Genomic DNA, 72,089 nt, shown 5'->3' with positions numbered 1-72,089 from the left:
CATTGCTACCGCAGCCAAGCCACCAAGAAACTCCCTTAACCAATCAGGGCACTGCTCTCACCAGCATGAGAGCAGTGCCGTGATTGGAGGGCGTGGCCTCACTCAGCGCTCCACAGCACTCTGGAGGCATGCACTTGCTCTAAACCAGCTGTCTAAAGACAGCTGGGTTAGAGATGCTTAAAGTGCTGATGTGTGGCTGGCCATTGCAAGATGGTTGGCCAAAAAGAGATGCACACTTTAAATAGTGATGCTGCTGTCACTGAGCAGTGGTCCCCTCCCCGCACTGATGCTCTGTTCAGAAAAAGGGATGAAAAATAAAATGGTAATTCATTACTATTTTATTTTTCATATTGGGGGCATTTAAGTGGAGCTACAATCCTCTGCTCCAACGGAGGAGCCGCCTCTGCAGTGAAGGTCTTTGAGGGGCAGGGTGATGTGAAAGCTGGGAAAAGCCTGAGTGTGATTCTGGCCACTGGGTTTTGATTAGTCTGAAGTCTTCTAGCAGTTAGACAGTGATTCTGACACAGTGAGTTGCCGTAGTCCAGCTTACTGGTGATGAGGGCCTGGGTGGCCATGCTACATGTGTTGACTAGGAGCCATTTTAATATTTAATTGAGCATTTTGAGGTTGTGGAAGCAATAGGTGCTGACTACCTTGACTTATGTAAACTATACAACACATTTCCCAGATTCTTTTGCTCCCTTCATCAGAAGTCTGCCTTTCACAGTGTAACTGGGCAGTGCTGGTGCTGTTTGTGGGTGGTGCTGATACCAATCTACAAAGAAGCATTTTTGCCACCAGCACACTCTTTTATTAAAGCAAATTAAGCTTGAGTGACTGTATTGCACATGTGGTAGAGTCACCTGGCAGCTATGTTTTAGAATTGTAAAAGGTGATCTAGTCCATTTCAAAATTGTAATTCATGTGGAACATCAAACGTAAACCCTTCAGATACCGAAAGAGTTTGCTTTTTATATATTTACTTCCACTGGCTTGGTTAAACCAGGTGAACCCTAAGGAGAGTGAACGGAAAAGTGAAGCATAAAGCTTGTGAGGATAGCTCAACTTCAAGGGTGCAATACGAGGGATTTTTTGCAGGATCTTCTGTTAGAGTATGTTCACTAATCGTCAATGTATGGCATGGTGGCACCACAAAGATAACTACTCCAAATCACGGTGCCCTCCAATCTTGGTCCCCACTCAGTGGACAAAAGCTCTTCATACTCACCCTATACTGCTAGCTGCACCTTCCATCTTCCTTTGAAAAAGCATCAGTCATCTGTTTAGGTGAAGGAACATGAGTTCCACACTGGCTGAGGGAGCAGGTGTTTTTACACTGGCTGGAGCTGCAGGACCTTTGAGGGTGTTGCAGCAGGTTTATAGGCATGCACACACTTTCCCACATGCATGGGTCTACTCCCAGGTGTCCTTCTGGCTATCTCAGTTTAATCCTACAGAAGTGGCTTATGCTGTTGATGCTCACCATAACAAGAATAAATGTCATTTTTACATGGCTTCCGCTCCTTCACCAATATGGCTGACAACACTACTTCCCATGACGAATGTCTGTTGCAGCATGCACACATTTAAATCTGTGCATCTTGGGCCAACCTTCTATCATTTGGAGAGAGAGAAACAGCAACTGAGTACAAGTTTGGCCTAGGTTTAAATATTTACATTTGTAAGAAAATTAACCTAGAAAGTGGGAACGGGCTGTATGTTTGTAATTTACTATATTGCTTCATTTTAAAGCTTTATTGCAGGACCAAACCTGAAAAAAAGATTAATCAGTTGTTTGAACACTACCGTAGATAACAGACAATACGACATTAAGAAAGATACTCATCCCCACCACAATCGCTGATGCAGACGGATAGGTACAATAGAGCTTATTGAGAAGTCATTACATCTTTGTGTAAAAATGTGTGTATTACATGTTTTGGTGCTTCTATTGGACAAAAAGCAGTGGTATAAAACCCATGTATTTTTGAAGGCACCATGGGAAATATTTCACGTTATGTGTGAAATACAGATTTTGGCGAGATAATGGTAGTCCCCAAACCACTGTGCAGAGGTTTTACATTGTCCAAGCTTCAAGGATTATGCAGCTTGGAAGACCAAGGTTATCTTCACAGTTTGCGTCAAAAAATGCAAACTATGTGGCACTTTGACTGGCAGCATTATTTTCATCCGGCTGACCTAGAAACAACAATTTGGGTGAAATCTGAATATTTTGTAAATTATGTGGCAAATTCAGTAAATCCATAATTATGCTGTACAGTCTGTAGCCAAAGATTCATATAAATACACTGAACTCATCATAGCCTAATGTTTTATCACAAGTTTATTTGTGAGAGGTAAACAAAACATCAACATTTTTATTCTAATCAATGCTCATTGTCAGATGCACTTTGAATAAAAAGCTTGTAATATAAAAATGCATAATTGGTACCTTGTCATTGCCATCTCAGGCTTCTGGTGACATTTACAAACTACAGGGCCAACGATATCACGTGAATCTCTCAATGATAATGTTGGACCAGATCACACAGTTATCTTTCATGTAGGCTCTGTATGTACTTAAGTGTAAACCATTGTGTATATGCAAATAGATAAACCTCAATCTTAAACAAGAGACAACTCTATTAGGTGCTACCCATAACACACAAAAACCAAAATAATTTGCATTCTGTCTACTCACTAGACAGCATGAGGAATGCAGCCTAATGGCTATTTTGAAACATCAACAGAACATGAGTGTTCACAAAAAGTGGTGAAATTAAACATTTAAAGCTTTTTTTAGAAAGTTCTATTGCATAAACTAAGGAAGGAGATGTGGTCTAGTGGCTAAGCTGTCCATCCGAGGACCTTGGTTTGGATCCAGCTTGGCATTGACTGAAACTTGTCCAGTTTGGGAAATCCCTTAATTACAATGTGCCTACAATTTAAATGTGTAAGATATTAGTGTGTGTGCAACAAAAAGAGTTAAGCCACCTCTTGATTAATACAATCTTGCATCATTTTCCATCACATTATATAATGTGCAATGCTCCGTTCCTCTTGGGTTAGGTCCATGCTATAGAAATACCAACACATGCATGTTTGTACATTTTTAACAGGTATCTAGCTTATTTTTCTTTGTGGGTCCCCCTTCCTTTTTAGCTGCTGATGAGGCCACCTAATTTTGGCACTGTCAGATAGAAGCCCTCCACATTTATCTTCATCCTGGTTTATTCTTCATACCTCAAGTCTACTTCTCAATGTCTGTGCACTTTCTTGGGCACATTGGAAGATTCGCCACCCACACAACTTCTTGTTCCCTGGAAGCATTTTATCATTATGCAGTTTATGCTACTTTAATCAGTGAAGACACTTTACCAGTTACCATTCAGTGCTTGGACTTGCTTGGTGTCAACCATCTTGCAAACATCCAAAGCTTGCAGGTCTGTGGAACATTCTCTGACCTCCGGCAGTGCTCGGTGCTTCAGGGGAATGCATTAGAGAAAACAAAAGATGTGGCTTTAATGTGATAAAGCAGTAAAGAACTGCCCAGCACATGTGCATTTTCCATGCATTAGCATATTAAACCCGACCTTTTGGCCTTCCAAATGTGCATTCTAATACTGTCTCTGCCCCCAGTGTGCAAAATGGTAGCCCCACCACACCTGTTTAGTATTAGCCCCCAGCCCGAAGTTTGGGTCTGGTTGCACCCCTGATGGGAGCTTAAGGGCCTGTCAAAAGAGAAAGGAGTGCGTTGTGTGAGGGTACTAAAAGCACAGTATTGTGTAAAATAACCATGGTTTCAGGCCTCCAAAACAGAGACAACAGTGCAGGTGTGAGTATATAAAAATTCCAGGTGAAATCTGATAGACACCATGCCATACCAGTATGAAAGCTCCTGTTGCCAACTATTTATTAAATAATACATTTATTAGGGGGGCTGAAACCCCCCAAACAACCCTTGCATGTGCAGAAGCAGATCTCAAAACTCTTTACTGAAACAGCTACACATGTAGGATCCAGTCCCACCAGAAGGCCGAAGGCATACCTGGTCAAATATTTTAACCATGCTTATCGGCTAGGGCTGCCCCAGATTAATGGTAACTTTTTTTCTGGCGATGAATGTGTGGCATAGATTTCAAAACCCGTTTCCTTCTTAAGAAAAGGGCTCTATTCAATTTTGTAGGTATTACTTGATTGTTAAATTATTTTGTTTTCTCTTTATTTTTTAACTGGTGTTGAGAAGTGTATCTATGCTTCCTCATGGCTTCTTCTTTTTCAACATGTTGCATACTGTTATTGCATTAACACCCAAATAAATATATATTTTCAAACAATTGCTTTAATCCAATGAGCACACCCTCCCCTTGAGGTAAACTGCTCCGGATGCTACCAATACCCCAATGCCTCTATATCAATGGGACAGAGCCTTTATCGTAGTACCACTCTTCCAGAGTCCAGTCAGTTTTAGATGTTTGAGATGCTGTATCTTTCAATCACTTGAGCCTTACACATGAGAATCCTTTCATTTATGTACCAAACCGCAGAGACCAAACGTTTCCTAGAGATAACAGCTCGTTCTTCACTGTGCACTTCTCCTGAGAACTTACCTTCATGAAGATGGCACACTCTGCATCTATCACCCTAGAGAGCGTTGTTTCCCTGTGGCAGACGTCAGAGTCTTCTCATTCCTACAGCTGGTCTCTGTACCCTGGTGCTTATCCCCTTAGCCCAGACAGTCCCAGATATAACAATCTCTTTACTATGGAGGAATTCTTTAGTTTCAATGAAAGCCGTACAGATGAAAAGTCCTGTATCATGGACTATTTTGGAAAGACATCAGAAGACATCTAGCGATTCGGTCAAGGTCCTCCTGAATATCACTATGTGCGCATATTCCTTTCCTCCATTTCACTACATCCAATGAATAGCAGAACTACTCTTCATTTCCCACAGTCAGTGCATCAATACCTCACTGGTCAAAGGCAGTCTAGCCACTCCTCACCTTCGGTCAATCAATCCCTTGCTCTGATTGCCACCAGAGGTGGCGACTGGAATAATAAAAGAAAGAAAAGAGAACAGTTTTACATGTCTTTATTCAATACTTTTCGCACTGGCTTAAATAATAGAGAAGAGTGGGAAAGACTAATCTTATAAGATCTGCGGTTATCCATCTGTAACTGATCCCATTCCAGAAGAACTGATAGTCTAGAACAACCCAAGAAACTATGAATTATAGACTCTAGAGTTTGAAACCACCAGTTTAGGTCTTGAGTTGTTTTGATTTGTTTTTATTTCAATATAGTTGCTTAATTTACATTAGTCAGTTTTTGTATTATGAAACGTACACGAATATAAATTGTTGATAGTTGGTTCATCAACTCATTTTGTTAGCTAACCAAACAGCGCTGTTTTCTCTGAGAGTAATGATTATTTCCAATGATATAGTGCCAATATAAATGTCAAAGGGACATATTGTATATCAATGCAATGTACTATGATATATGCCTGTTAGTTTTAAAGGTGAGAAGGGCCGGAGGATAATGCGTTGAAAGTAAACAATTAGTCCAGCATTATCATGTTCTACAAAAAGGTGGCTTTGGACATGTTCTATAATATTGCAATTCCAGCATTATTACACGATTATGCACAATTTTGAGTGTTTAAGCCACCACTGTAAACAGGATGTTGATTGAATCTATCATGTTCTTGATCCGGTGTTTTCCCAATCCAACATGGCCGACACAGAAATATTCTTCGCAAGTATAGATCAAGAACTTGAGTCGTTGGAAGCCCATCTATGATATATAGTCCACATTTGTAAATATGCAGGATAGCAAGATTCCATCAAGTACACTAGGATTTATTTTAGATAAAAGCCGACATTAAATTCATCAACTTCCGGGTCACTCGGCATTTTGTCCGTAACCGAATTAGATATTAACACTGAACAAAACCAGGCTATAGGATATAAAGAAAGAGGCCTACTTTCGGGTTTTTGTCTGATTTAATTAACGGCAAAAACAACTATAGAGTAACTAGCCCGATTTATCACTTCCGGGTTATGTGCAGCAGCGTCAGCATAAAGACGCCGTCTTAACAGTCCACAGAGCAGACCTCGAATCATCACGAAGGCGTCAACACAGACGAGAGCACGGAGGAGTAGGGAGGCCGTATTTTTCACACAAGGTAGGCAGATACTCAGCCGTTCGATTTAGAGATAGATTGCGGGTAGACTAGCGCTTACTAATATTTTTAAAAACTGAAGCTAGAGGTAGTCTCTACCCCCGAGATATGTCATTAAATCCTTATGGGTACAACTGTAGGAATTACGGGTAGACTATACAGGGAATGTTTTAATGGCGTTTCCCTTCTTCCTATCCTCACCGTAAATGACATACACGCTGAGTTAATAGTAAATGAACACCCGACACCTGACAGAATGGGTGATAACGCAGCAGAATATAGAGAATAGAGGTATCGTTTTACAACAGCGAGCATAGAGTTACATCTTCTTCCTTTTTACATTGTTTCTACCACAGACTCTCTCCACAAATCAAAAAAAGAGAAGTTTTGTTTCGACAAATATCATCAAGTTTAGGAAGCCCTATGACGAACCTGAAGTAACACCAGGTTAGTAAATGTGGCCGGCAAATAGCTTGAGAAACGTACAGTATTGTCTTAATGAATTAAATATAGAAAACTACAGATTAATTTTTAATCTATCCAGGTTCATAACTGTCTTATGAAATATCCCCAGCATCAACGGTGGCCCCTCCGTGCATACTGAATATTTGTTCATTAACATTGAAGGTAAACCAGCACAATATTAGATTCATCACAGCTATTAGGACTTTACAGTGGATAAGATACCACTAAGAAAGATCTTGTGTTTATTTTTTGCATATAGCTCCAATGAGAGTAGAACAGCTGAGTAATCAGTATAACAGTAGAAAAGAATTGATATACTCTTCCCAATAGAAATACAGGTACGATCAACAAATTCGTTTACAGACACAGAAGCTTAGTAGTGGTCTATTTATACATAATGATGTTTTTGAGTAATGCAATTGAGATCATATAACGATAAGAATAATAAAGAGAGGCCATGCGTCCTTAATGTCCACTTGTTTTTCTAGTTGTCCAAAAGTCTATAGAGCGCTGGGTCTCAGTAGCATAAATGAAAAGATTAGCAATGTAATTCTGAGACCTTATATAACAACTAGGTTTGCAAATTTCCTAAGGCTGTTTTTTCTAGGTGACTATTATTTATAGAGTAACTAGTCATCATTCCATGTCTCATTTAGTAGTCATGCATATAGTGTAGCAGGTGCAATATTTATCCTCAAATGTAGACAAGTAGTATTAAATTACTTTTATTTTAATTTCTTAGATGTCAAGTCAATTGTTATAAATGTCCTGAAGAAGGTGTGAAGATCATACAAAGCACCGAAACGCCGCATCGACTGTTTTTCTCTCTTGACTGTACATGATTATTTTACCTTTGATTGCATATAAATGTATGACTGTACCACTGTTGGTGGTTTTTATTAATTGCTTTTAATATATTTTAGATTGTAACCCTTTCGGGAGGTAATAAAATTCATGTTTTATTTTTGATAAATATTGTTTGCTTAGTGTTATTAATCCTAAGTGATCCTATGGTTTTTGTCTATTTTGCACTGCTTTTGGTTTTGGTATTCACTAGCCATTCATTTATTACAAGGTCATAAAGAGTCACTTTAATGTCTAATGGTAAACCCTAATCAGGAGATATGGTTTAGTGTATCTAACCGACCACAGTAAAGACAGGGACCCTAATACCTTTTCTAACTTCAAGATCCAAGATCCCCCTCCCTGTCATATACTACAGGGGACCCTCCTTCCTTATTGTATGATATTTCGCTCAGCCAGAAAGCAGCCAGAGAAGCTGAGCTAAACAGCAGGGCTATCCCATGTCAGTTACAGGCAGCAGAGCTATCCCTGGGAACATGCCTACTTGTCCGATTGCCTGTCTATGTGGGGGAACCAGGTAACGGGAGGCATTGGTTAAAGCAAAACTCAGTTCCAACGTTGGTGGCCCAGGTAAATCAAGAGGAAACACAGAGGCAAGTACAGGGCATACAGGGACACAATGGCCATTGTAACTGAAAATCACTTGTATTAGGAACCATCAAACACAGGAACATGGAGGATGTACCCCTGAACAGAACTACAAGGAATCATGGAAACAAGAACCCAGGATAGTGCGGTTCCAGTAGAATCCTGATCATGAACAATACACTCAAGAATAGAAGCAGTGATCCACAAACAGTGCACTAGCAGGAATCGAACACAAAACCGCCAAGTTATTTTTGAAGGGCGTAAGGCCCACTGCCCCACTCTGACAACGCAGTTGAGATGGGTTTTGCGGATGGCCTCAAAACCCGGGACCGACTCTGAAGCATCAAGCAGAAACAGACTACCACTCATGTGACATTCACATGGATTAGGATAAATCGTTTCAAACACGCCCCCTTTATAGAACACCACCATGAGGACAGCCCAAACTCTCTAAGCCAACCAGACCACAGTGGTTAATATTAAAATCTCCATGTGGAGAATTTCCACTGGAATTGTCACAACTGCAGACAGATGTCTGGACAAAACGCCATGAGGCCACATAATTGGTGAACACTGACCTTCTACATATCCAGTAACAAACAGAACATAGTGGTAGAACCAGTAGATTTGTCCTACTGTTTAGCAATGGCTGCTTTGGGGATACTTCCTGTTCGCCTGGTTGGTGTGAAAACTCGCCCATTTTAAAGGCTGGCTCCATCTCTTTTGTTCTTACCTAGAGTTTCGTTTGACTCTTCCTTTTTGAAGGCATAATGGCTGTTCTATATTATCTCAATATTTCAAATGTTGAACATATAAAAATCAAGGACTAAGATGGAAGCGCTTGACATCGCCCTTGTGGTATCACCAGGGCTTCTCCCCTTTGAACACCACATTATCAAAACTGGAGTATGCATTCTTCATATGAGAAATTAGGTCAACAAAAAACTGATTTTTTCCTGGTCTGTCTTTGGGACACTAATTATTTCTGTGCACATTCCAAGGAGGAAACAAGCTACACAGGAAAGGGGCGGTAACCAGAAAATGAAAATGTCCCCTCCCATTTAAAATCAAATTTCAATTGACACCCAGTGAGCAAAGAAAGCATGCCTGGAACTTCCAATAATAGTTCCCTTCACCCTTAAATGCACTTATCTATCCATTTATCCTGTGACCCATCCACACATCCACTGTCCTTCCATTCTTCTACTGATCTTTCATTATTCTAACCATCCGTTGAAATTCCACCCATCTATTCATATATTCATCTATTCTTTTACTTATCCATTCACCTTTCCAGTTTTTTCATTTTTTTATCCAGCAATCCATCAAATAGCCATTCACTTCACGCACAGATCTATCATCCTGTGACTGTTGCGATCAGAGGTGCAACTAGAGCCAAATTTCGGGGGGGGGGGGGTGAGAGGGTGCTACTAAAAATGTGTGGGGGGTCTGATTCTTCCAGCAATATGCAGAGTGGAGATGCAGGGGCTCTAAGAAGGAGTGAAAACACAACAAAGCCTTGTTAGCAAGTCAATGGCCTTTTATAGACCTGTGAAGTACTCGGGTGTGGCTGTGTGTGTGACAGGGAAGCTGTCTCAGCTGGGCTGACACACACGACAGGGGGTCTGAAGCCCTTTGAGCCCAATAGGCATTGTGCGCCTGGTTCCAATGATTCTTCCTTTCACCCTTCTGTCCGCCTATCCACCCCTCAATCATTCCTTTCCCCCTTTATTCCGTTCTCTCACCGGCTCATCCTTTCACCCTTCTATCCATCATTTTTTTCAAACATCCATCCTAACATTCTCATTAGGTCTCGACCTCTGCCAATGCGCTTGCGCATTGCAGATGTCGAGACTTATAGAGCTGGATCCACGAAAGCTAAACCAGGGAGATTGCGCCGAGTGCATGTGCCCGTGCACGCGCTTTCCATTTGCTCTCCGAGCCGCCTGCCTCGCATCATTGCATCAGACCCGCCACAGCAATGCCGAGAGCTTCACTTCAAAGGGATCCGCTCCCCCGCCCCCTACTTCACACTTCAAAGGAATGCGCCCCGCGCCCACGCAATGCCGAGAGCATTTCCTGGCCGCTTTTAATTTCATTTTGCGGACGCTTTTTATTTCATTGCGCTGCCGCTTTTAAGTATCCTGGGTGTCTTTTGCGCTTGTTTATTCATCCGATTCCTAACACATGGCATGTACTGAACAGTTATGTACTAAACCTGGCAGAGTGGGTGCCCTTTGAACCTCTTGGTTTTTTTTTGCAAGCACGCATTTGTCCTGATCAGAATTGGTGGAAAGCATCAAACCACCAGATACTTAATGCCACCGCAATCTCTTTTTGATTCATTTAGTCATTTTCGTCTATTTATTTCTTGAAAGCGAATCATTTTCTCCCGTTACTATCTGTATTTGAAGAGAATTCGCTCACAATGGGGTCGGCTTTGAAAGTAACATTTAGTGCCTGTTGACAGCAATGCCATCAGTTGTAATATTTTTTTGACGTTTGAAAGACCGAGGGAATGTGCTCGCTTTCCATAAACTTCCTCCGTGGTTCCTCCCTTCGGGCGATATATGGCATTCCTAGATGCGTGTTTCCTTTAGTGACAGCTCCTCGGTAATTCTGGTCTAAGGACCCCTGTGCGGTGCTCTGTGGTGGTCTGTATTCTCCGGCATATTTGAAAGCTTGGCGACTCCGCCCCATGGCAGTCCAAACACACTCTCTCTACAGGCCCCAACATCAAAAGAGCTAAGCCGAGGCCACTGGAAATTGGAACCACAGCGTTCTGTATATCAACTTCACCACTGTGATGGGCAGTGATTTCTTTCCATAATGCCTGCATCTTTTCTTAAGATCTGGCAGGTCTGTCTTTCTGTGCATGTAATGGGGAAGCACAGCAAGATGGCTCTTTATTTGCAGAACCACCACAGCACCACTCAGCACCACCACAGCACCACTCAGCACCACCACATTATCACTCAGCACCACCACATTAGAGTGACCCTAACCCTCGGGTAGGTCACTTCCCCACCGCTGCTGCTCCGCCTGCCAGTCTTCCTGCCTCCTGCTCCACCCTCCAGATCGGCGCTCTCCTACCCTGTTCGAGCGCAGCCTGGACTGCCTGTGCCTGGACTGAGTGCCCCCGTGTGCCTGCCTGCCCCATTCTCTTTTACTGTACCCCCGCCTGGACTACCTGAGTGCCTGTGTGCCTGCCTGCCCCATTTTCTTTTTCTGTACCCCCGCCTGGACTGCCTGAGTGCCCGTGTGCCTGCCTGCCCCATTCTCTATTTTGTACCCCCGAGTGAGTTGCTACGCCCGCCGGGCTCCTCTGCCCCGTTTTTCCCGCCACTGCCTCCCGGGCGGCCCTGCCCCCCACACCCATTGGATTATTCCCTCCCGCCTCCCAGTTGACCCCTCCTCCCCTCCTCCCCTCTTATGACGCCCCCGGAGCGACCGCGAGCAGCGGGCACGCGCAGCGGGCGCACCAATTGTGCGCCGAAGGCGCGCCAAAGGCAAGCCCGTCTGCGCCCGTCCGCGCCTGGACCGCCCAGCGCCAGGACCCCTGGCCCCCGAGAACGCCAGCCCACACAATGGACTTACGACCCCACAACCCTCAACGCACTCAACGCTGGCCGGAACCCCGCCTGCTACCGAGCCACCCCGAAACGCACCCACGGACCCTTCGCCTGCCAAGCCTGCTGATTCACCTGCCTCCGGACCTGCACCGCCCCGCCAAGCCAGACACCAGCAACAACCACCTCAAGTGCATCTTGCTCAACACCCGCTCCGTCCACAGTCACGCCGTGGAACTCTGGAACCTGCTCAACGCGACAGCACCAGATGTCGCCTTCCTCACTGAAACCTGGATGAACGCCTCCTCAGCACCCGACATCGCCGTAGCCATCCCGGACGGATACAAGATCACCCGGAGGGACCGCGTTAACCAGACGGGAGGAGGCATCGCCATCGTACACAAGAACACCATCCGCATCTCGACCAACTCCGACGAAACCTTCACCGCCGCCGAACACCTCCACTTCCAGATACACACCGACCCCAAGACCACCCTCCGAGGCACCCTCATCTACAGACCCCCGGGACCACGTACACAATTCATCGAAGACAACGCAGACTTCATCAGCCCGCACGCCCTTCCCTCCATCGACTACATCCTCCTAGGGGACCTCAACTTCCACCTGGAGAACAACAGTGACAGAAACACCACCACCCTGCTAGACAACCTCGCCAACCTCGGACTCAAGCAACTGGTGAACACCCCCACCCACTACGCCGGCCACACGCTTGACCCCGTCTTCTCATCCAGCAAGCACTTCTTCTTCAGCCACTCCACCGGACTCCACTGGACCGACCACAGCTGCGTCCACTTTAGCTTCAGAAGAAATACGAACCACCACCACCCGCAACAGGTTCCCCGCCGGAGCTGGAGCAAGATCAGCGCCGAGCAGCTCACCGCCTCCCTCAGCCAGAACACTCCAACCAGCACCACAGACACCAACGAAGCAGCCAGCAACCTCACCAAGTGGCTGACCGCCTACGCCGATGACCTCGCACCACTAAAGAACCCTCCTAGCAAACCCGGCAGCAAGAAAACCCCCTGGTTCACCGACGGACTCAAGGACTCCAAGAAGAACTGCCGCACCCTCGAGAAACCCTGGCGGCTCGACCAGACCACCGACAACAGGAGCGCCCTCAAGCGCGCCACCCGCAAACACCATCAGCTGATCCGCGCCACCAAGAAGACGGCACTCAAAGAACGACTGGACAACAACGCCCACGACAACAAAGAACTCTTCAGCATAGTCAAAAAGTTCTCCAACCCCAGCGCCGGAAACAACAACATCACTCCCTCGCAAGACCTCTGCAACTCACTCGCCTCGTTCTTCCACCGCAAGATCGCCGACATTCACAACAGCTTCGACGCACAGACCACGCACCCTACCACCGAACCAACGCCCGCCACCACCACCGTCTGCAACTGGACCCCAATCAGCACCAAAGACACCACCCCCACAATGAACTCCATCCACTCTGGATCACCAACCGACCCCTGCCCACACCACGTCTTCAACAAAGCCGACGCCATCATTGCACCCCATCTCCGGGACATCATCAACACCTCCTTCCACATCGCCACCTTCCCGGAGAGCTGGAAGCAAGCCGAGCTTACCGCCCTCCTGAAGAAACCAACGGCGGACCCCACCGGCCTCAAAAACTACCGTCCCATCTCGCTCCTTCCTTTTCCTACCAAAGTCATAGAGAAGACCGTGAACAGACAGCTCGCCGCCTTCCTCGAGACGAACGGATCCCTCGACCCCTCGCAGTCCGGGTTTCGGGTAAACCACAGCACCGAGACTGCCCTGATCGCAGCCACCGACGACATCAGAGCCCTGATTGACAACGGGGAAACGGCGGCCCTCATCCTCCTGGACCTCTCTGCGGCATTCAACACTGTCTGCCACCGCACCCTAGTGCAGCGCCTCAGCAACATTGGAATCCAAGAGAAAGCACTGGAGTGGATAATCTCGTTCCTCGCCGGAAAAACCCAGAGAGTCCGCCTCCCCCCGCTCAGATCCGAGGCCACCGAAGTCATCTGCGGCGTACCACAGGGATCCTCACTCAGCCCAACCCTCTTCAACGTCTACATGAGCCCCCTCGCAGCCATCGCACGCCAACACAACCTCAACATCATCTCCTACGCCGACAACACCCAACTGATCCTCTCCCTCACCAACGACCCCGCCACCGCCAGAGCCAGCCTACACGAAGGGATGAAAGACGTCACCGACTGGATGAAGAACAGCCGCCTGAAACTGAACTCAGACAAATCAGAAGTCCTCATCCTGGGATCATCACCCTCCGCCTGGGATGACTCCTGGTGGCTCCCTGCCCTGGGCACCGCTCCAAAGCCAACGGACCAATCACGCAACCGGGGCTTCATCCTGGACTCCTCCCTCTCGATGACTAGACAAGTCAACGCCGTTTCCTCATCATGCTTCAACACCCTGCGCATGCTCCGCAAGATCTTCAGATGGATCCCCACAGAAACCAGGAAGACCGTGACCCAGGCACTCGTCACCAGCCGACTGGACTACGGGAACACCCTCTACGCCGGAACCACAGCCAAACTTCAAAAAAGACTCCAACGCATCCAGAACGCCTCCGCACGACTCATCCTGGACATCCCCTGACAAAGCCACATCACCGGACACCTGAGAGACCTGCACTGGCTCCCCGTCAGCAAAAGAATCACGTTCAGACTCCTCACCAATGCACACAAGGCTCTCCACGACCTGGGCCCCAAGTACCTCAATGACCGCATGACCTTCTACACACCCACACGCCAGCTACAATCGACCAGCCACGCCCTCGCCACCGTACCACGCATCCGCAGAGCCACCGCCGGAGGAAGATCCTTCTCCTACCTGGCAGCCAAGACTTGGAACTCCCTCCCCACCCACCTTCGGCAAACCCAAGACCATCTCTCCTTCAGGAAGCAGCTCAAGACCTGGCTGTTCGAGCAGTAACATACCCCTCTCCCCCAGCGCCTTGAGACCCTCCCGGGTGAGTAGCGTGCTTTACAAATGCCGTGATTGATTGATTGATGATCAATCAGCACCACCAAAGCACCACTCAGCACCACCACAGCACCACTCAGCACCACCACATTATCACTCTACACCACCACATTATCACTCAGCACCACCACAGCACCACTAAGCACCACCACAGCATCACTCAGCACCACCACAGCACCGCTCAGCACCACCACAGCATCACTCAGCACCACCACAGCACCAATCAGCACCACTACAGCATCACTTATGCACCACCACAGCACCACTCAGCACCACCACAGCACCACTCAGTGCAACCCGAGCATCACACAACACCACCACAGAATCACTCAGCACCACCACAGCACCACTCAGCACCACCACAGCATCACTCAGCACCACCACAGCATCACTCAGCACCACCACAGCACCACTCAGCACCAGCATCACTAAGCGCCACCCCAGCATCACTCAGCACCACCACAGCACCACTCAGCACCACCACAGCACCACTCAGCACCATCACAGCATTCACTCAGTGTCACCCCAGCATCATTCAGCACCACCACAGCATCACTCAGCATCACCACATCATCACTCAGCGATACCCCAGCATCGCTCAGCTCTACCCCAGCATCACTCATCCCCACCACATTATCACTCATCCCCACCAGATTATCACTCAGCACCACTGTAAAAGGTTGAATAAGGTATGTAGGGGCGACATTGATGAACGTATATATATATATATATATATATATATATATATATATTTTTTTTTTAGGTGAAATCGTGAACCGGCCCGCAAGTCAAATCCGAATTATTTACAAGGATTTTGAAAGACGCGTCTCTAAAGATACTCTTGCAGCGGGTAAGTCCTGTAAAAAAGAGAGGGTCTGCGTCTGACTGCATGAGGGATGTATAAATCAGTTCCACCCACGGAACTTGTTTGAAACATTCTCTTTGGGTTTTCCTGCCTTATTCCAACTAGGTGCTATCTGACCAGTCTGTTGAACCCTGCTATTTACATCGAGCCTGTCATCGCTCATTAATTTATCCTGTTGAAATATACAGATCAAGGAAACCCTGAGTAGAGGTAAATGCACCTTACTGATATAATGAGTCGAATTTTTGCCATTTTCCCTGAATTGTGCCTTCCTTGACCACTTGGATATCTTGAGCGATTAATTGCTAGGATGAATGATATTGGAAATGTATGAGATGTTTGTGTTTCCAGGAATTCTTTTTAGTGTATTAAATACACGGCTTCTATATGTACTATGTTATTATTTATCCTCTCAACATTGGAGCTCACCAAAGTAGGGGTTTGTCTCAAAATAAATTATACTATATAACTGAACTCACATTATGTGGAACGAATTATGTACATTTAATTGAATGAAAATTGTGTTTGATTTAATAGATGAGAAGAACAAATTGAAAAATTATGCAACGGTGTATGAAGGAGTGTATTCTAAAATGTAACTTTTCTGTTGATGACAGATTGACCACAGGGTATTTTCTTATGTGTTGTGTCCCCCACTACCTCGGCGTGAAAGCCCTGATGAAGGTGCGCCTGTAGATCTAGGCTGAGCACCGAAACGTGCGTTGGCTTTACGTGTGTCCTGGATCCTGTTTCATCAACTTGGAATCTCTGGCAATTTGCTATGAAGATCCCGCAGGATCCTATCATTATTGTTGTCACTCTGGGGATTACGTTGAGGAATGTGTATTTTGTGTCTGGTATATTAGTGAATGTTTGAGTGCGATTGAAAGAGAAGGATGTGTGTGTACTATGTATTTATTGAAATAATCAATTAATGTATTAGGATACGAAGAATTTTTGATTAAGTTGGCACTAACAAAATATGATAAAAAGAAAATAAAGATGTTATACTTTCTTATTTAACATTTTGTGCACCGTGAGACCTCTCTGCCACCCCTTGGTGAGTTCCGTGTTGTATGTTAATTAACGTTGGACCCTTTTTGGGCCACTTTCAGAACCGCTAGGGTGGACTTTCTCCCTTGCAGTAGTGTAATTTTCCCCTGACGTCTGCCCGTATCTCTTACAAGGGGCCCCCTTTTTGTATTAGTAACACTCAGCACCACCACAGCACTACTCAGCACCACCACAGCATTACTCATTACCACCACAGCACCACTCAGCACCACCACAGCACCACTCAGACCACCACATTATCACTCAGCACCACCACATTATCACTCAGCACAACCACAGCACCACTAAGCCACACTACAGCATCACTCAGCACCACCACAGCACCACTCAGCACCACCACAGCACCACTCAGCACCACAACAGCATCACTCAGCGCCACCCCAGCATCACTCAGCACCACCACAACATCACTCAGCACCACCACAGCATCACTCAGCACCACCACAGCATCACTCAGCACCACCACAGCATCACTCAGCACCTCCACAGCATCACTCTGGAACACTACAGCATCACTCTGGAACATCACAGCATCACTCTGGAACACCACAGCATCACTATGCGCTACCACAGCATCATTCTGCACCACCACAGCATCACCCAGGGCCTCCACAGCATCACTCATGGCCTCCACAGCATCACTCACGGCCTTCACAGCATCACTCACGGCCTCCACAGCATCACTCATGGCCTCCACAGCATCACTCACGGCCTTCACAGCATCACTCAGGGCCACAACAGCAACACTCAGGGGCACCACAACATCACTATGCGCTACCACAGCATCACTGAACGCCACAGCATCACTGGTCTCCACAACATCACTCCGCTCCATCACAGCATCAATCTGTGCAACAATTCAACAACAACAACTGGTTCAAATATGTTCTCTCAATGTTTCAAGCTTTATCACAAATGTCACAAAAAAAGATGTTAATATTTCACTTCTGTTCTTGGATTTTCGTCACAATAAAATACACTGAACATAATCTTCACAAAAGTTATTTACAAAAGTTTAAGCTATTGCCATTATAAATTACAATCACTTTTATTTAACTATAAATGATTTAAATAAATTCAAAGCAATTGTTATTTGTAATATCAATACATCTAAGTCACGTAAATACAAAACATGTTGCATTACAAATGCTATAGGTGTCACATTTGCGAAAGTTATAACTATTGGCATTGTAAATGACAAAGCTATTAATTTACCTATTTTCAAAACCAACACATAAATATGAAAAGGATAATTTACAAGACCAATAGCTAAAACGTTCATAATGCGAGACCTATTGCATTGCAAATGCTTGTTCTTACTTGCCTTTCTCTCCTCAACACAATTTTCTGCTAGCTCTGTAATTTTTTTTTTGTTCACGTCATTTCTTTCTCTCCTTTTTATTGAAAGTGGCTCACATAGCAGGGCTGGACCCCCACCTCTTAGGTCTGCCTTGCTTTTCCCCTGGAGCGTTTTATAGGCTTTTGTCTGCAGCCCTGCAGAGACGCCAATGTAGAACGAATCAACTTTCAGCGGCTACTTCCACTTAAACTGCTAAGGCAGGGGGTTCACGGCGCCACTTGAGTAGACTGCCAGCGAATCAGTAACTATGAGCTGTATTCTGTTGTATCAAGACACAGAAACCCGCCACTCAGTTGGGGAATTAAGTCCCTGTTGTTTTTCACTTGTAACCTCCTCTTGATACCTGAGCCCATCAGCACAATTCCAGCCATTTTGTTTTGAGAGGTGTACTAACTTGCCCTTCATAAAATGTCCCTTCTCATCTCCTCAAACCAAGGCCGGAATGGGAACCCAATTCAGCCCTGGCAATTTTGTATGCCCAATCCTCCCCCTCACCGCCCCTCTCCCGCCTCCCAAAGGGATGGTGGGTGTGGCTGCAATTGAGAAGCACTGCTGCTATTGTTACTGAGTGCCTATATTGCAGCAACGCTGCAAAACTTGCCCCCAGTAACAGAAAACTAACCCCCACTTCAGTAAAACCGGCCCCCACCCTTCTAGCCTCCCAGGAAAAGGCCTGATGCCCGCTACAGCCTGTCCGACCCTGCCTCATACCCACAAGTACTGTAGTAACTGCATGCATTTTGTGTTATATCATATTTGATGCATTGTGCCTCGGTATATAAATAAACATGTATCTTTAATATGTTTATTAACTAAAGTTTCTGATAAATTGCAAAATGTGTTTGTCATCCAAGTAAATAATCCCAAAGTTTCTATGCTCTGTACCCATAAGGGTGTGTACTGTGTGCATTGGATTTTTTCCAGCCGAGGACTGCAGAAAAAGGCCCGGCACCAGTTTACTGAAGCCAGATGGCCAACTCAGTTCTACAAGTATGAGTAATATCTGTAATATCTGAAAACTAGTTTCACAAATCCAGGGAGATATGATTGCGTGCTGTAGTGACTAGTGTTTGTATCCAAAGTCCAACATCTCAAGATTTATGTGATAGTTTTTCAAAAAGCAGTGGTAGGTGGATACTTTTTGAGCATCAAAATAGGTTAAAAAGAAGGTGTCATACCCAATTCTGTGGGCCAAGAAGCAGATAGGGGCCACTGGGTTTCAACCATGGGACTTGAGTTTGTTTGCTACTGGTGCTCCAGGGCCTGTCCTACTATGATTCAGCAAAGTAGGCTAAGTACAAACCCCTTCACACATGACTCTCAGAGTAATTAGGGGGAGCCTTCACAAGCTTCTCAGGAGGTGTCCTGGGGTTGCTTGAGCTCTGCGGTTAAACTGTAGGAAAGGGCCCCTTTTTGTCATGGTCACCACCACTTGTTGACACTGGTACTAATGCTTTTCAACTGACTTGCACTGGGACCCTGCTAACCAGACCCCAGTGCCAGTGCTCTTTCTCTAAAAACAAGCTTAAATGACCTAATTGTTACATAGTTGACACACACTTTAGCACTCCTGTAATTCCCTAGTAAGTGGTCACCCTGGTACCTAGGGTATGGGTACTAAGAAGGGTCCCTAATGGCTGCAGCATATCTTATGTCACCCTAAGAGATCCCCATAAAAATTGCATGCAGCCTGCCATTGCAGACCGCGTGCCATGGTTCAAACCATTAGTAAAAACACAACATAGCACACTCAATGTGTGCCATGCCATGGGTAAAGCATGGAATATATGTAAGTCACCCCTACAGAAGGCCTTGTAACCTTAAGTCAGGGTGCATTATATTGCATGAGCAAATATGCCCCTGTGCTGTCTAATTCAATTACTAGATAGTAATACTGAATAGGGAAGCCATCTTTAGTACATGTACTGGGCACTGGTCCCCAGCTACATGATGGCTTCACTGAAACCTATAGGGTTCGGTGCCAAACACCTTGTCTTAAAAGATCTGTACTGTTGCCAGGACTAGATTTATTATGACATGCACCCAGAGGGCACCTTAGACGTGCCCCCTGAAAAACCTACCACTATCTAGCTGGCTGACTGATATCAACCAGCCTGCCACCACAGAAACGTTTCTGACAGCCTGCAGGTGAGAGCCCAGACTCTTTGATGTCAGACACAATTCCTGCTCTGGAGGACGGTGTTCATATGTCCTTAAACAGGATGGGCAGTGATTTAGCATAACCAGGCCAGGAGCTTCAAAGCCACTGTCGCCTTAGAGATGTGACACCTGCTTCCCCCAGAACTGGGAGATGCCACTCCCTCCCTGAGGTCCATTTGGCACCAGGACAGGTCACTATCAAGTAGGCGTTTTGCACTACCAGGCTTGGTACACCCCCTAAGGTGGGCTACTTGATGATGCACCATGAAAGAATGGCTGCGCCATATTATTTTTGGTGGAATTAGGAACTCTGGGACAGGATTATACCCACTCTCCACAGAAAGTGGTTGTATACAGGGTGTAGTGACCTGAAGTGTAAGTAGCCCATTGTCTACTACCCTTCACTCCCTTTAACACCCATAAATTCAGTATTTAGGTGGCCCCCTGACACCAGGAACTCAGATTGTCCTGACTAAAGAAAAAGAAGTAAAAAGAAGAGTTGAATAACGCAAGATCTGTGGACTAGCTGTAACCTGTGTGCTCCTGTCTCGACAATTGTAAAGACCTGACTCGTCCTGCAGCTGTGCATCCTCCAAAAACTACAGAGGGCTTCCAGCACTTCGCCCACCAGCTAGCATCTCCATTGAAGTGGAGGAGCCACTTTCCTACAGCCTGCAGGCACCGGCCGTGCAGCTTGGTTCTCCGATCTGCTGGCCACTGGGTCCACCGACGCAGCAGCAACCCAGGAAGAGGTCACAGAGTGCCCAGAAGGTCAGCCCTGTTGATCCATCCAGCCTTTGTGACTCTGATCGACCCCGGTGGCTAACTGCATCAATACCCAGGGTGTCAGAGCATGTTGCTAGCCCCAAGGCTGGTTTGTGTTCAGTTCGAATACCACCTCCACCAAAACTGACCTGCATGAGGAGGGATTTCAACAGAGGGCAGCCCAGAGTCATTAAACCAACAAAAACAGGTCAGAGGAAATATAGGAGGAAAAAGGAAAAAAGTTTAGGGATGACCCAGCAGGAAGGGCCAAGTCCAACACAACCCCCTTCCAGCCAAAACGCATGGTAGACCAATCACTACCTTGATGGTCTTCACTGCTTTGGGCGATAGAACAAGGACCTGGCCCGCAACTACAGGGGCAGACTCCAGTTCTACGCCAAACTGAACCTTTTTCAATTCCTCTGGGTATGCGCTCTGGGTCCACAAAGCCAACCCATGTGGATCCCTTCTCTTCACCCGTGGACACCACCTGGGCAGCACCTAGCCTTAATTCGCTCACAGGTGTGTCCCAACAGGCCACTGACAGTAGTCAGGAATGAGACCCAGGCCTTATGCCTCTCAGGGCTCTCAAACCTCTGTGGCCTTAGAGAGCGGGGGCAGTAGCCGCAGGTGCTTGGCACCCTCTGTCCACTATCCCTCTTGTCAGGTCAGATATGACATCCTGGCACTGACCCACCAGCCCCAGGCCTGTACCTGGCGGCTGGACCAAACACAGGGGTGGCCTCTCCCACACCCGGAATTACGGGTTTAGCCAATGCACTCAAAAAAGTAGATCAAATGTTATGTAACATTCAATAAATATATACACTAAACAAAGCGACAGAGAAATGTAGGTCCAAACAGGAACACGTCCCACGAGAAGTACGCGGCAGCGCTGCACTTTATACCAAGAATTGTGTGTCTCGTCTTTACATGACTGAAGTCGCACCCGACTCCAGGCTGCTCGAATGAGCGTGTAGTCCTTCTAGATGATTATTATAAACACTTTAGTGCCCAACACGTCATATGGGAAGACTTCTTCATCTTCTTCATCGGATGTCTTACACAAGACCGTGTCAATTAACAGTTACCTCACACAGGGAGTGGAGTCTTCTTCCCTGTCTATTCTTCACTCACGGTCAAGGGCCCGGCTGGGTCGGAATTATCACCAGCTGAGCAAGCTTCTGTTGTGATACAGCCATATATAGCCATGAGGATTCGCAATAGCGATGAACCACGTGTCGGCTGGCTGTTTTACAAAATAAAGGACTCCATCGGATCACTCTCCCACTGGAGATTCTTACATTTCTCTGTCGCTTTGTTTAGTGTATATGTTTATTGAATGTTACATAACATGTGAGCTACTTTTTTGAGTGCGTTGGGTAAACCTGTAATTCCTGTAAGTTGGTAGTTTCGCTACCAATTTTTGAGTGGTTCCAAGGGCTCTCCACTCACCCAGTTGCACCACCTATATAAGCTAATTAGTGTCTAGTGTGTCTACTTTAGGTTGTGCACCAAGTTGTTTCTCTGACAAAAAGCCTTTTGGTTTCTTCTCCTCTCCCACACCCGGTCCTCCTCCTTGGGGCTCTGTACCCTCCCACCTGGACTGGTACCCCCTTCCAGAATTGTCAGGGCACCTGTGGCAGGTGACCTGCACAATTCGCCCACCAGTTTAGGGGTGCTATCCTGCAACTGGGGTACCAGGTCAGGGGGGACACCCTGCACCTGGCCCTTAAACCTAGGGTCTAAACCCTCTAGTTGAACTGGGGTCAGAGGCGAGGACTCCCCCCCTCTGCACCCCCTTCCAGAGTACTGCCCACTCTCAACTGGAGTGGTACCCCTAGAAGCGACATGGGCCAGGACACTGATTACAGTGATCCTGCCCTTCAGGTCAGACAACCCCTGAACCTGGCTTCTCAACTCAGGGACCCAACCCTACAGTCAAACACTTGCCTGGTGCACCAGGACTTCCCGGGGAGCACGCATGCCCCCCTGAGGGTGGTACATAACTCGTGTGCCGTGCAACAGTCCGCCTGGCGCAGATCTCCCAAACCCTGTCCATCTGACAGTGCATGAAGATCCCCCAAGACAAAAGTGGTGACACCCTGGTCATTCACTGAGGACGCAGCCCTTCTGGTTGGCCCCTGACCCACTGGTTCTTCCACTGGGGACTCTTTCCCTCTCTCACCCCTCCATCTGGACTTCTGCACCCTCCCAACTGGAGTGGTACTACCAAACATCAGAAATACTGGTGCTCTGTTTAGAGACGTTCCACGTTCTCTCACCACTGGGGGATCCCCCTCAGCGGGTGACTCATCCGGACAGCCTAGGCTCCCTACCTGGTGTTCCCTTAAAGAACCATCCAGGCTCTGAGACTGAGGTTGGGCACTACCGGGACGAAACACATTCTCACTCCTTCCCCTTAAGGACAGGACGTGAGGCCCTATACCCCTCACACTACTACAGGACCTAGCTGGGCTACTCTGCGCCACTTCCACCACTCTGGACTGGAAGATACCTGAGCCACTCCCCACAGGATCACACCACAATGCCTCTCCAGACCCTCTGGAATCCACCACAAGGTCTGTCTCCAATGTGAGCTCCCTGGGGTCAGGAAACTCACTCTCTAACAGGTGTTGGCATAGCTCTGGGAAACTGGGACTTACAATATGCTCTCCCACAATTGGATCACACAGCCCCCTAGCAGGGTTAACCAAACTATCCTCCACCTCTCCATCCAGCGCCTATTACACATACTCCACACCATTCTCCTGAGATTGGCCAGACAGTAGCGGACTGTCTCTGTCACACAACCCACACTCTTCTGGGTAGTCTTTACACTCACCCACCAGGACCTCAACCATGGGGGAATCCCTCCCAACACTAGGACGATGGCTACCCTATTCTCTTCAGGGACGCTGCGCACTACTGGAGCTACCTTATGCCCTTGAACCTCCTGGTGTATGTTAACCCCCTCCAAGTCAGGTGCCATTTCTCTAGGTGTGTGCACTATGCTCTCAGCATTGGTTACCTTAATGTTGCTGCCACCATCTGAGCTGGACTCCACCTCCAACTCAGCAAAGCTCAATATCTGAGCTACACACATTTCTTGTTGCCGGGCTGTAGCCCTCCTGGCCTCAAGTCCCTCGAGCTCCAAGTCAAGTTTCCTCATTCTTAAGTCATGTGCAAGCTGCATTTTCATTTCTTCCAGGGCTAACTTCCTAGACTCTAGCTCCAGTTGGCAATTTAATTTCAGCTCCGCCAACTTCATTTCATGCATTCTGGCCTCCTTCCTGTCCGTCAACTCCTCTGGCGACAGGCCTCTACCAAAATCCATGATGCTTCTTGCTGGTTCAATTTCCATTCTGACTGATCCAGGCATGACTTTTCAAACAAATGGGGATTCTCTCATTAAAACATAAATCCAAAAAGAGTATGTGGCTTTAGTTACTGGACTGTACTCACTGTGCAATGGTCAACAATCACTGTACATGCTACACAGATGCAAATTTGTGATCCTCACCGCTGCCTCCAATGCTAGAATTGGGGGTCCCTGGTTGGTGCAGGTAGTTACTTGTGACAAGCAGGGACCCTCTCCTCTAAGTCAGGGCACAGGATTCCCCTCAAGAAATAACCCCTGCTCACCTAGGTAGTGTGGCGCAAGCAGTCAAGGCTAATCTCAGGAGCACATGTGGTTAAGCATCTATACAACACACACAATAAACTGTGAACCCACCACACTGAGTCTCAAGACTGTTTGTTCTGTGAAAATATATATCTTTATATAGATACTCTCAAGCAGGCTTTAAATACAGACTTAAATGACTTTGCAGGATTCCAGTTACTTTGATTATGCCACAGTTCGTTAAAATGCAATATTCAGTTCTTTTACATTTTAACCACCTCCACAAACCCCTTCTCTGATGTTCAGGTACTCTCTTTAGGGGCCAGGTACTGTACTTTCAGCGCACAAGTCTAGGCGTACCAGGGGCCTCGAGGCACACAGGCGGTGTGAGTCGTAGTAATGGAGTGCGACTCGTACCGCGATTCAATTACAGTACCTTTGGTTTTCTTAAGGGGGGTTCGTGGCGGACAGATTCAGGGCCAATCACCTCACGTCGTGATGTCTCCTTGGGCGGCAGCTACGGCTCAAAGCTCTTGCAGATGCAGCGTAGTTGACGGTATGTTGTGAAGGGGGCAGGCATACCCGCAGCGTATGCTTCCACCCTGGAGGGGGAGCGGCTGCAGGCGGGGCTGATGGCGGTACGATCCACAGGACGCGACGTACCAGCCGGGCTACACCCTGCAGCAATTCACCTCAACAGCTATGGGGAGCGGTTCTCAGCGCACGGGTCACAGAGGGCACAATTACGGGCGGAGTCCGTCTTTACTGGGCAGCCTGCGATGCAGAGATCAGTAGGCGGCGATGTTCGGACCGGACAGGTCCCACATATAACCCAACGAACGCTTGCTCTGACAGTTTTTACTTGTTGTACGCCATCGTTTGGTGGTTACTTAAGGGTTCAAGGCGGCCTTGAAAGCACCTCCACTTCCGCTTGGCGCAAACACAGGGGTACCGACGGACAGGTGAGTGTCCTATTGGACTCTCCGCATTCTAGCCAGCTCCTGCTGATGAGATAAGACCTGTTAGTTTATACTGACAAAACAAGATTAGAAGGAGCCTGGATGGTCCCTAATTTTAATACAACTGTGTAGTAAAAGGGGACTCTGTTGTTCTACATTTCTTGATATTAAAGGAGCCCTTAATTGTGGGTAGCCCAGTTGGTCACCTTTGGGCTATTATTAGCTCCTCACAATAATGCCACAAGAGTGGGTTTAAAGTAAGCTTTTTATACAATCGAATGAGGAGTCTATAAACTATCTATAAATTGTTTAGAGGCACTCCCAAGTGTCTACATTATGTCTTGTGACATAAGGTATCTCACAGCATATGCGATTTCTAATGTGTCATTAGGGATGGTATGTGTGGGCTTTGGTCTGGCAGTTGGGTACCTATCACACGTTCGTTGGGTTATATGTGTAGAGCAATTGGTTTGGGCACTGTAGAGTTGTGTGCTTACTTTGTCCTTTTTCTACACTGTAGAGCGGGGCCTCATACTCCTGAGCGGTCGCCGGGTGAGGTGAGGTCTTCACCCACACAAGGCTGGGTGAGTATCACCGTGAGGAAATGCCTCTGGGTGATAAAGCTAGTATGCTTTTTTCTATACATGCAGAATGTAAAATATTCATGCAGGTGTGTTCTTTCTATGCGGTCTCTCTGCATTCAGGCGGTTGTGTATGTGTAATTTAATGTTGTTGTACAACAATTTTTGTTTGTTGATAGGAAGAAGATATGCTTCTCTCCCGCCAGTGGACGTCCAAGCGTTCTAGTTCCTGGTAGATATGTATCTGTCTATTAGTAAACTTATTTCCATTTCTCACTTAACACAACACTTGTGGTTATAGTTGCAGTAGCTATTCTATATCTGAGGTCCTGAAGAAAGCTGGGGCAACGCCCCTTAGGCTGAAACATGTCGACCGTTCTGCACAGCGCCATAGAATAGTCTTTCTACCAGGCGTGTTTTTAACTATTGACAAACGGACTTCTGTATGTACGTTCTTTCAGATCCTGGGTAGTCAATTTTATCAATCACTATCCCTTGAGCACTGCACATTATTCTGTCCACTTTATGGTAAACATCATGGCTAGATCACTGACATCCATTTCCACACCAGCACTATATGGCTGGACGTGGTATGGATTGATCAGCAAGTCCCACGTGACGTAAACTCCACCAGAAGGGTGGGCTGATGGGATTTTTTGCTAGCTTTTTGATTCCAATAACTTTCAACAGCATTGATACACATATGCATCTTATTGTTTCATAGTCACTGGTATAGTTACACACCATCTCTAGACCTGGTCTGCTCTGTTGTGTGTTTTGTATTATAAGCCACCATTTGCACCACCGTTTTTTGCCTGTTACTTTGCTTTCCTCTCTTTCTTTTTTCCTTTCACGCTCGGTACAGGATTGTGTCCTTGTTTCATCCTTCTGTGTTTTTTATTTTGGTTCATTCTTTTTATATTTGTTCTAATAAATGTTCCTCTGTCCGGCTGGGCATTGGGAGACTATCCATAGTTCTTATTGAAGTCTATGTTGGAATGCTTTCATTATCTATTGTTAGGCTAAGGACCTTTGTTCTTTAAAATAAGCAGGGATAAGCAGCACACGCCAGCAGCAGCTTCCTTCAGGGAGGGTAGCGCCCACTGTTCCTGGGGCGCAGTTCAGGGGGCAAGTTCACCAGCAAGCCCTTGGAGATCTTTGTAGAAGTTTGGCACATGTTGAAATAAAATAAAGTCTCTGTAGTCTTTGTCCTTCTCTCCGTCTTGCAACATGGCACCCACCACAGGCCAGTCTCTCAGGATTAGAGACAGCAGTGCTCTTGTATCTTTCCCAGGTCTTCTCTTAGGGCAGAGTTTCTTCTTAGCGCAAACAGGATCTGATTTGTTAGGAGCCGGGCTCCTGCTTTTATAGGACATTTCTTTTGTTCTCGCAGGCAAGGGGGGCCTTTGCCTAATCCAGTCAGTCTCTGGGCACTTTGTTTTCCAGGCTCTGGTTTCTTCTTTCAGAGTGTGGGGCAGGGACAGCAGACGGTCCGCAGGAGGTGGAGCCAGCATTGTGATGACAAGTACAGTCAGGAGAACTTTGCTGACAGTCTTCCCTCTTCCTGGGATAGGTGTCGGGCAGAGTCCTCAGTCGCTCCCCAGGGGGTGGAGCCAGCATTGTGGTGGCAGAGCACAGCCCTATTCAGAGTCAAGGGGCACTCGCACCACCCACTCTGGTGTAATCCCTCTATTCACCACCTGTCATCCCCAGCCCTGTCACTCACACAACCCAGACAGCAGATACACATCCTGGCAGAGGCGGCTGAAATGGTTAGGCAAGCATGCTAACTTTCTAAAAGAAGCATTTGCAAACACATGATATTAAAATAAACTTTACTAAAAGAAGTATGTTATTATTCTGAGTTCAGGCATACTAAACTTGACTTTCTACCATGTTCCCTGAGCCTGCTCGGATTACAGAGTGTAATTATTCCAGCAGCCCATTCTGGCCTATGAGAACAGGTAGCCTTACAATAGTGAAACACGAAATTGGCTGTAATTCACTATTAGGACATGCCATACACATCAGGGCTTGTCCTACCTTATGCTTACAATGCACCCTGCCCTAGGGCCTACCATAGGGGTGACTACTATGAAGTTAAGGGAAGGTTTAGGGACTGGCAAGTGGGTGCACTTGCGCAGTTAGCATGACAGTACCAGACTGCACGCAGTTCTGCAATGGCAGACCCTAGACACATTTTATTAGGCCGCTTCTGTGGGTGGCACAACCAGTGCTGCAAACCCACCAGCAGCATTCGTATTTACAAGCCCTGGCACTCCTGGTGCACTAGACTGGGGACTGATAGTAAACCAAATAAGCCAAACATGGACACCAATCAATGTAACAATTTACAACAGGGAGATCATATGCACTTTAGCACTGGTCAGCAGTGGTAAAGTGCCCAGAGTCATTAAATCAACAAAAACAGGTCAGAGGAAATATAGGAGGAAAAAGGCAAAAAGTTTAGGGATGACCCAGCTGGAAGGGCCAAGTCCAACAGTGTCCATTTAAACCGCTGGTGTCTCTGTGTTCCTGAGACCCTCAAGTGCCAAACCCACTCTAGGTTCTGCGGTATTGGTCCACCAGTTCCTCATTGTAGCCTTTATTCGCAAGTTCTGTTCCCCTTTGACTTCAACGTGTAGTGTTTGAGGCTACCACCCCTGAAAGCACCTCTGCGACAGGACACTCGAGGACAAGTAAACTTGAATTCTTGGTGATTTCATGGGCCTTGGCCTCTACTTACCTTAAATGCAGAAGAGCAGTCCTGTAAGTCGTTTGCAGGCCACATACCGTGTTTGAGGCTAATGCATCAAATCTGACAGCTGTATTTTCTATGTTTCCGAAAATTGCTTCTTTAAAAAATACTTACCTGATCTAGAATATCTTGGTATCTAAATTACTATAAAAATCTGTGTTGTTTTTATAAGTTGGTGTTGATTTCAGTTATTCAGTGTGTGTATTTATTGACTCTGTGTGTGCAACAAATGTCTAACACTCCCCTATGATAAGCCTAAGGCTGCTCGCCCACACTACCACAAATAGAGATCCAGGGGATTGTTAAAGCAAGCCCCTGTACACGAGTAAGGGACACCTGGACTTTCTGCATTCATGCACCTCATTCTGGTACACTATATAGAGAGCCAGCTTCCTACACAAACCCACAGACACAGGTACTTTAATCACACAAATGCACCAAATACCCGTGTTCCTCAGTGAAATCCCCCTGAAGGTGCTACATCCACCCTGATCCCTCTACCACTGTCTCATGGGTTCGTCCCTATCAGCCCTTAATGGTCCCCTTTTTGAAATTAGAAGTAGCTTGAATCATACTCTGGTGCAGTTTCCATGCACCAACATTCAAATGCCTCAGTTTGTGGTTGGTGTTACCACTCCTTGGGACAGGTGCCAATCTATGACTCCTTCTTTGATGCTATGTATGGAGAAATCCTTCCCGCATTCCAGGGTGTGGTCACAGTTAGATGGAAAATCTCTGGAGTGTGTCAGAGCTGGGCGATTGTGAACACACACCTACCAGCTCGCTAACCTAGATTATATCTGAGAAGTTGTTGTCCCAATTGAACCAAAGGTAGATTCAGCCCCTGGTCAGCCTATGGTAATCACGCAGTTGTTGCCCTTGACATTACGTGGTTCACAACTTCAAATACATTTTTGGAATTTGAAAAAACACACAAATAAAAACATACAATTAAAAACATACAATAGAACATAAATAATTATTTTGTGTAAAAGCATTATTTTTGTCCAGATTTTATGAGCACCATAAAATGAAGGAAAGGTGGCTTCTGTATATTGGGACAATTTCATGAATGTGAATAGCTGTTTTTCAATATTCCTGACATGTCTTGCGACAGAGATCACAAAGAGGTTGCATGCCCAGAGGGATTTACAATTGAGGAGCTGATCTATACAAGAGTGCAATGGAAGAATGGCAAACATCTGTTGTCTACCCTGGAGCACCCACAAAAGAGGCTCAAAGAGGTGTGAGGTTTCTGCACCAGGCTTTTATCATCCCAACTGAAGAAGTAACCAGGATCAGACCAAAGAGATGATCTCACCTAGAAATGCCCTCCTCTTTCACAACAAAGTTTTTAGTCCCATCCCTCACCCCTGCCGTCCATCAAATGGCAGCATTCAGGAAGAACAATCAGCAGCTCCCCACTAACTACAAGGACTCATAGAATTTCTAAAGGCATCCAGACCTCCATCCCTTCCTTTCAATGTCTGGGTCTCCTCCATACAGCTACGGTGTGAAGACAACACACGTTTGCTGTCTGAGAACATAGTCCTCACTCTCAGTCTTGTGCTAACCCAGGGGTAGCCAAAATGGATCCCACTGGCCTCATTTCTCAGGGTCACTCCCCCACCATGCGTGTGCTACAATCTCTTCACACACACACATACACACAGTCCTTGACATGCAGAGAGGATGTCAGCATAAGGGGCTGGGTATACACATGAACGCACAACAAAACACAGGTGTGCCATTAGGCCCAAATCCCACTGACTCCTCTAAAAAGGTCTGGTCACACTACTGATTTCTCTGTACCCAGGCATGCTGCTACTTCCGCTGCATGTGCTATGGCTCAAAAGAGGGAGAGTACTCCACTTTCATCAGTGAGGACACAGTTGGTGTGTTCCTGCTGGACACATGACATCCAGAACATCCCACAGTCAGGGGCAGGTCTAAGTCTACCTGCACATGCTTGGATGAACGTGACGCCAGGGCACAAATAAAAGTCAGGATACCAGATATGCAATCGCTTGGGATAAAAAGCACACCTGTTTACAATGCAGAGGACACTCCTACCCCAACAGAAGCCTAGGTCATTTCTACTTTCTTGCAGTGCCCAGGACCTCCTTCCTACCAGGCCACTTAATCCCAATTCCCAATTCCTAATCTTCATCAAAAGGATGGCAGAGGGCATTTAAAGCTGAGAGAGACAGGGGACTGGCTCATCTGAGGATAGGGAAATATTGGACGACCAATACAATGTACTTTTAAATGTAGTTCTTCATTATGTTTCCGAGGTTAAGCAGAAAATGTTTGTTAAAATCATACAGCATGCACATATTATTAATTACATTTTAAATTATGTAAATCTTAGTTTATTTTCCAAAGGAAATAGGGCTTGTATCTTGTTTCTTCCACCTTTTCCACCATCTTTTGACCGCATGCTTTAGTACATTCACTTCCATCCGTGTAAGCACCTGAAATCACAAACAATCTCATCGGGAAGCTAGGCTGAGTTGTGTGTGAAACTCTAAAACTCACAATACATGAATGAACTAACTGTCCCATGTAACTCCATGACTAACGAGAGACGCACTATAGCCGCTCAGGTGCCTCAAAATACACACAGGTTAAAACCATCCAGCCGCTATGAGCTAGGTTTAAACTTAAAAACCACCCAAGAAGGGGGGGCTACTGTCATTTACAGAACTCCCATTTACCAAACCAAAATACGACTACACATAAACCCAATGTGCATAAAATCTTTTTGATAAACATTCCAAGAATAAGCCAAGGAGCCAGAGAAGACAAGGATTCCCTGATAAATAAAGCGATCCACTGGATCAGACACAAACACCAGTGTCTCTCTGTAATAATATCTGACATTGTAAGAGCTGAAAGGCTACAACAGAATTGGGGGAGTATGGACGATATAAAGATAACTTTCCATTCAAGGTTCATAGCAGAAAGTTTAATCAATATGAACCTCCGGTCACATGCTCTTTGAGTCATCGATTAGTATTAAACAAAACATTCCTGAGTCAGATACTAGGACCAACTCACATCAAGCAATGCAGGAGACAACAAATCTAGTGCTAGATGTAGGTAATTTGGATTTACCGATTCATAAATACCGAATTTTACCGATTTGGTATTTATGAATCGGTAAATCCAATGTAGGTAAAAATTCGGTAAAAAATACAGAATCGGTAGGATTCGGTATTTACCGAATCCGTATTTACCGATTCGGTATTTGCCATTGATTCCTATGGGCCTATAGGCCCATAGGAATGAATGTCAATTACCGAATCAGTAATTACCGATTCGGTAAATACCGAAAAATTCAAGGGTGGCAGGGTGTCACTTTGACACCCTGTTGCACCCCTGATTAGGGCTTGTGTGCCATGTGGCACACATACATGCCCCAAGGGCATGTATGTGTGCTACATGGCACAGGTGTACATGCACAGATTTGCATATACACAGGTATTCGTTATTTACCACCAACTAATAGTTGGTGGTAAATAACGAATCCTTAAAGCCCTGTGGCACTGTTTACAGTGCCACCTACATCTTAAAATGCAGATTCGGTGGTAATTTACCGAATCGGTAAATTTACAGATTCGGTAAATTACTGACTCGGTAAAATTACTGAATCGGTAAAATTACCGAATCTGCATTGTCTTATGCCCCTCCATCTCAGTTTCCAAATACCGGTTGGTAACGGCCGAAAATCTGTATTTTCAGCCGTTACTGACCAGTATTTGGGTACCTACATCTGGCCCCTAGACTTTGTAGATTGACTGGCAAGGGAAAATTGGGTGAAGAAGGTGTCAAAGGGAGCCCTCCCTGAACAAGACACAAACATTGTCAACTTTAATCCTTGCTTTAGTCCCCAACCAAGTCCTGATGTTATTTCCCATGCAATACATCCTGATAGAGAGAAGACAACGCCTATTTAATAGGGGAGGGCAATACTCGTCTCCCATTTGGTGACATGCCAATCACACACACCCCCGATCTCTAAATGGATAAAAATTATTTCTTGGAATATAGCTGGGCTAAAGCAAAAAATCAAGGAACCGGGCTGGCAGAACTATGTAGAAGGCTTTGACCTCTGTTTTTTTCAGGAGATATGGGCCAGAGAATCACAGCACAAATGAGGGTATAGGACCTGTAGCATACAGGCAGTACAATCAAAAAAGGGAGGGCATCGGGAGGACTGACAATAGGGGTAAACATCAACCTAAATGTCACCATAGAAACTGCAGTTACAGGCTCATTGGACATCTTGGGCCTGAAACTTAGGTTTTCTAATGCCACACAGCTGTATCTATGTAATATCTATGTAGGACCTAGGGAATGTTCAAAAGAGGCACCCTTGCTAGAACATTTCAAGGAGGTCTTGGGATCTATAGATTCCTAAGATCCCATCATCATAGGGCGTGACTTTAATTGCTGTTATGAACCTATGTTGGGACTCAAAGTAGTGTCTGAAGAGAAAGATCAACTCAGAGTGATTCCTCGCCTCCAGACTACAAATACAGTGAGGTGTACCACCTCCGCCATTCAAATGCTTCCCCTCAGTCCTCGCTTGCGCAAACATCTTTATAAGAGGAAATAGCACGTCGAGAATAGATTACATACTTATCAGTACATCACATTGGGTATATGCACAGGATTTTAAGGTCGATAAAAGATCAGAGAGCGACCATCTTCAGTTATGTTTGGTTTTAGATGGGTAATATTTTCCGTTCCATGAAATATTAGAACTTGACCCAAGAATAGAATTAAGGCAGCCCCTGGTAACTAACAACCGAAGGTCAGTCAGCAGTCAGATGGCCCTCTGTATTAGACCAAGTTGAATCCCTAACCAGTATTTATAACACCTTCAGTGTCCTTGTAGGTCCTTACCTGGAACAAGACCGCAAAATTATTAAGATAACAGACATCCACCAAAAACTGATAGAGGAAATACAAGTACACTTAACTAAGCCACGGACAAAAAAGAAAACCGCAAAGACAGAGGCCCAGTTATCTAACCCTTGGTATGATAAGCAATACAGAAAGGCCAAAACTAAACATATTAGCGCCCTTAAAAACCAAAAATGCAATTGAGATTAGAGTAGAAAGAACTAAATACAAGAAAATGCAAAAGATAGCCCAAAGACACCGGGAAGATGGCTGGGAAGAAGGTGCTTATAACTGCAGAAAAAAACAGGGACCAAGTCATGTTTTGGAAAATGATGACCCATGGAACTACATGTAAGGGGGGTTGAACCCATGCAGTCGCGGGGACCTGGGCGTTATATGGTATGTGTAAAGAGGGTCCCCGCAAGGAATTAGTGTTATGTGCACCATAAACCACAAACAAAACTAAGTGTTACTTTTCAAACTCTATAGATAATAATCAGAACTACTGAAAAACGGTATTGATATTTATTTTCCAATACCTATCGTAAAACACTTATCAGTACATTCATAAATCATTTTAGAAAGCCCCAAAGGCGGGGGAGGAGAGGGGTGAAAAGTGGAGGAAGGGGGATGTGCTCAAGGCAGAATAAAGTCAAAAGGAATAAACGTAATCACAATGAACACAATCAGAATTGATAACACATGAATCAAAACAAATTTGATACCATTGCCTAAGAAATTATGGCATTCAATATAGATATGATACAAAAAAGACCTTCAACGGTCACACATGAAATATTAGGGCTATTGAAAGGGCAGGTGCCGGAGGTCTGTGTTGAAGAGAAAAGCCGTCGACGTTTCGACCCCTGGCCGTAGGCTAAGTTAGGTCCTTTAACGGGGTCTTCATCAGGACAAAAGGGGGCAAGGTGGGAAGGGGCAATGTTATCTGTCAAATTAAAATAAAAACAATCGATCAAATTACTGTTCTGAAACCGTCAACCATTTAGACAGAGTAATTAACAACAATTTATTTACCATGGGCTTAGGGCCAAATGGGCCTCTAAGTATTGGGGAAATTTGAGGTAGACCAGCCATGGGTCTGGTTCAAAAACAAGTGCTATAAATCCACAACTACACAGAGGGGAACGCTAGCGAATTATCACATAAAAAGGAGAGTATTAAAAACTCACATCACTTGTCTACCAATCAGCCGATTGGTGAGATTTGCTGTTATCAGCCCACACGGGGGATTAGGATACCAAGCAGTGTTCTTGAACTGCAATTAGAAAGTTGGTAATAGGTATATGAAAATTTAGATTCAGAATTTAGATTTAGATCCATTTAGATTCTCTTGTATTGAGAGCTCCCTGAAGGTTACCTCCTCTGGTGCCCGAGCATGTATTGCAATGATGTAGCCTGTTGAAACTCTGTATTTATTTTCCCTCCGTAGCAACAATTTGCTCTTTCTAAACTTGAAGAAGAAGCAAGCCTCCCAGGTATAGACCCACGGTGACACCAGGGTTGACTTCCCTCTCTTTTTAAGTAAGTCCATATGTCCGAATGGGCATTTAGTGGGCCATTTTCGTATACAATTTTCATATACCTATTACCAACTTTCTAATTGCAGTTCAAGAACACTGCTTGGTATCCTAATCCCCCGTGTGGGCTGATAACAGCAAATCTCACCAATCGGCTGATTGGTAGACAAGTGATGTGAGTTTTTAATACTCTCCTTTTTATGTGATAATTCGCTAGCGTTCCCCTCTGTGTAGTTGTGGATTTATAGCACTTGTTTTTGAACCAGACCCATGGCTGGTCTAACTCAAATTTCCCCAATACTTAGAGGCCCATTTGGCCCTAAGCCCATGGTAAATAAATTGTTGTTAATTACTCTGTCTAAATGGTTGACGGTTTCAGAACAGTAATTTGATCGATTGTTTTTATTTTAATTTGACAGATAACATTGCCCCTTCCCACCTTGCCCCCTTTTGTCCTGATGAAGACCCCGTTAAAGGACCTAACTTAGCCTACGGCCAGGGGTCGAAACGTCGACGGCTTTTCTCTTCAACACAGACCTCCGGCACCTGCCCTTTCAATAGCCCTAATATTTCATGTGTGACCGTTGAAGGTCTTTTTTGTATCATATCTATATTGAATGCCATAATTTCTTAGGCAATGGTATCAAATTTGTTTTGATTCATGTGTTATCAATTCTGATTGTGTTCATTGTGATTACGTTTATTCCTTTTGACTTTATTCTGCCTTGAGCACATCCCCCTTCCTCCACTTTTCACCCCTCTCCTCCCCCGCCTTTGGGGCTTTCTAAAATGATTTATGAATGTACTGATAAGTGTTTTACGATGGGTATTGGAAAATAAATATCAATACCGTTTTTCAGTAGTTCTGATTATTGTCTATAGAGTTTGAAAAGTAACACTTAGTTTTGTTTGTGGTGTATGGTGCACATAACACTAATTCCTTGCGGGGACCCATGGAACTAGGCATGAGGTGACGGCTTCTGACCACTATCTAGACCCTATCATTTGGCAGAAGCATTTTACAAACCTCTGTGACTGACTCTGATTCAGTGAGCCACTCTGCAATTAATCTTTGGGGGTTCTTGTCTACAAATAAAATACCATCCTTACAGTTTAGCATGGAAGACACTGCACTTGCTGTAGCAGCCATTAAGCCATCGAAGGCACCAGGCCCGACAAAATTCCAGGGGATTTATTCAAACACATCCAGGAAGTGTGGGTACCGTATATAAACGAACTAACAAATGCAATAGCTAGGGGGCAGCCGGTGCCTGCATCCTGGAAGGGAGCCGAGATAGTCCCCATCCACAAAAAGGGCAGCAGGGAAGAGCTTGCAAACTACAGGTCTATAAGCCTGATAGATGTACTATAGAAGGTCTATGCTAAACAAATTTTAACTAGGCTTACTGATTGGATGACAGAAGAGAATGTACTTTCACAATGCCAGGCTGGTTTCAGGCAGAAAACAAACACAATAGATCAAGTATTTAGACTGTTGATCATAGGTTGGGAATACACAAGATTAAGATCTAGCCATTTATATGTCGCCTTTATTGACCTAAAAGCGGCATTCGATTCCATCCCAAGGGCTCAGTTGTGGGAATCCTTACACCAACAGGGCGTACCCGACGAGATGGTAATTGAAATTATTAGGTTACACCAAGACAACTACGCCAAAGTGTGATGGGGCAAAGGAGGTGAGCTTACTGATGAGATCCAAGTCAAGAGGGGAGTGTGCCAGGGCTGTGTCCTGGTGGCTGCTGACTCTCTTCCTCTTGTATGTAAATTATCTGGTTGAACATCTCCAACATTGTGTACATGATTCACCAAATTTGGGGGGTAAACACATCTGCGCCCTAACATTTGCGGACGACACCATCTTGTTGTCTCAAAAGACTAGTGACCTACAGAACTTGCTCCACAGCATCAATAAATATTGTAAAGTAAAAGGTCTTGAGGTGAACCGAACAAAAACTAAATACATGACTATAAGACCACATAGAAGTTTCAAGAAAAAATATATTTGAATGGCACAGAATCAGAACGTGTAGCAAATTCTGTATACTTGGGGGTCACCTTAGACTCTAAACGCTCCTGGGCCCCACAGATAGAGAAATCGAAGCCTATATTAACACAAAACTCTAACCCCATTGTGAAAAAACTATTTGCAACATCCTTTAAAGCCATCACTCCCACCCTGGAAGTGTACAAGACCAGAGCCCAAACTGCTGCTTTGTATGGTGCGGAGATTTGGGGAAGTGGCACTCTTAAATCTTTAACCGTTCCCGAAAACAAAATGTTGAGAATGTTTGTTGCCCTTCCTCAACATACTCCACTGATCCCCCTGACATACGACTTGGGCATCAAACGCTTGGAACATCTAGCAATCTGGAGTACCCTGTCTTTCTGGATTAGAACTTGGATAACATCGGAACTACCAGTGTATAGAGAATCACTTATCGAACTGCTGGCACTTGCTACCCAAGTTTCCCTTCCTTGGATGACTCACATTAGAACATGCCTTTTTGACCTAGGATTGAGCAGATATTGGTTGAATCCAAGTCTGCTGTCTTCTGAGTCCAAATGTGAGATTAAATTGCTATTTTCGGAATTTGTAAGAGATAAGGTAACTTCAAGCAGTTCACATGGAAGACAACCGTGCAATTCCTCCAGTTCAAAATGACACCTCATTTCAAGCTGTTCCTAGGTGAGATGTAAAATGTAAATTGATACTTGTATAGTGCACTACTCACCCGCAAGGGTCTCAAGGCGCTTGTACGAATACCGCTGTGGAACCCATTCTGGCTTTCCCTGTGAGGCGTCCACTCCTGGGCACCCCCAAGGTGGAGGCCAGGCATCCTTAGCGTTGTGGGGGCCGTTGTGGAGATTAAGCAAGCTATTGCCCAGAGTTGCAGAGTGGGACTCCATGATTGGAATAGGCACCGAGGCGAGAATTATCAGGTCCGTGGAATTTTTGAGCCCAAGACCCACCGAGGCGGGGAATTGAACCCTGGTCCCGGGCTAGACCTCTGCATCAGGGTCTGCCGCTCTAATCATTGAGCCACACTTCTCCATGAACCATTATTGGCAAAGTGTTTATCCCTGAAATTTAGATATGCTATATTGCAATTAAACAGTTTAGTTGCCAAATGGTCAATGTCACAACTCAAGGCGGGGGAGTCTCATTGCACATTATGTTGAATGGGGGTTGATGAAGACTTTCCGCACGTTCAGTTTTTCTGCCCAGCATTCAAATCAGCTAGAAGGAAGTGAATAAAACCAATAGCCAGGTGCCTTAGTGTCAGGAGAATGAATGATATGCTGAGAATATTAAAAACTGAAAAGGGGCCCTGGAAGACGACGCCATTTTAGATACCACTTCCCCACAGCCTACGACGGTGGTCCCATAGACATACTGCGTAACGAAGGCTCAGGTGCAATAACGAGACAACAGCCAAACGTAATGGCAGGAAGGGGACCCAGACATACTACTGCGCAATCGAAGCTGGAGAAGTACGCCTTCGAAAAAACCGCCGTGCAGCACCCGGAGGGCCGCCCATCCATGGACAAAAGTCCAGAGGGAGATGGCTCCAAAAAAGTGACATTAGAGGATCTAATGAAGATGCTCTCCAGCGTCCAGGCGACGGTGGGGTCTATCTCAACGGACGTTGGCCTACTGAGGGCCGATCTCCACTAGATGACGGAGCGTGTGGCACAGGTGGAAGTGGTCACCAAATCCTTAGTGGAAGACACTTCGGAACTACAGCTCGCTGGGAAGCGCATGGAAGCGGTCACCAGAAAGCTACAGGAACGACTGGATGATCAGGAAAGACGCTCACGGAGGAACAACGTCCGAATTCTAGGCATTCCGGAGTCGGAAGGCAAGCAAACGATGGATCTATATGTGGAGGACTTAATTAAGACGAAACTGCAACCGAAGGGCCTCTCCCATTTCTTCTCTGTCGAAAGAGCGCATAGAGTCCCCCGGGGGGCGCCTAAACCGGGGGCACCGCCACGACCAGTACTGGCTAGACTCTTTAATTTCCGTGATAGGGATGCCATACTTCAAACAGCTAGGATCTCTGCACCTATTAAAATACTGAATTCCACTATTGCCTTCTTCCCGGACTATACAGCTGAGGTGGCCCGGCGACGGAAGACTTTCACCGATATCAAAAAAGCTTTGCGGGCCAAAGAGTTACCCTACTCCATGCTTTTCCCGGCGAGACTGAGAATCGTGGATATTCACAAAGCATGGTTCTTCGACACCCCGGAGGTGGCAAGAGACTGGCTGGATGGTTGGAGGCGTGTTGAGGCTCCGCGGCGAACTGGCAGGGGCCAACACGACCAAAAGACAGCTACTCAGACGAATCACCAGGCATCACAAGGACATAGCCAGGACCTATTTGCTGAATCAGGTCTGGAGGAAGGAGAACATCCGGAGGAGTAAACACCAGAAGGCATGACCACTGATCGAAACTTCTTCAGAAAACTGACTATGAGACCCTTGGAATTCACTCCGTGTTAGGCGGATGAGGTCACATGGAGCTGCTCGTGAGGTCACAGAGCTACTTACCCCTTGCAAGCAAGTACAATGGGTTGGGTTGGGACTACGCGCTCTGCTAAGTTGTGGAGGCAGGCGGTTTTAGGCCCGTGCAGCAGGGAGGCAGGGAGGGGGAGGGGAGGGGACTGTTTGAATGTTTTAGTTCTTGTAATATGCGGCAAAACACGACATGTTCTACACAACGCGAAGGAGACAAGTTTCTTGGTAAAGGTGTGCTGCGGGACCCGTCCCCTATTGACCTGTACAAAATCACACACACACCTAGATGGCAGCACACGTGACGGATACACCTGAAAATCATACACCACATCCCTCTCACGCATCGACCTTAACAGTCCTAACATGGAATGTCAGGGGATTGGGCGACAAGGTGAAGAGGGGCCTAGTGCTACAATACCTGAAACGCTGCAACCCAGCGATAGTCCTATTACAGGAAACTAACCTTGTTGGCTCGGCCTCGAAGGCGATGGATAGATGAGGGTATAAATTCATTGCACATGCGGACTTCTCCTCCGGCTCTAGAGGGACGGGAATACTTATTCGAAAGAACTTTCAGATGGTGTGTCAACAGACAAAAATAAACAATCAGGGCCGCTTTGCAGCTGCGACGATACAGTGGGAGGGCCAACTGTTCAACTTTGTATCCGTGTATGTCCCTCCTGGCCTGCATGCCACAGCACACACGGCCCTTGTGACCTTTCTACTGTCATTACCGACGGCGACGCTAGTAATAGGGGGCGACTTTAATGACGTTCTAGATCATGAGATGGATAGACACCCACATACCACAACGGTACGGGGAGGCAGTCGACTCGCCGGACTACTGGATGGCCTGGGTCTAACAGACTGCTGGCGACACAGACATCCCTACGACAAGCAATACACTTATTACTCAGCAACACATCACTATCTCTCACGAATAGATTACATTTTAATGTCCGGAGATGGGCTGCACGGCATTGAGGAGGTAGACATCCGTCCCAGGGGAATCTCAGATCACTCTCTGCTGCGACTCACATACACGAATCACCGTTCCCGTAGAAGCCGTATTTTTCCTATTCATGCGGGCTATCTGCAGAGCGCCCCTTTGAGGAAAACCCTTTCCAACACTGCTAAACACTACTTTCAGGAGAATTCAGGCTCCGTAGGCTCCCATAGTACCCTATGGGAAGCATATAAAACGGTCATACGTGGGCAGGCATTGCATCCATTGTCGCTCATAAACAAACTCAGCATCAAGAACTTAGCACCCTCGAGGACGCTCTTAAAGATGCCATTTCTGACCAAGAGACCCACCTGTCCCCGGGAACCGCTCAGGCAGTCCGACTGCGGCACGTTGAATGGATGACATATCAAAGAGAAATGGTACAGACTACAATTCAGGCCTCCCGTCATAGGATTTACGAGTTGGGCTGTAAGGCTGGAAAGATGCTGGCTTGGCTCGACAAAAAAGAAAAAGTAGGCAGGTTCATTGCACAACTGACACTACCTGAGGGACATTCGACCTCGGACCCTGGGGCCATAGTCGAACTGCTGGCTGGTCATTTTGAAACAATATATGCCCCCCAGGCGACGTATACGACAGAAGAAGCTTATGACTATATTAAAGATCTGACAATCCCCTGCCTCTCACCTGAGGCAGCACTTTTGCTTGATGCGGACGTCACCGTGGAGGAGGTACGGGAAGCGACCGACGCCCTAGCGTCCGGCAAGGCTCTGGGACCCAACGGACTCCCAGTAGAACTGTATAAGCAAACAGCACACATAACAGCCCCCATCTACTCAAAATGTTTGTGGACAGCCTAGAAGTAGGAGAACTCCCTAAAGATCAACGCCTTGCCACAATCATCCCGATCCATAAACCTGGTAAAGCACCGGAGGCATGCAATTCTTACCGCCCCATCTCCTTACTGAACGCTGAACCAAAGATCCTTGCCAAATTACTATCACAGCGTTTGGCCCCCCACCTTGCCACTCTGGTACCAACGGACCAATCTGGCTTTATGCCAAATCGTAATACCTCGCATAATCTGCGCCGTCTACAGGCGGTGCTGGCTTGCCGGGAGTACATACAGGAACCGGCGGTACTTCTCTCTCTTGACGTCACTATGGCGTTTGACACCGTGGAACGCCTTATCTATTTGCGGTGCTTCGTCACATGGGCTTCGGCCCAAGTTTTGCGCGTGGGTCCGCCTGCTTTACACCAGGCCCCTGGCCCAGATAGCAGCTAATGGTCACATCTCCAGAGATTTCCTGCTCAGTCGTGGGACGAGGCAGGGCTGCCCGTTATCCCCCTTACTGTTCACGCTGGTCCTTGAGCCGTTGGCGATTTGGGTTCGGTGGGAACCATCCATCAAAGGTATCAGGTGGTCGCCGTCGTGGGAGGATCAGATATCTCTCTACGCAGACGATATCCTTCTTTATCTCACCTCCCCTAAAAAATCAATCCTAGAACTACTTAATGTCTGCGAAAAGGTCGGGAGAGTCTCGGGATATAGAATTAATTGGACTAAATCAGTCTTGTACGTTCTTGCTGGCTGTCCGCCCTCACTCCAGGTGGACTGTCCGCTACGTTACACTGACACCCCTTTTAAATATCTGGGAATCCATGTTTCATCCAACTCGGACGAATTTCACGCCCTAAATCTGAAACCCCCACTGGAACGGTTCAATCAGGACGTAAAGGTGTGGCGTTCCCTCCCTCTCCCCTCCTGGGCAAAGCCGCGTTGTTCAAAATGATGACATTGCCCTGTTTTCTTTACCTCCTTGAGAACACGCCGTTCCCGGTCCCCTCCTCCTACTTTAAGGCCATCGCAGCAGCGGTTTCTACTTTGCTGTGGGACGGGAAACCGGCACGGATTGCGCAATGCAAACTGGTAAAGGACTGGTATGATGGGGGTATAGCACTCCCTAATATTGAACTGTATTACTGGGCTGCCCATCTTAAGCAAATCAATTACTGGCTGCACGCCCCACAGACGGAACCCGCCTTTTTGGCAGACAGGCAGGGTATTGAGTCCAGGGGACTGTTAAGAAACCTCTATAGTCGTGGTGTCCCATCCGATCTCGTAGGTCTGACTCGTCACACGGTTCAACTCTGGTATAAGGCACATAGACATCTTCAGTGCGCGAACGTTATTACACAAATGACACCCCTGTGGGACTCATGGGTAATAGCAAAGGGTTCCAGGCGTGGGACCCCATAGGTATTTCAGTGGTGGGGGACCTCTGGAGAAAGAACAACATAATAGACTTCACTTTTCTACAGACCAAACACGATATGGCCCAGTCGGAGTATTATAGGTTTATGCAGATACGACATGCGCTTCTGTCAGCCATCCCGGCGGGAACAAAACTACAGGAGTCCACCCTTCTAGAGGATAGGCTGCTGACAGAACATATGCCCCACAAAGCAACATCCTTCACATATCGGAAACTGGTCAATAACCTCCCTGACATGCTATCCAAATTACGCTTGACTTGGGTGGGCGATGTTGGTGACCTTGATGATTCAGAATGGCAAGAGGCTCTCTCATCGCCCCGAGAAACAGCGATTCCTTCCAGACTTAAACTGGTTCAGTTAAAAGTACTACACCGCACATACTACACCAGAACGTTCCTTTACAAAATAGGGAGAGCCTCTCACCAATATTGCCTCCGCGGATGCAGAGAAAGGGGAACATTCTACCACACCATTTGGGACTGTAGCCGGGTGGCCATGTACTGGGCAGCGGTAATGCGAACCATTTCCCAAACCACGACTATTTCCCTGATACCCAACCCACGTCGCTGTCTGTTGAACATTTGAGATGCAGAGGACTTAACCCATCGTCAACAGGACTGGGCCATGCTGGGAATGTTGGTGGCAAAACGCAATATTGCTAGACTGTGGGGTTCTAACGTACTGCCCACACTGAGATACTGGTGCAGAGACATGGATGAAGCAATGGTGGCCGAGAAGGCGGTATTTGTCCATCGGGGATGCCCTGAAAAGTTGGGGCAAATCTGGGGGGCTTGGAACAAATTTAAGGGGGACATTTGTGAGCCACTGCGAGTTGACTCGGATGAGTGCCTTTCAGATTAAGGGTTGGGCCTGAAATCTATATATGTCAGTGGTTGGGTCCCCTGCTGTGATGAACTCCATCCTACTGCTTGACGGACACCATAATGTAGGGGGCGGGTCGGTGGTTGCACTGCTAATGTTAATAATGCTGCAAGTATGAACATTTGTTTTGTCGCCTTTGAGGAATTGAACGTATTTAACGTGAATTTAATTTAATGGAAAGTTTTGTCACTCGGTTAAAACAAAAAATCATTGGAATTCACTGCCATATCGTATACTTGAAATGTTTGAATTACGGTACAACATGTTTTCATTCGCCGCCGGGCCCCTGGGTTATCGTCTACACGGCAGTGCTATCCTAACAACGATATTTAGACTGTGTTGCTATTGCGGCCGGCCCAAGAGGTTGTAGGCCTTACGCTGTGTTATACTGAAAATGTACAATAAAGGTCTTTAAAAAAAAAAAAAAAAATGTTAGGAGCGGGTTGTGGGTTTTTAGGGGAATAGGGTGGGAAGTGTTTTAAAATATATAGAATTAAATTAAAATAAATGTATAATAATTGTAAAAAGTAGTAAAAATGTATGTTTTAGTAGCGGGTTGTGGGTTATTAGGGGAATGGGGTGGGAAGTGTTTTAAAATAATTTAAAATTAAATTTGTAATAGAATTTAAAATTATTTTTTTTAAATTTTGAAAATAATTAGAAATTAAATTAGAAAATAAATAGATTTATAGTTAAAAATTAAGAAATTTTTAATAAAATATTTAGGAGATAAAAATTTAATATTTTCGTCAAATTTAGAATTTTTTTAATAAAAAATAGAAAATAAATCGGAATTATTATTTTAAATTTGACTATTTCATAGAAATTAATTTATAAATAATTTATAAAATAATATTGTAATTTTAGAAAATTAATTTGTATTAAATTAATAATTTAAGTGACATTTTTAATTTAATTATTTTAATAAAAATAAAATAATTTGCAAAATAATAAAAAATCTAATTTATTTATAACATTAAAAATGTTTTATTGTATGAAATATATAAAATAATGGGAGTTTTTAGTTATATGGTTTTAGTGTCCAGTATGTTTAATGACTTTTTTTTTGGGTGGAGTGGGAATGGTAATTTGTAAGGGGTGAATGTCCAGTATATTTTCTTAGTTTATCTTTTGTGGAGTGGGAATAGTAATTTATATGGGTTTACAGTCCAGCACCTTCCCTGAGTTTATAATTGGAGGAGTGGGAATAGTAATTTATATGGGTTTACTGTCCTACACCTTCCCTGATTTTATACTTGGTGGAGTGGGAATAGTAATTTATATGGGTTGAGTGTCCAGCACCTTCCCTGAGTTTATACTTGGTGGAGTTGGAATAGTAATTTATACGGGTTTACTGTCCAGCACCTTCCCTGATTTTATACTTGGTGGAGCGGGAATAGTAATTTATATGGGTTGAGTGTCCAGCACCTTCCCTGAGTTTATACTTGGTGGAGTGGGAATAGTAATTTATATGGGTTTACTGTCCAGCACTTTCTTTGACTTTATACTTGGTGGAGTGGGAATAGTAATTTATATGGGTGTACTGTCCAGCACCTTCTTTGACTTTATACTTTGTGGAGTGGGAATAGTAATTTATATGGATTTACTGTCCAGCACCTTCCTTGAGTTTATACTGGGTGGAGTGGGAATAGTAATTTATATGGGTTGAATGTCCAGCACCTTCCCTGAGTTTATACTTGGTGGAGTGGGAATAGTAATTTATATGGGTTGAATGTCCAGCACCTTCCCTGAGTTTAAACTTGGTGGAGTGGGAATAGTAATTTATATGGGTTTACTGTCCAGCACCTTCTTTGACTTTATAGTTGGTGGAGTGGGAATGGTAATTTATATGGGTTTACTGTACAGCACCTTCCCTGAGTTTATACTTGGTGGAGTGGGAATAGTAATTTATATGGGTTTACTGTCCAGCACCTTCCCTGAGTTTATACTTGGTGGAGTGGGAATAGTAATTTATATGGGTTGAATGTCCAGCACCTTCCCTGAGTTTATACTTGGTGGAGTGGGAATAGTAATTTATATGGGTTGAATGTCCAGCACCTTCCCTGAGTTTATACTTGGTGGAGTGGGAATAGTAATTTATATGGGTTTACTGTCCAGCACCTTCCCTGAGTTAATACTTGGTGGAGTGGGAATAGCAATTTATATGGGTTGAATGTCCAGCACCTTCCCAGATTTTATACTTGGAGGAGTGGGAATAGTAATTTATATGGGTTTACTGTCCAGCACCTTCCCTGAGTTTATACTTGGTGGAGTGGGAATAGTAATTTATATGGGTGTACTGTCCAGCACCTTCTTTGACTTTATACTTGATGGAGTGGGAATAGTAATTTATATGGGTTGAATGTCCAGCACCTTCCCTGAGTTTATACTTGGTGGAGTGGGAATAGTAATTTATATGGGTTGAATGTCCAGCACCTTCCCAGATTTTATACTTGGTGGAGTGGGAATAGTAATTTATATGGGTTTACTGTCCAGCACTTTCCCTGAGTTTATACTTGGTGGAGTGGGAATAGTAGTTTATATGGGTTTACTGTCCAGCACCTTCCCTGAGTTTATACTTGGTGGAGTGGGAATAGTAAATTATATGGGTTGAATGTCCAGCACCTTCCCAGATTTTATACTTGGTGGAGTGGGAATAGTAATTTATATGGGTTTACTGTCTAGCACCGTCCTTGAGTTTATACTGTGGAGTGGGAATAGCAAAAATTTTTGGGGATATACATTTTTGTTGGTAGAATATTACAATTATTATTTTTTTGTAAATTAATTAACTATAGTAGTAATTTAAATTATTGTTACATTTGTAGTAGATTGATAAAGATTTCACAATTTTATAATTTAATTAAAATAATTAATAAATAATTTAAAATGTATTTGCATTATATTTTATTTTGAAAATTAAAAAATGAGACACACATGTTTAAGTGAAAACATTTACAAACTGTTTCTTAAGATGTAAAAACAAATGGCAATTAGAGGAAACATTTTTATTTGTATTTTAATTTTATAAGTGAATAGTTATAAAAAATAAAAATAAATTGCAAGTACTTTTTTAATATAAAAAATATTAATAAATTACAATGAAACAATTTTTATGTTAATTCACATATATTGCAAATGTCAATTTTTAATACAAATATTATTACATAGTGTACAATTTATTTCTTAACAATAATTATAAATCACATACAAAATAGATATATTTTAATAGTAAACATGATGAAAATAATTGTTGTATTTGTTGTACATACATTTTTTAGTCTTTTATAGTACAAATTATTGATAGATACAGTTTTTTACAGATCTCAAAATAGTAACATTTTTGTTGCTTACAAAATGATAATATTTATTTTATAAATTAATAAAATTAATATTGAAAATATTATTAATATACATTTTTACAAAAGTGAATAATGAGAAAACATTTTTAAATTGTACATACATTTTATTATCACATTAACATATTTATAAGCATAAGGTTAAGCAGAAGGTGAATGATTAAAGTAATTTCAACATTATAATTAATTACAAATTGTACATATAAATAATATTTCTTTTTCATTCTTTATTAAATAATGTAAATAATTTTTTTAAATAAATATATATTTATAATTATTTAAAAAAATTATTAGGAGAAATAATATATAATGTAAGCCTATATTATTAATTTTAAAGTGTAAGAAAATAGAACATAAATAGGCTTTTCAGTTATACAGGGACTATTTTTTAACTGCGTAATGTTATTATGTTTGATTTGGTACTGGAACAGCTCGCGGTTGGATGCTGCGTCGCGTTGGAGAGGGTAAGTTTGTTTTTCTTGTATTTTATAAGCTAGGAAATGTAATTTAAGTGTATGTGTGTTGTATTTAGCTTGAGTAGGATTGTAATATATATCGTAAATTGTGTTTTAGGTGTTAGCTTGAGTGTACGGTATTTAGTGTTTATCGCGTTTTAGTACTAGGTGTGTGAAAGATGTTTATATGTTTTAATGTTACTAAATGCTTATGTTCATAGGATAAAAATGTATTTTTATATGTGTATGGGTGTATTTGTGTGGGTGGGTATGTGTTTTTTCTATTTTTAGGTTGTCGTCGCTCTTTTAGTTTTTGGAGGAGGTCCGTTTTTTTTTAAAAGTAGTGTGACGAGTATTATATACTCAGATCTTTACACACATATTTTGTTTTTCACGTTTTCCAGGAGCGTTTATTTTTTTAAATTACCATTTTCGGGTTTTGAAGGGTATACTCTGTGGATTACATTGGAGAGGAGTCGCCATGGATTTGCTTGTATTTTTTCTTTTTTTTTGGGCTTCCTTGGATTGTATGGATATTTTGGATTTTTTCGTATGGAATTTTTTACATTGGATTACTTTTGAAGAAGCGACAAAAACTGTAAGTATATAAGGAAATGTTTTTGGGTGGGAAATCTGTTTAAATGTTTTGTATTGCTATGTTATATGTAACAGTTTGAAAGTAAATTATCAAAATAAAATTAATAAATGTGTTTGTAATTTATTTGATAATTTAATTACAATGTGTTACATATGGTAATGGAAGAAAAATGTGTATTTATAAATGGTTAATGTTTGTATGGTTGTTATGTATTTTATAGAATCGTTTTAGCTATCATTGAGAGATATTCTAGTCCTCTGGTACTTGGATAGAGGGTAACTTGGCTTTGGAGTGTGTTATACATTTTTTTGGTTTGTTTAGTTAATTTTGGTCCTATCAGGGTTACTGATTGCTCCTTTCGGAACTCTGTTCTTTTTGTAGGGATTGAATTAATTTGTAAAGGGTAGGCGCTCCTCTGCCTGTGGTTGCTTGGAAGGCGTTGTGCCATCCTTCAACTGCGTTGTTTGTTTTTGCTTCCTTATTTAGGGTGCTAAGGTAGACATTCCACCAGGCTATTTGATATTTAGGTTGTCTTCTATGACCTGATCGGTGTAGCCTTCCTACCCATGTATCTTCGAAGTAGTCAAGCATAGGGCTTAATCTTTCTTCGTTTCTTTTATAGTAGAGGCTGTCTATTAATAGGTTGTATTGCTCTGCAACGTCTGTTAGAGGAACATAGGCTAGAGAGATACGTTTTTTGATTCGATAAGCAAAGGTGCTATCTGTGGCGTATTGGACACTTAGGGCCTCATTAGGATAGCGGGCTGGCTTTACCCGCCCACCACCCTATCGGAAAACGGGACCGCCCGCCTTAAGGGCGGGGGTCCCGGGAGTGCCATTAGGATGTGCCCGCCACAGTGGCGGGCACATCCTGTATTTTTAGCTTTGTGGCGGGCGGTGCTCTCTGCACCGCCCGCCACAATCCTGAAAATGCTGAAAATACGCGGTGCCTGCCGCTTTCATTATGCAAATGCAGGGGGGTACCATAGGTACCCCCATGTGCACCCCCCTACTGTGCTTCACTCTGGGGGCCCGCAGATGGCCCCCAGAGTTAAGTCCGCCTGCCTTACCGTGGCGGCATTGCCGCCACGGAAAGGCATTGAAAAATGCCCATAATAATATGGCTGGCGGTGTCTGATAGACACCGCCACCATATTATTCCTTTTCTGCCCTGGCCGCAAGGCGACCGGGGCAGAAAAGCGGCGGACGGTCTTTCCGTCCGCCGTGGTCCCCCCCGCTATACTAATATGGCGGGGGGGATTTCGAGCAAGGATGGCGGGCGGGTTGCCCCCGCCAGGCTGGCGGTGGCTACCGCCAGCCTGGCGGGGGCAATCCGCCCGCCATCCTAATGACCCCCTTAATGTAGATTTTTGTAGATGTCGCCATATACATTGATTAAAATGATAATAGCAACCTTGTATTGCTGTATGTGGGTATATTTTTAGGATAGAGTCATTAGTTAGTTGTTTGACTTTGGTTAGGATTTCTTGGTAGGTAGATTGTTGTTTGTTTGGTAGGAGGGCATATAGGAATGGAATATTAGCATTTTGGAAATGACCATGGATAGTGTACAATTGGTAAAAAGGTTTAGGACATACTGCAAAAGTACCATCCATCATCCAAGTTTGGCATTGGTTTATTTTAGTCATGTTGTCTGCAGTGGCAAACAGTATTATTCTTTTATCTTTTGAGTTGTTGTCATATCGTATAAATGGTTCATTATTATGAGTTACACAGAGTTCAGGGGGGAATTGAACTTCTTCAAAAGTTTTAGGTTTGGGAGGAGTAGTTGCTGTAGCTCTTTTTTTGTCTAGCTATGGTTCTTTTAAGTGAATCTATACTTGGTAGTTGGCTAGAGGCATGTTGGGGTACAGTACTAAATTGCTGTTTTAGAATAGTAGTTGTTGGTGTATCACTAGTAGTGCTAGCTTCTTTAAGGGAATCAAGCACTTCTCTAATTTCTATTTCTGTAACATTGGGTGGGTGGTTATGTTCCTTAGTATAAGTTACAGTAGTTTTCTGAGTTATAGCTCTCCCATAACATTTGTTAGAATAGTATTTGGTGCATTTCCAAAAAACTTTCATATCTTTCTGTTTCTCTTGAGTGTATACATATCCCATGTAACATAGAAGCATTTTGCCTTTTTGAGAATACACAAATTTAGCTCCTTCAGTCATATTTGCTTTTTGGTGCTAGGAGAGATTAAACATTTCATTATTAGAAAAGTATTTAAATCATGTATTTAGTATTATCATAACATTGATTTGCACGTTAATTATTTACCAGTTTATTTCTTTGTTAAATGCAGTTGTTGGTTTTCTTCGAAGTTTTCTTTTTGCTGTATTTTTTCTGTATCCGTTAAGATGGAGAAGATGTGTTAGAAGAATGTTTATTTCTTAATGTTTCTTTGGTTTTGGTCAGCTACCTAGTTTTTCCTTAGTTTTCTATATACTAAGTTTTTTAGTCATTTTTTAGATTAGATACCTACTTTTTATATTTTTTCTTTGAAGTGTAGATGTTGTGCACTTTTTCTATAATTTCTTTTTATCTGTAGAAAATAGAGTAGGAATAAAAGAGATGTTTCAGTTATTTTTTTTCTAAATAGCAGTTAGAAGTTTTAGATTTACGTTTTCTGTAGATATAAAGGTGATTGTACTTACTTTAGATAGTTGTAGCAGCTTTTTGGTAGAAGTAAATCCATTTTCTTTCAGCAAACTGGCAGAGTTTCGCCTTCCTTTTTTTTTGGTGTTTTAGATTGCGATTTTAGCAGGTGTAATTTGTCTTTTTATAGGCTGTGTTAAATTGTTTGTGAAAGTTTATTGGTTATCCACTTTGATACCTTGTTCTTATTGGTTTATTTGAATTTTTTTACTTGTTTTGGTAATTATTGTCCTTAAATGGTGGACGCCAATTAGTGTTTTTTTATGGGTAAAGCAATTTTTTTCAATGTTTAACCCTTTCGCTGCTGATGACGAGCTCAGCTCGTCATCACCCACGGGTGTCGTGTGCTGATGACGAGCTGAGCTCGTCATAACTGCAGCAAAAGTGCAATCTGCAGCACAGGGGAAAAATCCCCGCAGCAGCCATGTGGTTAATGGCGTTTTGTTATATTTAAGGAGAAAGAATATTTATTATGTGTATTAAGCAATGTCCAATTATTTGCAATGTTTTATATGTATTTTAAAATGTATATTTGATGTAAATGTTTTTTTTTAATTTAGAAAAGTTTATTGTATGTAGTATCCTTTTAAAAAAATATAATATGTATATTTGTGAAGTGTATGATATGTATTTTTAAGTATAAAGCGTATTTTGTATGTATTTTGTAAAGTCGATAATTATTTTTCGATAATGTAGTATTCTATATAGTGATGATCGATATTTTGACGGTGTTTAATGTTAAGGGTTGGTGCTCGGTGTTTTTTACATTCGATAATATATATGGTCGATGATTTAGTAGTCGATAATATTTTTAATCCACATTGTTGTTTCGATATATTTGTTATTTCTTGTTTAAGTATTAGGAGTCGATATTTTTGTAGTCGATAATTTGACATCGATATTTTTTCTAGTCGATATTCGGTCTGTCGAGGTTATGTCAGTGATTCAGCCATCTCATTGGAACTTTTTATGAACACTTAAATTTCACCAGTTTTCCTATCAGTTTGGACATAAATTAATTCATGCTGATGATTTTGTATAATGGTATAGTATAATAATCTGCGCAATTACGCATCCATTGCACATGTACTCTCCAAGAATTTGATATTGGTATGGAATAAACAGTGATTCACTGCTATTAAATTGCACAAGCAATTTACAAGTGAACCAGATAATAGGGCAACCCTCAGATTGTCAAGACCACTTGGTGGAACCCATACAGATCCAACATGAACTACAACGGGCTAGATGTATATTGATTCGACAAAGTAAGCAATGGATGAATGTATTTTAACCCGTTCACCGCAGAGCGAATTTGGGTGATTTATGACTGGGCGTGGTTTGGACGGCCCCCGGCCGTCCTCCGCACAAGCCCACCATGACGTCGGACAGCTGACGGCCGTCCTACGCATGCAAAGGGTTAAAACAATTGAGTATGTATTGTACTTTATTGTTTTTTTACTTTTATGGCCTTATACGCTGAAATAAAGTATTTTGAATTGAAACACTGTTCCCAGAGATCAATCAGAGTAGCTGATAAATGCTTAAGGGCATGCTGCTGACATAAGGTTCATAAATGGGATTTCTAGTCCACAGGGCAGCCTGATTAGCTACTACCCTCTTTTTCATCATCTCCTACATCAGATCGCACAAACAACCGTCCCATATGTTCATTAAATTTTGTCCAGTCTCTAATCTCAAGTCCACGTACTGGTATCCCACTACTCAGTAATGTCAGGGGATGAAAGAACAGAGTGGGAGTAGCAACAGAAGTAACAGGCACTAAGGTTGCTGCCGGCTGCGTCATAGGTGTAAGAGCTGGTGAAAGAGACGTTGAAGCAATAGGAGTTGCAGGAGTACTAACAGTCATAGTTGCCACAGACGGCGATGACATAGAAAGAACAGGAGGTGCCATGGCCAAGTCCGATCAATAGTAACAGGTGCAGAAACAGCAGAGACAGAAGAACGGGGTAGCTGGGCCTGTGAGGGAAGAGCGGGATATATCCTCTGTGGGGCATTTGGCGGAGGGGTCTAGTATCTAGCAGTTCTTCCACAAAAGTATCATTTTCTACTTGAGCTACATAAGATTTATCAATATTCAATCAAAACATCCTATCTACACGTTCCATACCTTCCTCTGGCTTTTCTCTATGTAATGTTAGAGACATTTCTATAGCGCTGCTTTCACTCCAAGGAGTATCTTGGCGCTCACCCAACCCAGATGGAGGAGTTGGAGGGAAAAGGATGACTTACACTCTACACCACAAATAACACCAAAGCCCTACATGCCGCATCGGGCAAAGAAAAAATCCAAGTTTTTAATGCCTTCCTGAAAGAAGTTTCTTGGGATAGTGAACGTAAAAGGGGCGGAAGCTTATTCCAGGCCTTGGTGCCTAATACAAAAAGGGATTTACCACCTTTTGTGGCCAGCTTGAATCGGGGGGGGGGGGGTAAGTAGATTCTGACTGGCAGACCTCAGACAGCGTGTCGGGTGATATCTTTTAAAACCATTGTATAGGTATTTTGGGCCTTGCTGATGAAATGCCCTAAAAGTAATTATAAGAATTTTAAACAGAATTCTTTTACCTATTGGCAGCCAGTGGAGGATGTTAAGTGCTGCTGAGGCTGAAGACCTACGGGGCCAACGTAGTACAAGGCGGGCCGCCGCATTTTGGACCATTTGTAACCTGTGGAGGACAGTTTTGTTAGCTCCAGCATATAAACCGTTACAATAATCCAGCCTAGAACTTATTAAGGCCACTGCAACTGTTTTCCTCGCCGATAACGGAAGTAGGTCAAAAAACTTCCTCAGTGCTTTTATGATCTGGAAGCACGTCCCAGCTACTGCCACAGCCTGAGGTTTGAAAGATAATTGGTCATCAAATTTGATGCCCAAATTGCGGGCAGATGTAATAGTGTTGGGAGGGGCATCTGCCTCCACCGGCCAGCACATTTTTGGGGAAAACAGATTATGACTCCCGAATGGCAGAATTTCTGTTTTTCCAGCGTTACATTTTAAATGATTGTTGGTCATCCATTTAAAAGTTGCTGCTAGACATTTCTTAAGATCTTCCTCGGCACCTGGCCGTTCCCTATCCAGCACCAGAATGAGTTGGGTGCCGTCAGCGTATGAAATGGAACTGATCTGGAATGACGCGATCAGTTTCACTAGGGGTACCATTTACAAGTTAAAAAGTACAGGACTTAGACTTGAGCCCTGGGGGACCCCTGAGCTGACGGCTTTAGCCTCAGACTGATATTGGCCCAACACTGTGATTTGGAGTCTGTTGCTAAGGAAATTCCTAAGCCAGGCCAAGACCTGTCCTCCCACCCCTGCGGCAGCCAATCGGTCCACTAAGATGTTATGTGAGACCGTATCGAAGGCTGCCGACAGGTCAAGTAGGATAAGGACAGCCTTCTTTCCTTGATCCATAGCCGCCCGTAAGGTCTCTGCTGTAAAAAGCAGGGCCGTCTCGGTAGAATGTTCTGACCGGAACCCTGACTGATTAGGATGGAGAATGTTGTTCTTCTCCAAAAAGTTTGTCAGTTGACTATTGACAAACTTTTCTGTCAGCTTGAACAGGACAGGTAGCAAGGAGATAGGGCGCAGGTTGGAGAGGGTGGTGGGGTCAGCAAGTGCCTTTTTTTGGAGAGGCTTGACAGCTGCAAGCTTCCAGTCATTGGGAATGCCTGCCGTAGTTAGAGAGGAATTAATAGGATAGGATTAACCATCTCTACTAAGCTGTGTAACACTGGAGGAGGACAGGGGTCAAAAGGGGATCCCGATTTGCTGGCCAAAATAGCCTTAGAGGTGTCTTCAAGAGATACTGGGGCAAATGCCTCGAAACAGGTAGAGGTCTTCATCTCCACTGTCTGTTCAGAAACCCCCGGCACAATTGGTCCTGGTGGAAAAGTCTTCACGATGGTAAGGATCTTATTGTCAAAGTAATCAGATATCGCATTACAAAGATCTTGAGATGGAGGGATCTCCTGCGATAGAGCTGATGGATTCATAAAGTCCTTTACAATCTTGAAGATTTCTTTTTGTTCCTGGCCTGCCATGGATAAGGCCAGTAAATAATTGGTTTTCTTTGCGGATTTTATTCCAGCATGGTACTTCCATCTCGCTGCCCTATAGATATTGCGGGCGGTGGCATCATAATTTCTACGCCACCTCCGTTCCAGTGCTCTAACCTCGCCCAGCTCAAGTTTCAAGGCCATTGAGAACCAAGGGGCACTTTTTTTGGTCTTAATGGTTTTTGAGTTATTATTTCTAGATGAGCTTAACAGGGCTCCCGCTCTGGCAATCCAGTCACAGAAAGTCTGATTGTCTGCAGAGGTGAAATCGGTTAGGGCTGGTATACTGGATTTTAACTGTTCAACCACATCAGGTCTACTAGGTAATAATTTCCAATTAGGAGTGGGTTTAGTTTTGGAATTGTTTATGCGCATCGTGGGGTTGGCGATGGACTTCGAGTTCCATACAATATTAAAAGGAATAAAAAAATGATCGGTCCAGGTCTGAGGGCTAGGGGGTTTGACTCTCAGGCTGGTGGAATTAGAGCAAATGCAGTCCAACAAATGTCCCGCCTGATGAGTGGGTTCCCGATTCAAAAGCGTAAGTCCTAGCACATCAATGATGTCCATAAAGCAGCCGACTCCAGGTTCTTTAGGGGAATCTAGATGCAGATTTAAATCGCCCAATACAGAAAAATGGGAAAATCTAAGTGCTAGTTCACTCAAAGCATCGCCCACAGTTTCCAGGAACTTCGATGGAGGTCCCGGGGGGCGATAAATAAGGGCCCCAGAAAAGACAAAGGAGTCATGAATCCCCAAAGAGAATGCTAACGCCTCTGCCTCCTTAATGTCCGTCAGTTCTTGAGTGGAGCACTTAAGAGTATTACGGTAAATGATAGCAAGGCCCCCTCCCCGTAATTCAGGTCAATCCAAGCGTTGGATAAGAAAATTTTGCGGAAGGGCTATGGCTAAGTCAGGGTTACACCAGGGTTTTAGCCATGTTTCGGTGACCAGAAGCCAGTCAAGATTGGTCTCGACGATAAGATCATAAATATTCTGGGCATTCTTGGAAAGAGATCGTGCATTAATTAATCCCCCCCGTAAGACAGGGGAATCTGCAGATATTTCCATAGGGGACTCAGGAGTCAGCGTTGTGCGACACTGAATACAACAAACGGGGCCATGCCAATTATCAGGAAATAGCACGCCATTGCAATGGGCATAGGGTCCTTTGCAGGACAACAAGAATTCCCTCGACATACCAAAATTGGAATAGGTGGATAGCGATGGTGAACGCGCAGAGTCTCCCGCCTCTCACGCCTCCTTAGCGCTGACGGGCGCAGACGGGCAGACTCTGGCTCGACTCCGGCGCGAGTCGGGCGCGCCCGCTGCGCGTCACTGCTGCGCGAGAGGTGGCAGGATTAAATAGAGGCTCACCTGATCGACTGCCTGAGCACTAGAGCTCTCAGGCCGATGGCACCACAAGAGGTCCCGGCTACCCCTAAGATGGCGGCAAGACGCCACGAACAGCTAACACGACCACAATTCAGTCCGCCCTAAGAAGCGGTGGGGGCACAATTTTAGTGGGAGTATGTGGGCAAGATGATGTTATTTAAAATCAGGGAAAAAGAAAATATAATTAACACAAATAGAAAAATGCGGTGATTTTTTAAAATGACGCTGCTAAGCCCTATTACACGCTTATTTAAATGCTACAGCTTTCTGAGTCAATGTTTACAGTCTCATCTTTTGAGCCTCTTTCTCTGCTTTCATTCGCCTCTGTTTAGCTTCCTTTTGCCACGTTCGAAGCGAATCAAACATAGACTGCCTTTTTCGCTTCGCAAGCAATTTTTCCTGTAAAAAAACAATCCTTTGCTCATCAAAAGTACCTGTTAACGGCCACTGTAACTTGGCATTGTCCCTCGTATATTTGTGCCATAACATACTAAACATAATAGGGCCAAGGCCATGCTTCACATACATATCAAAGTTTGGAGCGCCTTCTGAAGGCGCTGGCTGGCTATCTTCCAATCGAGCATCAGCAGAACAAAACAATTTGCTGAGACCAGGCATTCTCAAAAGAAAACAAGTTCACTACTTATGCCTGGCAAAGTAGTTGCAAACACTTTTCACCCAAAATCGGTCCTCAGATCGTACCAAATACAAACCAAAAAGGTACCATATCCACAAAGAACCAAAGCAAACTCACCTGATATATGCAGGTCAAACAAATGTATTCTCCACTGCCGACTCTTCGGACTAAACGGTCAGATCCTAGGGTTTCGCCGTTCAGGACTCCAGTCGGGATGACCACTGGATGAGGCACTGTCCGGTGGGACAGAAGGGACAGCTGGGAGTTCAGGAACTCTCTCATGCAGGGATTCCTGACCCGTCCATCCAACCCGACGATAGCCCCGGCCTCCCCACCCATCCACGAGAGGGGATGGGTCACTCACCCGAAGGAGTCTCTGTTCAGGCACCTACTGATGGAAGGGGCCTGTTTAGGGTCACCCGGGTCACTCAGGACCACCTCTCAGCCTTCCATACCAAATGAAGAGTTGTTCAGAGAGTAGGGAATACAAACCAAGTATATGTTTATTCAGATATACTCGAGTGGATCCCTGTCTGCCCTGTTGCTTTGAGGTGCTGCAGAAAGGACTGACTTCAGCAAACATAACAATACATTATGTACATTTCAGAACCAAGGAAGACCCGCCCATAATTGAATTTTCCAAGCAGGTGCAGCTAATACAAAGAGGTACAGTAGGATGAGTTTTGCTTCTGAGGCCGGGCACACAGTATCTTCTACCCAAGGTCACTCTGTCCATTCCTGCGGCTAGACTGGTCGGAGAAGACCTCTATCTAGTGGGAAAAGTATGTGCTAATAAGGTCAGTGTATTAATTAGCAGAGCAAGGCCTAACCTTGGAGAAATGAAACTTTCCACAGCCTGTTTCAGGAGGAGACTATAAGCAGTTAATGGCATGATTCAAAATGGCGGGTAAACATAAAATAGTGAAGCAAATGCTAACTTACATAAAACAATTGCACGAACAGAATAGCGAAAACATGTTCATTTAATCAAACGAGTGAAGAGAGGGTGAAAGTGGGCAATCCAAAACATGGTTTGCCTTGAGAGCGGTGAACAGTCACAATATCAAATTTTTATTATCGAAATGGCAAAATATTGAGTTTTAAATATTGAATGGACATAATATCAGGTAAGAATTATCGATTTTTATAATATCTAAGTTAGTAATATTCAGTCGTAATATAATTGTTAAAAATATCGATTTTTTTATAGTGTTTTAAGTTTTAGAATATGTGTTGAAACTATGTATTATTTTTGAAATATATGTTTGAATATTTTTAAAGTAATGATTTTTATGTTATTTATTTTTGCGTAATTTAATTCCGTAGCAGGTTGTGGATTTATAGGGAAATAGGGTTGGAAGTAATTTAATTATAGTAAATTAAAAAATAATTTTTAGGAATTATTAATTATGGTTGATTTAATTTTAAGTTTTAGTTCTGTAGCGGGTTGTGGGTTTATAGGGGAATAGGGTGGGAAGTAATTTAATTGTAATTAAGTAATTATTTTTATTTATTGGTATTGATAATTAATGTATTGTTAATTAAATATTAGTTGGGAAATAATTGTTATTAATTGGTAATCAATTTCTATCAATTGATTATTTGATAATTATATTAATTGTATTACTTTATTATTCGGAGCGGGTTGTGGGTTTATAGGGAAATAGGGCGGGAAGTAATTTAATTGTAATTATGTAATTATTGAAATTATTTTTGTGTATTGATAATTTACTGTTAATTAATTATTAATTGATAAAACAATTTTAATACTTATTTTTTGGTTTTGAAAATCAATTTGTTGTTAACTAATTATTAATAGGTAATTAATTTTTAATAATTAATATTTGTTGGCAGTTATAATTAATTATTAAATAATTTGTAATTAGTAATTAATTTGTATTACTTTTTAAATTGATATTGATAATTAATTTATATATTTTTAATTATTAAATCATTACTTACCCTACTGTTGCACTCACTGGAGTGGGAGTGGGAATAGTAAATAATTACTACCCGCTATCCAACACTTTCCCTACTGTTGCACTCTCTGGAGTGGGAATAGTAATGTTTACCCCTACGCTATCCAACACTTTCCCTACTGTTGCACTCACTGGAGTAAGAATAGTACGTTTTTACCCCTACACTATCCAACACTTTCCCTACTGTTGCACTCACTGGAGTGGGAACAGCAATTTTTAGCTACCCGCTATCCGATGCTTTACCTACTGTTGCAGTCACTGGGGTGGGAATAGTAATTTTTACCCTCCCACTATCCAATGCTTTCCTTACAATTGCACTCACTGGAGTGGGAATAGTAATTTTCACCCTCCCGCTATCCAAAGCTTTCCCTACTGTTGCACTCACTGGAGTGGGAATAGTAATTTGTACCCCTACGCTATCCAACACTTTCCCTACTGTTGCACTCTCTGGATTGGGAATAGTAATTTTTATCCCTACGCTATCCAACACCTTTCCTACTGTTGAACTCACTGGAGTGGGAATAGTACATTTTACCCTCCCACTATCCAACACTAAAAATATTGAATATTTTCAATTATGATTAAGTTAACATATATATGTGTTAAAAAATAAAAATGCATTTTTTTATTTACATTAATTATTTATTAATTTTAAGGTTATTTAAGTATTTTAAAGTATGTTTTACTTAATTATATTAATTATTTCATTATTTTACATTACTTTTAAGACATTTAAAAAATTCGATGCTTTAGCAAACTATATTATTTACAACGATATTTTGGATTCAATATTTTTGTACTTACCTGTTTGTAGATAGGAAGTCGATATTCTGTCATTCTATATTTTTTCATCGATATTAAGGCAGGCGATATTTTCCTCCTCGATATTCTGTCAGTGATCCCTTGGGTGCATATGAACGTCCATAAATATTACCATATGTAAGCATATGCAAATTTCTTACCAACCTCTTTACTCCCTGGAAACTGAGATTTACTCTGTTCAAAAGCTGTAGCAACTCCTTCTCTAGGATGTGAAGGGATTTGTATAAATCCCAGGTTTTCTCAGCTGAGGTGGTGCTGAAGATAGGGCAAGTGCTACCTCTGGTGTGAAAAAATCTTTCCACCACAGACGAAACTAAAAATAATTGTACGTGCGCATGAGACTTCATTCTCTGCCGATTTGTAGAACTCTCTGTAGCAGCAGTAGGAGCCCATGGGAACAGTCTCATGATATTTCCTGTAGTACACCTGGAAATGGCAACTGGTTTAACTTGTCTGGAATACTCCTGGGAATGTTAGTTAATATTGTAAAAAAAAACGACGTTTTCCATACGAATCGTGTTCTCGTTCCCCGGTCCGGATCGTACTTGTCGGGTCGTACAGCATGTTTACGATTTGTACGGTTCACCGTGAGGGTCCTGTATCGTACGGTTTTTCCCTTGCTTTTCGTACGGTTTACACACATTCATATGTATTCTTTTCAGATTTGTACGATTCATACAGAAACGGCTACGAATACGATTCGTCGTATGGATTTGTTTCCCGAATCGGAATCGACCCCTAAGTGTGCAAGAGACTAAATGTAGAATCTTTAATTGAGTTGTAGAAATTTGGGATATTTATATATTTTATTTAAATCTTATTGAGCAGGTCCAAAACAGAGAATGAATTCAATTCTGATGCTTGCTTTGATAAGTGGCATGCACAAACTGTGGAGAAGTAGAAGGGGGGCTTCTGCTTCTCTGAAAATGTTTGGTCGAAGTAGTCTTTAGCCATTCTCTGGAAAAGCAGATTGGGTGAAAATTGGGCAAGGCTTGCAGACTGATGAAAAAGTGGAGTGGAATGGTATGTTGTGGCATGGAGTGGCGTAGAGTATTATTTTGTTGAGTGAAGTGGAATTATGTCAAGTGGAGTGGAATTGTGTCGAGTGGAGTGGAATTCTGTAGATTGGAGAGGAAATGTGTGGCATGGAGTACAATTGTATGAATTGGAGTAGAATTTTGTGGCATGGAGTAGAATAGTATGGTGTGGAGTGGAGAGGAACTGTGTGGTGCAGAGTGGATTGGTGTGGAATTGTGGAATTTGGAATTGTGTGGCTTGGAGTGGAATTATGTGGAGTAGAATTGTGTGACGTGAAGCGGAATTATGTGAAGTGAAAATGTGTCGTGTGGAGTGGAATTGTGTGGAGCGGAGTAGCTTGGAGGGGAGTAGAATTCTGTGGACTGGAGTTAATTGGGGTGGAGTGAAGTGGAAGGGAGTGGAGAGGAATTTTGTGGCATGGAGTGGTATGCTCTCGTATGGCATGGAGTGGAATTGTATGGTGTGGCATGGAGCAGTATGTTGTGGCGTGGAGTGAAGGTGTGTGGTGTGGAGTGGATTTGAGTGGCATGAAATTATGTAACATGGAGAGGAACTGTGTGGTGTGGAGTGGGGTGGGATTGTTTGGTGTGGAGAAGAAATGTGTGTTGTGGAATGGAATTGGGTAGCGTGGAGTGGAGCAGTGTTGTGTGTCATGGCAAGGAGTGGAATTGTATTGCGTGGCGTGGAGTGGAGTGGAGTGGAGTGGAGTGGAGTGGAGTGGAGCGAGTGGAATCGTGGCATGAAATTTTGTGGCATGGACTGGAGAGTGGAATTGTGTGACATGGCGTGGAATGGAATTGTGTTGCAAGAAGTAAACTGTGTAGAGTGGAGTGGAATTGGGTGGCCTGAAGTCGAATTCTGTGTATTGAAGTGGAATTGTGTGGAGTGGAGTTCAACTGGAGTGTCATTTTATGGCATAGAGCGGAATTATGTGGCTTTGATTGGAATTGTATGATGTGGAGCAGAGTGCAATTGTGTGGCGTGGAGTGGAGTTGAATTGGATTGCATGGAGTGGAATTGTCTCATGGAATTGTGTGGCATGGGGTCGAGTGGAATTGTGTGGAGTAGATTTTTATGGCAGGGAGTGGAATGGAATAGTGTGGCATGAGGTGGAACTGTAAGGAGTGGAATTGTATGGTGTGGAGCAGAATTTTGTGGAGATGATTGGAATTGTGTGGAGGTCACTGGAGTGGAGTGGCTTGGAGTGGAAGTGTGTGGAGTGGAGCAGACTTGTGTAGCATGGAGTGGAATTGTGTTGTATGGAGTGGAGTAGAATTGTGTGGTGTGGAGTAGAATTGAATGGGTGGAGTGGTGTAGAATTGTGTGACGTGTAGTGTCATTGTGTGGCGTGGAATGGCATTGTGTGGTGTAGAATTGCGTGGTGTGAAATTGTGCGGCATGAATTTGTGTAGCATGAAGCAGAGTGAAATTGTGTGGCATAAAGTGTGGTTGGAATTGTGTTGCGTCCAATACTTTTCTCAAATGGTGGTATCTGACAGATGGACCCTCCAGATTGTTTAGCGTGCTTATGCCCTACTGTTTATTTCTGATCCATACAACTCCCTACCACACCAGACCAGCTCTCGGAGGAGCATCTGCTCATTTTAAGGCAGGAGGTGCAAGCTTCCATCAAGAGGATTCCAGACTAGGAAGTAGGGACGGGTTGTTACTCTCACTATTTCCTTGTGCCAAAGAAGGATGGAAGACTGCAATTCATTTTAGATCATCAACCTTTTAAAGCGTTTCTACAGAAGGACACATTCAAAATGATACTGCTGGCCCAGGATCTGTTTGTTCATATACTAGGAGTACAGAGGGATTTACAGGACTAGGTCGCCCTCCACTCATGCAATCAAGAAACACAGTGACCTAGTCCACAAGGCAATCGTTTTATGTATATCTGTGGGTATACGTGGATATGTCAAGAGATCATTCCAAACACACCTTTGAATTTAACAATAGGTGTCTGACTCCAGATACTTGCCAGAAAAACTTTTTAAAAGTAGCCAATCTCTGATACATCTAACTTTAGACAACACAGGACAAACATTCAGAAGAGAGACGACATCTGAAAAAATGTGTGAGTAGCTAGAAGACACCTCACGGGCGCACCACCATTGGGGCCCCTGGTTGGTACTCACCAGGGTGGCCCTGTTCTCATCATTGGTATCAACTAGCTTAACGTAAACGTGACCGACTCCCAAAAGTAAAAGACAGTGAATGGTGCAGTGTACACAAACTTATATGTGACAAGGACTAACAACGTTCAACATATAACAAAACAAATACTGAGCGCACAGGAATGAGAACCTTTTTATTTGTATTCTCCTGTCCGCCAACAGTAAACACATATATAAAACAAAGAGAGAAGCGAATACTCCCTATCGATTCGCTTTCAACTCGCTGCCGACATGTTTCATTGCCATGGTAAAGATTCAGGCAATTTCTTCAGGGCAAAGATGTTTATAGAAAGCCACTGCCAGCAAAGTACTGCGTTTGAGGTGCTGTAAATCAAAGAGAGGAGGAAAGCACGTGTGAGGGGCTATCTGTGATTGCACTGTGTGCTGTATATTATTGCTATCCGATCACGCTGTGGAAATCTAAATTACCTGGTTTACAGCTTCGACTTTCATACCATTGTAATCATCTATTTTGAAAAGTCAGGGACCCACTCCCAATCGGTAAGTGTAGTCTATTCTCCCATCAAAGTTTATCTAATCAAGACAAAAGAACAGCCCCGCGTGGGCGGACATTAGAAATAGCTAATCTAGTCTCACCGGGAGCTAATCTAGTCCAGGATCTGTTTGCCCTGGATCTGGGAAACTGGATGGTGACCTTGCACCTGCTGGGCATGTATTTTTATATTCCTTTCCTGCTGTCCCACAGACGTTATCTGCAGTTAAGGATAAGCCAGGAGCATTTGCAGTTTGCTGTGCTCCACTTTGGCTTCCCCAGTGCCCATTGGGTGTCCCCAAATGTAGTAGCAGTTGTTGCCGCCCATCTTGAGAGGTCAGGGTTTCCAGTTTTCCCCTACCTTGATGACTGGCTGTTGAAGTTGGGTTTACCCCAGTCAGTTGTAGACCATCTCCTGGTGACAATGAACTGCTTTTTGTCACAGCAAGTTCAGGACATTTGGGCCATGATCCTGATGTTTCAGCCTGGCCCTCAATCTTTGTGAGACCAGATTTGAGGCTTCTCAGAGCCTGTTGGCCTCCTCATCATGCTTGTTTCCTATTCAGGTACCATATGTGGGCTCTGCAGTAGAGTTTGAAGTCCCAGTGGGCCTGGCACTTAGGCAACCTGTCAAATGCTGTCTAGATTTCGGAGGTGACTACATGTGATCTGCAGTGTGGCTGGTCATCCGCAGTTGGATCAGCGGCAGACCCCTGTCGATTCCCTCCCCACTGAGAGCTGATGGTGGTGACGTATATGTCACTGCTGTGTTCAGCCGGTGTCTGGGGGAGGTTGAGATCAGAAGACTCAGGTCTCTAGCAAAAACCTGGCTCCATATCAATATGCTGGAGTTCTTTAAAAAATTCAATGGGGTGGACCAAAATTATCTTCCTCTTGGGCTTTAATCATATTTACATTTTAGTATATTCATAAATACTTATAAGTAACCAGGAAAAAAAGGTGCCTGCAAAAATACATCACTAAATAAAAGCATAATGAATTAACCCAAACTCACAAGAGCCCTGAAAATCACCAGTTATTATGGAACACACAACACACACCATAACTCGAGCTGCCTGCAATGTTTGCATTTGTTGGAGAGTCTTTTTATGTCTTGCTTGAAGGAAGCATGCTTGCCCCATCGTTTGTAACAATCTGTTGTTTCTAAAAAAAGCCTCTAAAAAAGAGCTTAAGCTCGCCTATTGCTTACCACTCGTTGGCCTCTTTGTCACCCTTCTTTGCTGACTTCTAATTGAGTATCTCATTACAGGCATCACTTCCTTTGCTTTTTGTGGAGCATGGACAAAGAGCAGACTGATTCATCTCAAATAGTGTCTGTCCTCTGCTCAAGCTGTGATTCAGGTACTATTCTTTCACTGCTGCCACTTGGCCCCAGCTACTTTATCCCAATCGGTACAATGTGTTACTCTATCGCCCACTTGCGCCTCCCAGTGTAAACTATATTTATTTGTAAACAAACCTGTATTTGCAGAAGTGCTGTACATCGTAACAAGCTACTGCATCGGATACATGCACCTTATTTCTGGTTACTTATGAATACACAAAAGTGTAAATATGATTACATTCAAAGGGGAAAAGCATTTTGGACAACCCACATCCCATTTGTTTAACACGTCCTCATATGGCTTGCATTCAGAACCGTGGACATGAGAAAGGTAATTCAGAGACCCTGATTTGCCTCCACTCCTAGGTCTAAATGAATCCTTGGAGTTATGAGATCTGCAGATCCTAAGCACAGTGATAACTTAACTGATCAAAATTAGTCTGCTTCACCTTACTACATGTGCAGACCAGTTGTAAAACATAATCACAGTTCTCCTAACTTGAAACTAAATTAATATCATAAACCAGAATTTGTGAGTATTAATCCAGTTAATCAGAAATGTTAACATTAGCATGCTACCTGAAATTAGGAAAAGGAAAAGATGGGAACGGTATGGTAACATCTAATCTCCCCTTTTTGCAATGATTTATCTTAGTTAATTAAAGGGTCATCAATTACGAAGCCACATACTTCAAGCCCAAAATAAAAAGCTCTAAAGCTTCTGTTATACCTGACCATATAATACTTTTCCAGAAGGGATTCGTAAGGCTACTTAGCACAAACTTCAATTCTGAAACCTGAAAAGTCTTACTGCATATTGAATTCAATTTAGAAGCATCCTTATTCTCCTAGCATCTGGCTATGGCCACTGATTAAACAACAACGAAAGAGTATGGCCAAACAGAAAAAGATAGCCAGCCACAGGAGTCACTCTTGTTTAAAAGGATCCTCACTCACCAACGTAGTTGGTGACATGCTTCATCATAGGGTTCCCACCAAAGAGGCCGAGTGCCTCTCCGGTGTGCTACAACGCCTGATTACAGTGGAGCAGTTTTTTTGTGTATGACGTGAGTGCAATGGTGTGAGTGAAAAGATGTGGTTTAAAAGGTGCCTGACTTTAATCCCCCAAAAATGTTATTGGTGGAAAACCAGGCATCAGTAAAAACAAGTCCGTTAGATGTCTAATAACTGGCTAAATTGACCATATACATCCTATTGTGAGAAGAAAAAATTAGTCGACATGTTTCTGCTTCAAAATGCAATAGGCACAGCATTCATCAGGACCAGCAAACCACGTCAGTATGTGCATGCTAAGGCACACCTTAACCTGTGCTGGAATGAACCAAATCAACTCACAGTTATCTAGTAGACCCTTCTGGACTTCTGAGATCCGATAATATCCGTGAAAGTAAACAGACAAACAGAACAAGTCACATGGCAAAGTGGTACATCATAGCTTAAGTGCTTATCCATAATCCAGAGTGTCTAGACTAGAGCTACTGTTTAGTGCTCTTTGAAGTGCAGGTATATCACTAGCAACTTCATGTAATACATTTGTGTCAGTGACATGTGAATCAATGCTAACACGTTGTGCTATACAGGTTCTGCACCCTGAGCCAATGCAGGTCTCATAGGTGGCCTGAGACAGAGGTGGCCCTAGGAACCCGGCAAAGTAGTCTTGCAGCAGAGTTCTGAACCATCTGCAGCCTACGAGTCACCTCCTTGTTGGATCCTAGGTAGAGAACATTACTGTAGTCCAGTCTTGAGGTGATTAATGCCTGGACTAGTTTTCTGGGTGGGCTCAGGTAGCATCCAGATGATTTTTTTTTTGCAACTTCAAGACGGTAAAACATGTGACTGCAACCTTGACAGCTTGATGATGCACATTTTGCAAGTCATCAATAATGACACCCACATTACAGACTTGGCAGGAGGATAAAGGAAGTGCACCCATCCCACTGGGCCAATCCTTATTTTTACCAAGTATAAAGACTTCGGTTTTCTCTCAGTTGAGCTTGAAATAATTTAACTGCATCCATGATGTAATTTTACTCTAGCCCAGCTGGAGGGGGATGACCCGGCAGCACTCTCCATAGAGAGAGAGAAGATAATCTGGTAGTTGTCCGCATAAGAAAACAGAGACAACCCGGCCTCTTCCACAACATCAGCTAGAGGTCTGACGTATAAATTGAAGAGTAAAGGGCTAAGAATGGAGCCCTGAGGTACCCCATAGGGTGATGAATGGATCTCAGAGCTGGCTGTTGGGGAAAAGTCTTGGAGGATAGCTCGGTGTCTGCTTCGTGTGTGTTTTAAATGAAAAAGATTGCCGGGTGACAGGAGCGTTGAGCACGTCACGCGCCGAAAAGCGCAATGACGTCTCTGAGGATTAGCCTGAAGCAAAGAGCTGAAGCGCTCACCTCTACGTGTGTGGTTTGTTAAAGGAAGTAGTTCACCGTGCCGCTGGAGTGTCTGGCGCGTCATGCGCCAGTTTGCACCATGACACATTTGATCACATGTAGGTGTGATCAAAAAGAGCTGAAACGCCCACCTATACATGTGGGTAATTGACACTGTGAAAACTTTATGGAACAACAAAAACATTATCGGGTTTGTCAACAGGTTTGGCCCCATATATAGGAGTTGTTGGAAATGAGTAGAAAGATATTGGAAAAGGGCAAAACAGAAACATTTGTGTGTAGGTGCTCACAGGCTGCTGTTTGAGGGGCATGTCATTTACATTAGCCCTTATTTAACTACAAAGGACTTATTGGTAGTGATAGATGTTAATACCTAAAAAGATTGTAATTATATGAATCATATTAGTAATGGGTATGGCAAGTGGGGGGTGTTTACCATATTGTATGGGCTCATAGGTTTATTAAAGGCCAGCACTGAATTCAATGGAAAAAGCTAGATGAAGGAAATTCAGCATCTCATAACTAAACCCCAGGGGATATTGTCATTCAGTCAGTGCACATGTGTAGAGAGGCGGTAAATCCAACACTGTTCCTTCTCAAATAAGATCTGCGAGGACTTGTTCCCTGGGCTTATTTGTTTGATAACTGTACAACAGATATTGTTGGTCGTGTGGTTAGATTGTAAGAAATGTTCCGTTAGGTTGGTGGTATTTTTACTGCAGCGGATATTGCGGCGGTGTTCACACAACCTTTGTTTTATTTTTCGTGTGGTCATCCCCACGTATTTTGAACGGAAAGGGCAAATGATTGGGTAAACCACATTTGTGGAGTTACAATTTGTGTGTGAACGTTGTGTCCACCTTTTGCCATTTTCCATATCTAATGTTTTAGTAGGCATGGTGAGGAGGCACACGCTGCATGAACCACAGGAGAAATGACCTGTGACTTTGGGGAGGCCCCAAGCGTTGAGTACCGTCGGGTCTTCATCATTGTCATTCTTCCTAGGGCGTGTATGCACTAGAGTATCCTTGATACTTCTTGCCTTCCTGTAAGAAAAAATAGTTTTTTTTCCCATTTTAAATTGTTGTTTCAAGGATCCGCCAATGTTTCCTTATTGATTTGCTGATGGCATTGGATGCAACACTATACGTGGTAACACACGTAAGAGGATCCTCTTCGGTGTCTCTGAGTATGTCTTCAAGTAGGGCCTCCCTGGGTTGGTTCCTTGCTCTTTTGCAACTTCTGTTCAGGATTCTTCCTGGGTACCTGCGCTTACGAAGTTTGGCTGTCAGTTCCCCTGCTTGAGAGCGACAGTCCTCCACTCTGCTGCAGTTGTGCCTTAGGCAAAGGTATTGCCCTAAGGGGAGGTTTTCCCCTAGGGGTCTTGAGTGGAAGCTGGAGAAAAGCAGCAAGGTATTCTTAGCAGTTGGCTTGTAATGAGTTATAGTAAGTAGTCGCCCTTCCAATTTTAGTGATGACTGCATCCAGGAAGATCATCTCCTCTCTATTGAAAGTATATGTGAACCTTAAGTTGGTGTCACAGGAATTGATCCACTCAAAAAATTCCAATAATGAGTTTTCAGGTCCCTTTTTATTCTTGGCATTAAGAAAAATAATTACAATAAGGGAAGATTAGATTTTACCATACCTTTCCCATCTTTTCCTTTTCCTAATTTCAGGTAGCATGCTAATATTACCATTTCTGATTAACTGGATTAATTCTCACAAATTCTAGTTTATGATATTATGCCCTCTCTCTCTCATTGTTTTTCTATACTGATTAAACAAACAAAAGATCGGATTTTTTATCAATAATTTCCGGATCATTGGATTATTTATAGGAATTCCCATATGTATAATTAAAAAGCCTTTTTTCATATTTTAAGATTAGTGACTAACTTTCCACTCTCAATCACCTATTTTGAAAGGTATTTACGATTCCATACTTACCATCAAAATAACTGCAAATTTGGGTAAAAAGTTATAATTTAGGCATATTAAAGAGAGACATTATCCTTTAAATGGAGGGAAAAAGACATCTCATTCGATAGCGATCTTTGGAAATAAAATCTCCATTTAACCAAATCCCCTTTTACTAATACCAAACATGGTCACCATTTAGTTTACAATATTTACCAATGGAAAGGCCAGAAAGTAGTGTGATATACTATGCTACAGCCTACAGCGGTTATATGTACTGCTACCTTTAACAAGCATTGGCATAGCCATAGGCCTCGCCTTTAGGGCCTTATAAGTGTATAGACAGAGCTATTGACTTTGCCAATGTGTTTAAGCTGTGCTGTAGAGAAGTGTGGCTGCTGTGCAGCATGCTAAAAAGTTTTTATAAGAAAGTGCCACTTAAGTGATGCTTTGCTGGCCTTGTGCTGGCCCTGAGTGATGTTGTGCTGGCCCTGAGTGATGCTGTGCTGGCCCTGAGTGATGCTGTGCTGGTCCTGAGTGATGTGGTGGTAGGGCTGAGTGATGCTGTGGTGGCGCTGAGTGATGCTGTGGTGGTGCTGAGTGATGCTGTGGTGGTGCTGAGTGATCCTGTGGTGGTGCTGAGTGATGCTGTGGTGGCCCTGAATGATGCTGTGGTGGCACTGACTGATTTATTTATTTATTTATTTTTGCCATTTATAAAGCGCAAACGAATACCCGCAGGCGTCTCAGCGCTAAAAAATTCGCATAACTTCAGATCAGTATTAAAAGCACCAAAGGAATTTGGTGGATGTTATTGATCATGTCTTTAAATTCTTGCGGAACTGGAGTAGTGAGGGGCTCAGCCGAATGTTTTGAGGCAGAGGTGGTGGTGGTGCTAACTGATGCAGTGGTGGTGCTGAGTGATGCGGTGGTGGTGCTGAGTGATGCTGTGGTGTACTTGAGTGATGCTGTGGTGGCCTTGAGGGATAATGTGGTGGTGCTGACTGATGCTGTGGGGGTGCTGACTGATGCGGTGGTGGTGCTGAGTGATGCAGTGTTGGTGCTGAATGATGCAGTGTTGGTGCTGAGTGATGCTGTGGTGTCCTTGAGTGATGCTGTGGTGTCCTTGAGTGATGCTGTGGTGGCCTTCAGTGATGCGGTGGTGGTGCTGAGTGATGACGTGGTGGTGCTGAGTGATGCTGTGGTGGTGCTGAGTGATGCTGTTGTGGTGCTGAGTGATGCTGTGATGGCCCTGAGTGATGCTGTGCTGGCCCTGAGTGATGCTGTGCTGGACCTGACTGATGTTGTGGTGCTGCTGAGTGATGCTGTGGGGGCCCTGAGTGATGCTGTGATGGTGCCGAGTGATGCTGTGGTGGTGCTGAGTGATGCTGTGGTGCTGCTGAGTGATGCTGTGGTTGTCCTGAATGACCCTGTGGTGGTGCTGACTGATGCTGTGGTGGTGCTGACTGATGCAGTGGTGGTGCTGAGTGATGCAGTGGCGATGCTGAGTGATGCTGTGGTGTACTTGAGTGATGCTGTGGTGGCCTTGAGGGATAATGTGATGGTGCTGATTAATGTTGTGGGGGTGCTGACTGATGCGGTGGTGGTGCTGAGTGATGCAGTGTTGGTGCTGAGTGATGCTGTGGTGGCCTTGAGTGATGCTGTGGTGTCCTTGAGTGATGCTGTGGTGGCCTTGAGGGATGCGGTGGTGGTGCTGAGTGATGGGGTGGTGGTGCTGAGTGATGCTGTGATGGTGCTGAGTGATGCTGTGGTGGTGCTGAGTGATGCTGTGCTGGCCCTGAGTGATGCTGTGCTGGCCCTGACTGATGCTGTGCTGGCCCTGACTGATGCTGTGGTGCTGCTGAGTGATGCTGTTGTGGCCCTAGGTGATGCTGTTGTGACCCTGAGTGATGCTGTGGTGGAGCTGAGTGATGCTGTGGTGGTGCTGACTGATGATGTGATGGTGCTGACTGATGCTGTGGTTGTGCTGAGTGATGCCGTGGTGGTGCTGAGTGATGCTGTGGTGGACTTGAGTGATGCTGTGGTGGTGCTGAGTGATGCTGTGGTGGTGCTGAATGGTGCTGTGGTGGCGTTAAGTGATATTGTTGTGGCCCTGAGTGATATTGTTGTGGCCCTGAGTGATGCTGTGGTGGTGCTGAGTGATGCTGTGGTGGTGTTGAGTGATATTGTTGTGGCCCTGAGTGATGCTGTGGTGGTGCTGAGTGATGCTATGGTGCTGCTGAGTGATGCTGTGGTAGTGCAGAGTGATGCTGCCGTGACCCAGTGTCTTTCCTAGTTACAGTCAGTAGAAGAGGGGTAGAAGAGGGATAGAAGAGGGGTAGAAGGGGGTAGAAGGGTGATAGAAGGGGGTAGAAGAGGGCAGAGGAGGAGTAGAGGGGTAGAAGAGGAATAGTAGGGTAGAGGGGTAGTAGAGGGGTAGGAGGGTAGAGGGGTAGAGGGGTAAAAGAGGTATAGAAGAGGGGTAGAGAGATATTAGAGGATTAGAGGGGTAGAAGTGGGGTAGAGGGGTACAAGAGGGGTAGTAGGGGTAGAGGGGTAGTAGAGGGGTTTAGGGGTAGTAGAGGGGTAGAATAGGGGTAGAGGGGTAGAAGAGGGGTGGGGGTAGAAGAGGGGTAGAAGGGGGTAGAAGAGGGGTAGAGGGGTAGAAGAGTGGTAGAGGTGTAGAAAAGTGGTAGAGGGGTAGAAGAGGTGTAGAAGAGGGGTAGAGGGGTAGTAGAGAGGTAGAGGGGT

This window comes from Lissotriton vulgaris, chromosome 9 (assembly GCF_964263255.1).
Source record: "Lissotriton vulgaris chromosome 9, aLisVul1.2, whole genome shotgun sequence".
Lineage (NCBI taxonomy): Eukaryota > Metazoa > Chordata > Amphibia > Caudata > Salamandridae > Lissotriton > Lissotriton vulgaris.
Note: the sequence above shows the minus strand (reverse complement) of the source record.